Below are 69,760 nucleotides of genomic sequence, written 5' to 3' on the forward strand. Positions count from 1 at the left end.
CTTGTCTTTAATCTGTGTTGAAACTTTTAGTGCCGGAGCGTTTCTTTCTTCTTAAGGTCAAGGAGAGCATATCTTGAACCATAGAGTGTCGGGGTTGTTCTGAAAATGTTCATCCCTGCCTTGAAGGTCTTTTAATTATCTTCTTGGTTAAAACAAAAAGATGCACAAAAACAAAGCATGCTGGTGTATTAAGCTCGGAATTAAATGTATTCAATGTGGTGTATTCAAGCAAGCCACTCTTTTGGTCTGTGTGCTACTTTAAGCTTTAAGCAGATCGAGGTGAATACTCCACATCTTAGATTTTCCCTGCTAAGTAATTCCCAATGGAAATGGGTCTTATTCATATTTTAAACAGCCTCTAGGATATCTGATACAGAAAAGGGGGGGGGGCATCCTGCAGGAGAGCATTCATCTTTGATGTTTTGAAAAAGACAGACAAAGCTTGGAGTCAAGCCTCATACATATAGTATTGTTTCGTAGAGACATAACAAGAAGCCATTACGAGTTCTCCTTTGTCAACGTGTGTTAAATAGCTAATTTAGACCATCATTTTCAGCTTACACAATAGCAGTAAGGGTCAGACTCTGGTAGATACTTTATCACAGTTTGACCATGTGTCCTTTTTTATACAGGAAGAAAGAACCATTTACCTGAAAAAGAAAAGTATTTTTTGTCTCTCTTTGTTCAAAAAAGTATGATGGAATGACTCCAGTTGTTAAATATTTGTGTTTATAAATTCATATTATGCTATTAAGATAGTAGGCCTAATATAAATTCATGAGCCCGAGAAGATATAGAATTCCTTTTCCAATATAGACAAACTTGATATTGTCATCTAAGTACATTTTAGTGAAATTTGCTAAACCTCTCACATAACGTAGGCTACACACTTTTAATTCACCAAATAGGACAAAGTAATTCTGTGCATGTAAATGGACACCACCCAGTCCTACACACTTCTTAACCTATTTGAACTGATGTAGCTTAAATTGCTGTCCTTTGCTTAGTCTACACCACAGGAATACTAAAATCACAACAGCAAGGTGAACAGTTCATGTCAAAAAGGAAAAGACCATGATCACAAGCTCTCACCTGGTCTGTGCCTTTTAGCAGCAAACATTGGTGCAGAAAACAAAAGCAGATACCTCTGCTTGTCAAAAGAAGAAGACATTTTTTTCCAGAAATGACAGCACCCCCTTGTGGCCAAATTGCAACAATACATGACTAGTCCAAGACGCTCATACGGTTAATGTGTATGTGGAGGAGCAGGCTGTCGATAGCAGTCAAACAACGGTAAATAGTTAATAAATGGCCGCACTATAAATATGGCGCGGACATGTTCAGCGTACAAAGATTAAATTGTACAAAACTGCCGTGAACAGCGCAGGCGCGGTGGCCAAGTGGTAAGGCGTCGGTCTCGTAAACCGAAGATCGCGGGTTCGAACCCCGTCCGTGCCTTTTAGAAACATGACCTTAATACCTTAATACCTGTTAGAGGTTCAAATCTAATCAACAATCTCACATTGCTTTGGAGAACGTGTTTGTATGTCTCAATAATATCTCATTGTACTGACAGAAATAAAGGCAATTATTACTCTGTTTTCTTGTTCCATTCAGCTTTCAGTATTTTTTTTTTTTAAGGTTGTGTGGGCTACATTTCTATATTTGACATTATTTGACAAATGCAAATGCATCCCTTGTTTGGTTGCTGATTCTCGACTACTCTATCTATAACCAGTTAAATATGGGAACATTAAAAAAATGCTTATATAGCTAAGAAATACTGCAGGTGCTGTGTGTCTTACCCAAAGCTTTTGACAACAACACAGAGTATTCACTGTTTGTTTTTTTCTGCAATCAAAATTTCAAGAATCAGTAGTTGTACAAACGTCTAACTATAACTATCAAACATAGCCAAATAGCAACCTGGTATCAATGGGTTGAAACGAGACAGTTTTGAAATCACATCTTTGTTTATAGATACAGGACAGTTGTTTCATGGCCCTCTGTAACTTTTGTATTTGTTTCTGTTTCATCCTGCAACTTCATTGCACTGTGTTTGAAAATGACTTTTGCTCCAGTATGTATCTTAATTTTCCACAGTTTCATTGCACATTAATAATTTTTGTCACAACATTCATATAAACTCCTGAAAAAGGATGTTTTAACATTTCAAATTGTGAAAATGGAACTATAATTATTCACACAGAGCTGACACTGATCCAGCAGATAGGCAGTTTCCTCGGTAACACTACATGGTGCAGCAATAATGTTTCATATCTCGTTCATGCTGCAACAGCATATCATGAGTTCCATCTGTTGAAGTGGCCCTTATTCAAATGTAGCATGTAAGAAGGGACACAACAATGTAGCTGCTGTAGTGAGACACATCACCAGTAGTCACTGAGGAATTCCCTCAGTCTACCATCACTGTTTTGTACATTCAGTTGATAAGTCAGTACCTTGTTTTTTTGAGACGGCAAATGTTCTTGTCTGCTTGATCATGATGTTGCGAATGATATTTGTGAAACCACATGATAGCCTTACTACAAACACACAGTACAGTGACATTGGATGTAAATGCAGAGCTCCCTTTGATGCCTAAATTGATTATGTGAGCAGCTTAACACACGTGTGTACATTGTTTAGTGAAGGCTACAGTGATTGACATCTTTTAGTAAGCTCATGCTGCAGTTGCAGCACCTTGTTTCCATGGCAACCTGTATGATTCTTTGAGAAAACAGTGTTCCCCTGTTTCATGAAGCAATAAGAAAAATTCTCTTGTTTTTCATCGTCTATTTATTGTCCTCTGATAATGTTTTAGTACATAATGACATTCATTATTTATGGTTAACAGGACCGTTTAAAGCTGGCTGGAATACCTTGTGAAAGCAATGTGTTCATTATTCAGGTGAATGTAGCACATTGACACTTGACATATCTTCAGTTTTTCTCCCTCACAGCTAAATACACATGGCAACAGAAAAAGATTTCTGGATTGCTTTTGCTTTAAAACTTTTACTTGCTTTTCTCAGCATTTCTGCAGGGGAGGGGGGGGGGGGGGGGGGGGGGGGGGGGGGTCGGTGTTCATGTATCCCTATGTGTCAAAGCTGCCCTTCCAATTAGGGAACACCACAACGCAGTAAATGTGCAGTCATAAGCAAAAAAAAAAGAAGAGTTAATTGGCCGAATGCCAAGCTTCAAGCTTCAAGCTAAAGTTAGAACTTGTGTGTGTATGTAGATATATATATATACACACACACACACACACACACACACACACACACATAGACATACACATATATGTATATTTCCCGCTCAGTTTCCAAACCCTTCAGGGCATTTTATGAATGTCTTCTATTTGGAAAAAAAAAAAAAAAACTTCAGATACTGTTTCTGTTACTAGTGGAAGTGGATAGCTTGTTATATTTAACTTTATTCAGAATCTTTATATCTAAGCACTAAATGATTGTACAAATCAGGAACATAAGGAGGTTGATGATCCTGTAAAAGGAATGTGTGCAGATTTCCTTGCAGCAAATCAATTAGAGTTTCCTTCACTTTTTTATTAACATTATATTACACTCATTTATAAGAACAGCACAAATCATGTTATCATTTATTTTTTATCATGGTCTAAATGAATCCTAATGAGTAAGACTCACACATGTTGATCCTGTTTTCCTTGTTATTCATTCACCTTTGGTATTGAGCAGCACAACATCTCCTTTTTTACTTCCTCTTCAAATCAAATATATCAATATTGGGATAAAAAAAACAACAACAACAAAGAATATAAAAAACAGTAGGGGGAGGAGGATCATGAAGTATATTGGAACAGGCTGAGATCCGCCTTTGGTACACATTGATTTCCTTGTTAATGTGGGCAGATTGTATTTTAATCCCAAGAGAGATTTTACACAAGGGGTTGGAGCCCATTCACTGTGAGGTGGTGTAGTTTACGGTACAGATATTGGAACTAATGTTCCAATAGTTTTGTAAAGCTTTGAAACAAATACAAAGAAAGCCCTCAGTGTGTGACCAACCACACACAATGGGCCTGAGCGCAGCAGATCGCTTACTGGTAAGAAGTCACTTTGTTCCACACATGGTTGTTATTGTTTATTATTTCTGCAGTTTAAGCCAAGACTTCAACATGCACCATCTGGCTCTTGACTGGAGAGCCAAACAGTTCATTAAAGAACCAAATTAGTGTGCGGAACAGGTTCTGTCAGGTCAGTCGGCTAAGATAAAAGAATGTGCTGTTGTCGTGACACACGCGCTGTCATGCATATAGCATTTCCTCAATGACAGGAATTCTTCAAAAGTACCCCACAGCTACAGAAATGTTTAGGAGGTCAGCTGAGTTTTTGGAGCTGGGATAGTGTAGTACAATATGTGAGTCTTTTTTTGGCATCTTCTTTGAGCCCCTTAAAAATTAAGCATTCTCTTTCAGAGTAGTTTGTTTGTATGCACTTATTTAAAGAATAACGTCTGATTCATTTGATCAGTGTGAACACACCTTGCACAAACAAGGAAGTGGACCACTAAGTGACATAATTCTAAAGGGCTCCTGTCGCTTTAAAAAACCGTCGTATCTGCAGAGCAGGGGCCTGTTTCATCCTCTGAGCTGCAGGCTAGATGTGGACGTAGAAAGAGGGCCGTTGTGGGTGTCTCGGAAATACCAAAAACACCCACAGTTAGCTGGAAGGACTCAGTCCGTGAGAGGTTGCCATGGTTGCTTCTTCTTCTTTATGCGTCTTGGGGGATTTGCAGGCCAATTATGTGCATATTGCCACCTGCAGTGTCGGACTCTGTACGTACCCAAGAGTACTCAGGCACTGAACAATGTTACTAATGTGAACAGGAACCAACTTACTCATACTCTGGCACGGCATAAAACAATCTTGCCAGATGGGAAAACGCCCTTAATTATTGTGTATACGTCATCAATTCATGTGGCTCACCATCCAGCAAATTACGTTGCCAGCGCAAAACATCATCACCAATATTCTGGCTTCAAATGCAGTAAATTAGAAGGAGACCAAGAATTGATGTCCATTTTAATATAGTCAATCACACAGACATGTATTAGGATAAGATGCTCGTACAAGTGAAAGATCATCAAACGCCTGAGGAAAGATAGTGATTCTGTATACATCATGAGGAAGCAGGAATTGAAGCCACACAGTTGTTATTGGATGAAGCATAACTTCTATACCATAGGAACATGTGCCCGCTGAGCGCTGGATACAACTGAGTGTGTGTGGGCTTTGACCCAGTTTCTTATTTCTAGTGCTGGACTTTGGACACTGCACAGCGGCATCATCTCCCATTTCAGTCCACCCTCATGAGCCATGCACTTGTTCAACAAAGAAACTGTGTTCCATTTGTAAACTTGCAGACAACGCTCATAAAGGGAGTGGAAGAGCTAGTTTGTCAGATAGCATCTGGAAGGACTTCATATACTGTGACGCTGTTTACTGGGTGTGTGGGGGTGGAGTTGTGTGGTTGAGGGCAGTGGATGAATTTCCTTGAAAATGGCACTTTAAACCAACACCATCCGAGGGAGGTTCCGAGAGAAACCCAAAACAAATTGTGGTCGACTATTAGTAGAGTTGTTTACTGCTAAAAAAAAACAACCCAAAACATCCAAAGTCAATAACATCAACGATCAAACTGAAAGCCAGCTCTCTATTTGTTTGATCCTGCAACAATAAATGTCTGAGACATTTGTGTGCAAGTGTGCTTTAAAGTCATGATCAGGAAAGAAGGTGGCACAGGCAAAATATTGGCACTCTCTGAAATTCCTACCGGGTGAAGTTTAACTGGTCTGATCACATTATTCTGAAGGAGTTCCATGCAAACTGTTCGTCTTGTTTGTGTTCTGTGAGGCGAGAGCATAATGTCATACTAAATTAGGATTAATGACATAAGCCTAATGACAATCAATGTTGGCTGTAGCCCTCATGGAAAAGTTGGTTTAAACAGTTATCTATCACCATAGTGTGAATCAGTCCAAACCATAAAAGGAAAATTGACTTTTTTCAAATATATGTTACAAAAATATTTCAGTCCTAAAAAAGATTTAAGTCAGGCAGTAAAAAAAAGCTGAAAGGCAGACTTGTCACACCAGCTTAAAAGTAAAGTAACCTCAGTTTATATTTACTTAATACATTTCCTCATGACCTTATGAATGAAGCATATAGTCACACTTATACTTATTCCAAAATCAACAACAGTGTTTTTAATGGCAGTCAATCCCCTGTTGGGTGTTTGAACCAAAATGCTCAGAAGGCCTTTTAAATATGTGAAGATACAGAGGCTGAAATCCCTTTTTAAACATCATGTGATATCTATATTATCACAACACTGTTCTACTGCTATAGTACTTATCAAAAGAGTATTAAGGCACAATAAATGATTGTCTTTGATTGTATAGCAATGACATTACCATTGGTCCATTGCTATTGTTAAATGTAATATTTGAAATTGCAGCAAAAATCTGGCTGATGCACTTTTCACATCAGCTGTTGCACATCGGTGGTTTTTTGATACAGAGAAAATCCGGCCACATAGAATAATTCATTCTGTAAGGTGCTTTCCTCAAACATTTGGCAATGTCTCTATCACACTTGCACAGCATCTCCTGACATTTGTCCTCCAGATCTTCTGAAAAAGCAAAAATTTAATTTGTCAGTAATAAGCTTGTCCAGGGTTTCTCAGTAAATCAGCATACTTTTGATACGTTTTTGTGTTCCATTTTGGTACATTGGTACATTTCTCTGAAAACCAGTCTGACGACTGACAAGGACCTGAGAGTAACTGCGGAACAAAGAATAACAACACACTATTGACACTATACACTATATAAACACTATAGGTGTTTAATACCTGGATGTTTCAACTTCAGAAAAGTTAATGCTATTCACGAGCAAAAAACAAACAAACCAGTGGTTTATGGGGGCTTAAAAACCATAAATATGTACTATACAAATCCTGTCTTCCAATCACACATTGCCTTACTTTCAGTTTTCCATCAAAAGAGTTGTATTTTAGATGCACCACATTTGGAAATGATCTCATGCATCCTTTCAAAAATATAGAAGCCCTGAATTTAATGCATCCAGCAAAAAAAAAAGGCATACCGCACTCAGGTGTTTCGTCGTCACACTTCCAGTCATACTTGACTGTTTTGGAATGGCAACCTTGTTCTTCTGCCTTCCCATAACAGCAATCATGCTTGAAGCAACACCTATAGACAAAAGATTGAGAATCATTAGAAGGCTGAGCTAGACAACAATGAGCAAGTAAAGAAGCGGATGAATAGTGAGCATGGTTCGAACCCCACCAAGGCTATTTTAAAGGTAGATCAGGATCACTGAATGACCTCCAACAACTGATAGTTAACAGTGGTTTCAGGGGGGTTCTTCGTCCCGCGGTTAGGAAGGAAAAGCAGGAAACGCCAATTAAGACTTGGGTGTGGAATGTTTTGGTTACTATTTTGGAGTACCCATTGGACTGTGTGAATGTGTTAAATTTGGACATGATTCCCTCCTTCCATCCCATCACACACTTTGTGGTTGAGGCTAAACGGACACAGTGTGTACTCCAGCTGGATGGAGAATGACTGAGACTGGGTGGAAGCAAAGACATCAAGGAGGCTGGAATCATGTGCATGCTGGGCATGAAGTAGGTTCTAATCATCACCATTGCATAGTGAATTATACATCCCAAGATTTAAATATATATGTGGGAGATATATAGAGTGCAAAGTAAGAGTTTACTTTCTGGTACATACTATCACACATTTTCAGGGTAAGATTGTCATTATTATTATGTTGGGTTTTTTTTGTCTTTGTATTTTCTGTAGGTCTCACCAGTCTGCTTTGTCTTTGGGCCAGCCTTGACCTCCCAGGCCACAGTAACATCCGTACGCAACGTAATTTATTGCATTTTTCCTTGTGCTGCACTTGATGAGTCCAGCCAGCTCCTCTATACCTCTTTTTGTCCGCATGGACTTGTGTGTTGCCACAGAGGCCACGAAAGCCACTGCAGAGAGACAACAACAACAACAAAAAACAACATAAGAGGAGGGAAGCAAATGAACAAGTCACTGTTTATTTGAAACCCATGATATTTTTTTTTGTTTCTGTTCTCCAGCGCTTGTATTCAGTTTTCAGACATTGTATTCAGTATATACTGTATGTCTACTTTGTATCATATACAGTGTTTGATGAAGACTGATCGTGTTGTTTTCACCTGCTCTACAATCTTTTGCACACTCCCATAATGAGACGTCATTAAAAACTGTTGAGGCAGGGAATCTTTTCACACTTCATGTTAAAAGTCAGATTTTGTTTGACCTGTAAAAGGAGATGAGTCTCTGCTGTTGTACAATTCACTAAAAGGAACAGGAACAAAAAGGACACCTATCTGTGCAGACCAAAAACACCTATATGTATCATGTTACACCATTTATAGTTGAATCCATGCCTCTCTTAAAGTGTTTAAACGGTAAGTTTACTTTACTGTCGTCGTACTTCTTCATTAAACACGATCATAAAGCCAAACTTTAGTGAAATCTTGAGTCTGTTCCCACTTGCTCCGTGCTAATAACACCTCCACTTTGCACAAGTAAACACAAGCAATTACAGCAGTTAACTAACTTGACTCCTTCTTTATCCTCACCTTTTCCAATTCATTAAAATGTACTGTTCTACTCCATAGTAAACAATCAACTCACCTGATAACAACAGAAGTATCCAGTAAGACGCTGCCATGGTTCACAGCAGGCAGCTGAGCTCCACACACAGTGCTGCACACTTTCACTCTAAGTGTGTAGCTGTGAGTGCACAGCTTATTTTAGCGGCTGCTTGAGTAATCTTCTGAGCATCACCATTGGCCAGTGGTTAAATGAGTGTTTGTAAAACGGTACGCCCCCTGGAGGACAAGTGGTGCTTCTGCTCTAAAGAACTATAACGTTTGCATGTTCCGGTTTAATGCTGCAGGAATGTGTTTACGGATATATTTTAGCTTTTCAAAAGACGCAACCAAAGTTGTAGCGTTGAAAAAAATCAAATATTTAATAAGGAAAATAATATATTCAAACATATTTCATCGAAATAAGAAAAGATCACCTTTTCTATGAATGTGTGTCTTCACATTTGAAGTCCTCAGACAGGGAGCATTAATCCTGCATCACAAAATAATGACAAAATAAACATTTCTAACCTTGACAAAATGAAGCACTTTTCATCATAACGACAAGAGTGAAGAGAGAAATTTTTTATTATAATTTCAATTTCACAGAGCAGTGTTTCAATGGATAGTAGTTTACATCATTGGCGATTCTAGAGTCGGTTTAGACGAAAAAATTCATTGAGGGCCCCTCCAACCACTTTTATATAATGCTCTTCCTCTTTCTTTTTTCACTCCCAGGCAGATACCTTCAGTGATTTAGATTGACAGACTTTGGTTTTCACAGTTATAATGAGAGATGAGTTGTTCAGCAGGGCAATGAGAGTGCTTTCAGAAGTTTTTCAGCACTCGGGGGCCCTTAAGTGGCCTGTAGCCCCAAGCTATTTCCTCCCTTGCTTGATGACAAGCAGCGCCCCTGTTTTATGTCCATGAATGGTCAACATGTAGATACCTTAAAAATGTTTTTCCAGTGTATTCATGTTTCAGATGTATATACTTTATAAATATTTATTAACATCAAGGAAATTCCACCTTAATGGAGAGATAATAGTGAGGGCGCTCGTCAGCAGAAGTCAGGAAGTGAACTGCCCCTTTAGCTTTACCTTCATACAATATTTGTGGAGGCTAAATATAAAAAGAATAACACTGTGAGTGAACTTTAGCTAGTTTCTATAGATTTCAATAAGCTTCGGAGCTAAAATAAAATAATCCTTTATTAACCTCGCAAGCAGAGAAATTTACAGTGTTACAGCAGCAAAGCAGGACAGCAGAGGAAAATCACACGGTGCAAACAAATTGAAATAGATACAAATAAAAGTGGAGAAAAAAATATGCATCAAAACAATAAATAAAGAGCTAGTAAAAGATGCATCAAAAACGATAATTATAAACTATGCTACCCAAGCCTTTTTTATGTTATGAAACACGTTATGGCTCCGCCTCCTAACAAAAAAATGCACCCAGACTTGTAGATGATGGTAATTACACACTAATGATGTGCTTTTCCCAGCAGACTCAAGGTTCTTTTTCACTTCTTCCTTCTTGAATAAACATGTCAGTGGGGGTAACAGGACAGACCCTGCCTCGTCACAGTGATTTACTAAAATGGGATATATCTGTCTCAGTAGAGATTGTTTATTTGACAAATTGTCGAGCAGATTTAAAAGTGGCATGCATGGTGCCATATCACTGCATTGCATCTTTGTGTTGTTTCCTGGTTGAGCAATTTTTTTTTGTAACTCTGTGGCACTGGACACTATTGTCATTCATAATGTGGTAATGTCAGGGCCGCTTCATCATAAACAACACTCGCTGTGAGTCCAGATAACAGAGGACATATTCTGTGTTTTGTTTTTTTTTTCTGTGTGATTTAGCTCCTCAGTGAAGCTCCTGCACAGAGAGAGATAAGCGCCTCCTCCTGGCAGTAATAAGAGCTGCCACTCTATGAGAGGAAACACGTCCCTTCTTGTCTGTGTATCTGATTATTTTCTGCTCGACCTGTTCATCGTCACAAAATATACAGGCAAAATTCAGATCATATCAAGCTGAAAACACCGGACTGAAAGATTCTGGGTCAATGTGAAGCCATTTCTTTCTGTTGTTTTATTCCTGAAATGAACCTACTACTATGTAGGTTCTACGTGCTTGTATGTGCTTGGAAATAAGATTCTACAACAAGAACAGTAGAGTTAAATGAGGAAAAACATCAGAATAAATAAGGGAACTCTCTGTTTAAGTTTACCAGAGGACAAACAGAGAGTTCTCAGGAGCAACATTTTGCAAAGAGACTTTTAAAGAGGGACATATTATGAAAAATCCCCTTTGACTATAATGTTGAACATTTATTTTGGTAATCTGAGTGTCTATCAATTCACAAAATATAAAATTAACCTATTGAGTCCTTTGTTTTTAGTCTGCACAAGTCTTACAACACAGAGAAATGTTCCATTTCAAATTTTCTCAACAACTTTCTCAAACACAAATTTGATTCTGGTTTTAAAAAAACAACAACAACAACAAAAAAACCTTGTTTTCTCCACCCTCAGCACAGAGTCATGACAGAACTGTTTGTCACTCCATGGGTGAGGTTTGATAAATTATACCTATGACAATGTACAAAATATATAGAATGCAAATAAGCCCCCAAAATAGTAAGTACTGTGTGTCTGCTTTGTCACAGAGGTCTGTAATGTTACTGTTTAGAGAAATACTGAAGAGAACAATCCGAGAAAAAGATATGTGCACTCCACAATATCTAAATAGGCGTGTCAGGTTCAGTTACATGGTACGAATTTCCCCACTAATACCATCAAAACATTTTTATCATCTGCTGTAGTCAAGACAGTGTAACTCCTACAGCTTAAAAAGACATATATATATATATATATATATATATATATATATATAATTGAACATGTCTTTGATTAGAACCAAAGTGATCTGATGCATCACTTGTGATATACATACAACTTAAATGTAAGCAGTACGTTTTTAATGTGTACAGCTAACAATCTCTAATGATTACTGCAACTGCAACAATTTTATTTTTATTATTAGGAAATATGCTGGTTCATTGGTCGCAGATTTCTTACAAAAACATTTGATCTTACCACCAGAGGGCGACACTGTTGTGGAGCCGACGTTTGCTCTACCGCATGCACAGTAGAAGAAGAAGTAAAGGGCGGCCTTCAGCGGATACGGCACACATCTTGTCAAGTTGTTTTAGCTACAAGGAAAAATCAGTTTCCCTCCTTTTCGATAACCGACATAAGGTTTGTTTGGATTACAGATCCATTCATGTAAGTAAAACAGCAGCCACTGTGTAACGATTGTGGGATATAAAGTGTGTCTGGGCATTGAGCTGAACATCTATTCCTCTCTATTGTTTGCGTTGGAGAACTAGTTCAACTTGGACATGCCTATGCTTTGTTAGGTTCAGGCTACTTCCTAGAAACTTAGTTGGGCAACGTCACACAGATGGTTAGATCGGTGGGACTCCGGCACCGGAAGAAACTGTTGAGCCTCATCATTTTGTATGATTCGTGTTCTGGTAGTGGTTAAAGTGTGTCACATACACATTGCTAACCTTTGCTAGCGAATAATGATCGCTAACGAGAAGTGTACACTCGAGCCGCGGGTAATGCACACGTGCGCTAAATGCCCTGTGTCCATTATCGGACACGTCGTTTTTTACGACGGGCATATTACCGAAAACTTTATTGATACAAAGTCTTCCTTTGGAGTCAGCCTTTCGTCGTTAAATACGCATTTCTGGCAAATAAAGCTTTTATACATACCAGTGTATGGATTATGTAAAGTTTGTGCTTTGCTGGCAAAACTAGGAGAGTCGTACCCGACTCAAGCTAACACTGTTGTCATCTTCCTGATTCTTATATATAATGTTTAGTGTGATGAAAACCGGCTTCACGATATGTTAAGAGATTGTTTTAAACAAGTCAAACAGTCACAACATTGATGTGCTTTGAACGTTAGCGGTGGCGACGTTTAAAAGTCGATGTAGTCGATAATATGGGCAACCTCTCTGATAAAGTATTATAACACATGAACAAAACTGCATATACTCCAACACAAAGTGTTTTACACATAGTCGCGAGTGGGGGTTTTGTTCAGATGGTGATGTACAACTTGTATTTTTCAACAACATAGGACTGTTTAATTATAGTGCCCTGTCCGATAATGGACCCCTGCTGTAGATGATGCGTATAAAGAGTTTGCCGGGCCTCTTAGTTAAACACTTCTCGTCTGCAGCTTGTCATAATTACATGTTCAATTGTTGATAACAGTAGAGGTCCAACAATTGTTCAGGTGGCCTTATCAGCGGAGAAAAACTCACAAACGTTTAGTCCTTATTTCCGGAACTACATGTGTCGTCATAGCTTAATGCGGAAGCTTTGTGCACAGACGAGGAAAGGTTTTGAATACTTTCTGTAATGTAACTCCTGGTAACACCTCGCGCGTCATCTGTCATTCAACCAGTTTGACAACTTGTGGATGGTGATAAATGATACAGCAAGGAGTGTGTTTAATGTGTCTCAATCTTTGTGTCGTCCGCTTTGGATTTCATTATTCCACTGTTTGTCATCATTTCAGGTTCTGACCACGGAGTGGACAATAAAACGCACAAAACATGTCTGGAGCGTGTCAGGACAGAAAGAGTCGCTGGCAGGAGATTCAGAAAGGCCTACAGTTCATCCAGTAAGTGACACTATTTTTTGCCAGTGGTTGATAAAAGTAGAGCGTGCCCGAGCGCTGGGTTTCTTCTTGATTTATATTTGAACCTGTAAAAAGTGATGTCCCCAAATCATCAATTACCATTACATTTTAGGAGTACTGCAGGGGGAACTGAAACATCAGCTAGATTTTTTTTAGACGCTTTTTGATGACAAATCTTTCCTTTCCTTTATCGACTGAATTAAACAAAATGCTTTAAAATCACTGCATCTTATTTCGTCGTCCAGTACAGTTTACTTGACAGCTAGAACGCTGACTTCTTCTGCTTTTAATATGGGACACTTTACCTATCTGAATTCTTTATTCATACATCACAAAGACTTGTTGTTTTAGTGAAGTTGTGTGCGACGTCACATCTAATTGTCGTCCTGTTGTGTATTTTTTGAAACAAAAGTGAAACTTAAAATACTAATCTGCATATTATTGATTTGCTGTAAAAAGGAAACCACACTGTCACATTGTATGTGTGTGTGTGTGAGAATGATAATCCAAAGGTTATGTCACAATAAAGAGCTGCAGCTGAGGTTATTACCATCGCTTCATTCAACGTACTGACTCTGATGTAGACCTGCACAGCCAGGTGAATTTGAATAGCCGTCACCATTTTTGTCGTCCCCCACGATCAAAGAAACGATCTGCTCAGCTCGCCGGACGTTCAGCGTCTCCCAGCCTGCCTCGGCGTTCCTCCTCCTCCTCCCCTCTTTGCGCCTCTTTTGCCAGCCGTGCTTTTTCTTATCATCCAAATAAGACAACTCGCCTTTAAAAGTGTCATTTCTGACGACGGGTCATCTGCCTGACATCAAACATTCCCCCCTGTGTTTGTTTCTTTCGCCTTAATTCTGTTATTGTCATCACTTTCGATACACCGGATGTTTATTTTTCTCTTTCAAAATAAAAGCTTTTTTAAAAAAAAAATCGAAACAGAAAATATTACTTTTGTCCCGATCCACAGCTGGCATTAGGCGAGGAGTTAAAGTTGAGCTCTTCTTCTTCTGTGTTATTTGTGTGCTCTCAGCAGCTTTCATAATGAATACCTTCACATAGAAGCTAATGTACACAACTTCCTGTCTCGACTTCCCATGTGGAAATCTTTTGAAACAATGCAAACAAACAAAACAAACTTCTTATTAGCCAAAGTTCTAAGGGAGAGTAAACGGAATGTAACGATGTCCACTGAATGACGAGCACAGTCTGAGTTTCATGTTATGAACACTAACTCATCATTTCACTTGTGTTGTGTTGAATCATCAGTTTAATCATGACCTTTTTTTTGGCCTCTAGATCTACCCTTCCATTTCCTGGAAGTCAAGATAATTATGAGGTAAGCTATGTTAAAAATAACTCAACATCTTCTGGCAGAGCTTGTATTGGCTTTTTTGGGGGGGGGGGGGGGGGGGGGTCTGGGTGTCCAAATGAAGAGAAAGGAAAACAAAATCCGCCACACAATGATTTTTTTTATTTATTTTATTAACTTGTCCCGTTAAACTTTCAGGTGTTCATCAAGGATCTCGTGTGGAATCTTTTCGGCGAGGGAAACGACGTGTTCAGAGAAGGCGACTGGACAAAATCCATCGAGATGTACACTGAAGCGTTGAGTATAGCAGACTACGCCGACTCCGAAGACATCTGTGTTCCAATAGGTTTACTAGAGAAGCTGTATGCAAATCGAGCTGCCGCCTACCTTAACATTATTCCGGTGAGTATGAGAGACCTTCACACTCTGACGTCCACCTGCTTTGAATGCCCACTCCATTGGAACTCACCCCATAGTTTACATGTCGTGTTCAGAGTGCACCAGGGTGCTGAAGGCTTTGATTGATGGATATTTAAAGTATCATTTAAAAAATATATATATATGGGAAATATACTCAGGGATGTGATTCTTTTGGATTCATCCAGTTTTGTTTTTTTTCTCGTTAAGTTAATAAACGTTGGAAAGTGGTGTTCTGAGTTCACAAGTTTTTGGTGTTAAATCTGCTGCCCAAGTTACGTCATCTTTTGTTTTCCTATCGCTTCCCCGGCTGCTTTTTTTTCTTTTTTTCTTATGCATAATGATACTCACATCAGAGATAGTTTAGGAGGCGAGATGGCTCACTCCACTCGGCAACTCATCTCTTGACAACGATGTCGTACCCCCTCCACTCACCGTGAAGAACATTCACGACGATGTCAGCGACGAACGAGGGGAATCGTTGCAGCCCTCATCAGGAGCAAACAGTCGGTTATTAAACTGATGCGACAGCTCCAGTAAAAAACCTGCACGTGTCTGAATGTACTAAAACTTCAAGGATTAAAAAAAGGACACTAAAGTGGAGACAAGAGTAGATGACAATCATCATTAGAAAGCAGGAAGTTTAGACCCCCAGATTCCCGTCTTACTAACGACTAAAAGACGCAAGATGGAATTACTTGTCTGTTATTTTTTCTTTTTGTCCTTTGTTACTAACACCCCTGATTATTGAAATCATTTGAGCTTTTCAAACATGAGTTGATTTTACATGACATGTATGGATAATGACTAAATATCGACTTTTTCTTTTTTGTCATCTTCACTTGGTCGACTTTCCGGCGCCTCCGTCGTCACTTTGTACTCTTCCCCCCCCCCCCCACCCCACCCTCGCCTGATGCTCGGATTAGATCGGCCTATCACGACAGAGCCATCGCGCTCCGTTCAAAAACGCTCGTTGACCTTTCCCGTAGCAGAAATCGTGCCCGGTCTCTGTGAGGACGTTTCTGTCATTCTCAATCATGACGGCTGACTGTTGATTATACGTTCTGTCTCAGCGGCACACCGAAGAGGACAAACAGTCCTCTTTTTTTTTTTTGGACAGAAAGGTCCATCGAGTCCTGTGAATGAATGTGAAGCATTACTGAGGAAAAAAAAGACTCAATAATAATGTCAGAGCGCGAAATGTCAAAGCGATGTTTTTTAAATCAAAATTTGTCGGAGGAAAAAAAAAACCCACAAGAATGCCAGAACATCTCCTGATATCTGAGGACATGAAGGGCTGTGATGTCACTGGGAGGGGGGGGCGGAGCTTTTCGATGTGAAGAGTTAAAGTTTAAGAGTCTACATTTTATCATCCACCAGGTTTTTTTTAACTTTTTTTCCCACTTGACGATTAAATTAAATCAGGAACCCCAGACGAGTCGAAACCTTTGGAAAACAGCCGTAATCGAGCACGGATGATTCCAGACATCTGGATGTTAACATCTGCCCCGTTGCTGCTAACACGTTGCACCACTTGAGTAGTCCTGTCAGTTTAACACGACCGAGCCTGCGTGCAACTCTTTCTCAATTTTTTTTCTCGTCAAATTGACCGATCCACTCCGAGCTGATTCCGTCCGCCGAGCCTGTTTTCGAGGACCGTTAGCAATCGGACTGTGTCGCAGCTCACGTACAACAACGGGACTTCTAAAGGACGATGCCACAGACTCAGCATTCGATGCTAGAGGGAGAGTTTGTCGTTTGACAGAATCACAGTGTCAACAAAAGAGCCGTCGAACCTGCTGGCCGACAGAAAGCACAATGCAGCACTTTGATTATGTGCACGCGGTCCGTGGTGGTGCGAAGCCATCGCAGGGGAATAAACGTTCTCACCACCATTCTCACCGTTCCCTAGTCGATCCTACGTCTGGTCTACCGAAACAAAACACTGTATTACGCTGTCTCTGCGTGTGTTTCGAGCGAGCGGCTGGTTTTTTTCCCGACGCGTTGGAAACTTTTTTTGAACTCCGGAAGAAAGTTGCCACGCAAATCAATCCAGAGAGAGATAGATAGATAGATAGATACTTTATTGATCCCGAGGGAAATTCAAGAGCGAGAGAGAGAGAGAGAAAAGGTTCCATCATGCGGTTCAAACGGACACTTTCAAGAGGAACACTCTGTCCCTCTTCCCCTCCTCCGTCTGTCCCGCTTCAAATCACGTTAACACGACGTGGAAAACCACTCAGCTCCGTCTCCAGAGAGACCACGCCCCCTCCCCTTCCTCCTCTTCCTCAACTCGCCCAACACGTCAAGTCAATTACTGATCAATGAAGACGGGTCTTTTATTCTTTGTCGCAGCACTGTGCTCAAGCTTTCCCTGTTTTTTTTTTCTCTCCTAGGGACTGTACGACCAAGCGTTGGAAGACTGTGAAAAGGCTCTCCGGCTGAACGAGGGGAACTATAAAGCTCTGTACAGGAAAGCCAAGTCCTTAAAGGAGATGGGGAGACACCAAGAAGCCTATGAGGCTGTTGCCAAATGCTCTCTAGCAGTGCCTCAGGTAATGTCACCTGACTCGGATTCTAATGGAATTCTGAAATTTCAGGTAAAAGTGACGAGTGTGCACATTTGATTCTCTTTGCTTTGACTCCATACGTCTGTACAGAATGTTGCTCTGAGGGTGTTCGCCATCACTACGGGCTGAAATGAATTCAGAAGGACCGCATAAGTCCAGACTTTAAAACATGTTCCTGCAAAATATATATTTTTAAAGGTGTCTTGGGGAATAGTTTGTTTCATCCTGTCGGATTTTATTTTATTTTTTATTTAAAAGAATCCATTTACAAATAAGGAGAATTTAAACAAACATCATACACAGATGTAACACTGGATATTTTTGAATAAAATGTTCATGTCATATTTCACACAGGATGCCAGTGTCACACAGCTGACCCAGGACCTTGCCAAAATTTTGGGATTAAAAATCCGTAAAGCCTATGTTAGGAGTAAGGTACGTGTTTCTACATTTACCCAGGATGCTTCATGTTTTACCAGGGTGCTGCCTTTTTTTTTTTTTTTAAACCAATCACATCCCTGATTCATTGAACATATTCCTCTCATGTTTAATGTTACTGAGGAGTTGGTGAAATAATGGAATTAGAATGTGTCCTCTTGTATCATGAACGTCTGTGGTTCTGTGTTAACAGCCCGCCTTGAATGTTTTGAGAGGGTCAAATTATCAAGATGCATCATGTGACAAGGTCAGCACAAGCACCTGTTCCACTGCTCTCATCATGCATCTGTACTGTCAAAAAAACAAAAAAAAACATCACTTTTTGTTTCTTTTTCCAGTTTACCCACGGCTCGTCTTCAGTTGAAGACATAGAAATCGGTAACTTTACCACTTTCTAGAATCTCGGTTGGATCATTTAGTTGCGGCAGGACAAACGTCACTCATCCTGTGTTATTATTATTTTTTTTTTTTAAGAAGTGCCTCAGCTGACGGAGGAGAGCAACGCCGTCGCCCCAGTCCCGAGTCCAATTCAAGCTCCGGCTGCGGTTCACCCGTCTCTGAACGACGCGGCGGTGGACGAACTCCCCGCCATCAGCAGCATCTCATCCGCGCCGCCCTCGTCTATATCTGAGCCCCCGGGCTTCGAGAAGCTGCCCGTGTCCGTGCCCTCGTCCGTTTCTCTCCCTGTGCCCACATTTGTTAACGGGTGCAGGGCGAGCAGTTCTTGCGCCATGCTGGAAAGCAGTCAGGACTTCGACGCGGACACTATCGGGGACGACTTGGACGATCTGCTGGACCAAGCTGACCCTGACTCAGCCATGGTGAGTTTCTCCCCGACCCGGGGCGCGTTGTGGGGGGGGGGGGGGGGGGTAAATTTGCGAGGAGGCGTTTTGACATGGGAGCAGGCTGTCACTCATGTCCGTTTCTTCTTCCTTCAGGTTATACCCACGGTGAAGGGACCGCTTCCTTTACCTACCAGTATCTCCTCGGGCAGCAACATGTCCAGCCCGTTCCTGATGCCATCTCACATTAACCCTTTCCCTTACAGCAGCGCGCAGCAGTGCACTGTCACTCTGCCTCCACTCTATCACAAATCAGGGAATAGTACTTATTTTGGCATGGACACTTTTGACGCCCTCACGCCACCACTCGACTCTCTGGATAGTCTCAGCATTTCTGACTTTAAAACAGGTAGGCCGCTTCGTATCCTGTAATGCTTCTTTTTTTTTTCTTTCTTTCTTTTTTTTAATCGCTCTGATCAGATGAGTATCATCCTCTCATTTATTTACTCTGTGCTCTTTTTTTTTTTTTTTTTTTCCATCTCTCTCTCAGATTATGCTGCAAATCCATTCCTACCACATCTCAATAATATTGCCACCCCTATGGGAATGGCTGTGGGGATGCCCGAAGTGAAGGGTCTACCTCCCGCTGTGGATTTAGCCAAAAACCCCTTAGCTGACACTCACGAATTCCGACAAGCATGCTCGATGTGCTACGTCAAAACTGGTGAGGATTTTTTATTTTTTTTCCTCTCGCTCTCTCTCTTTCTTTTCATGTGCACCTTGTGTCCCATGCATCTAATGTTTGGTTTAATATAATGTGTTTGTACCCACAGGGCCCGGTGTGTTGGATTATGCGCTTCATACTGAAGAGCATAAATGTAAAAAGGATGCTTTGCTCGGCAGAATCAAACATTCAGTAGACAAATCATGGAGGCTCATCCGGCCCAGACCGACAAAAACCCAATATGTTGGACCTTATTACATTTGTAAAGGTATCGTTTCTTCTTCTGTATCTTAAAGCTGCATCGACTTTGGTATTAATCATTTTCATTTCATGCGCTAATCATGTTCTGTAACGGAAAGAGACCGGATGTGATTTTTAAAGAAATGTTTTTTTTTTTCTTTTTTTCTTTTAAATATTATGCGCCCGTTTTTGATGCCGACTGCCTTTTTCTTTTTTTTTCTTTTTTCATAAATGTTGGGACACGAGTCACCCAAGGCTTTGAACAGCTTAAAACCATCTCAATGAACGCCTACTGTTCCAGTTAGTGAGGGGTAAAAGGCAACAGGTTTTAGTCGCATGATTCGGAATAAAACCAAAGTTACAAATGTAACCACGGTTCTATGAATCCCAAATGACCGCCAGAGTGCTCTGTCCTTCAGAATCCTCGTGATCCCGCGGGACCTTTCTCTCGTCGGGTCATCCAGAGGTCACAAGTGACATTGTCGGTTTATCTACTCAAACTGATAAAATAGAGCCGAGCTAATCAGTGTAAATGCCTGCATGTGGAAAAACTCATCTGGTAAACAGTGCGACACCTCCAGATAGTTTTTAACAGAGGATTGAAAAGAATCGATGGATTGAATTTTCTCTTCAATACGAGTTTCGGAAAGCTTCTCAAAAAACATGTGAATTCAGTACATCGCGAACTTGACTCTACCATCCAAAAGTGATCACTTTATATAAAGCAGATCCAGATACTATCCATGTGCACACGGCATGTACAAGCTGCTCATTTGTGCTGGAACGCGTGTAGAGCTTCCGGAACAAGATATGCTGCCAAAACGATTTTCTCGGAAGGTACTTTAAAGGTTTAAATCAGAGTGGGCTCCAGGGTACCAGAGGCGTGCTGATGAACTGAGCCCGAAGAGCTGAAGTCCAAACATTAAGCAAAACATTCCACTTTCAAAGTAAGAGAAATGTGTCTCAGTGCAACAGCGTTCTAAACACCAACTCATCCACACTTTTTTTTTTTTTTTTCCCCAAATGTGTCGCTGGCATCAAACTCAAAGTGGGAATGTAATTTTACCAAAGTGTTGACATTTCTGGTTGCGTTTTGATATGTCGTCGTTTTAACATCATCCCAACTTCTTAGGAACTGATGAATAAATCGTTGCTGCACGCGCCTCGTTGAACGATCCTGTGTGTGTGTGTGTGTGTGTGTGTGTGTGTGTGTGTGTGTGTGTGTGTGTGTGTGTGTGTGTGTGTGTGTGTGTGTGTGTGTGTGTGTGTGTGTGTGTGTGTGTGTGTGTGTGTGTGTGTGTGTGTGTGTGTGTGTGTGTGTGTGTGTGTGTGTGTGTGTGTGTGTGTGTGTGTGTGTGTGTGTGTGTGTGTGTGTGTGTGTGTGTGTGTGTGTGTGTGTGTGTGTCTCTCTCATTTTCAGAGGTGGCTGTTGGAAAAGAATGCCTGTATCCTGGACACTGCACGTTTGCATACTGCCAGGAAGAGATCGATGTGTGGACTCTGGAGCGGAAAGGCTTCATCTCCCGAGAACTCCTCTTCGATCCTTACGGGCCCAACTCGCACATCAGACTGACTGTCCCCAAGATCTTACTGGAGCATCATGGGATATTCATGTTTCTCTGTGGAGTGAGTCTCAGCTTGTCTGGTGCCATAGCACGGGGAAACGTATGAGTGATCTTTGCTTAATTTCTGAAGGTGTTTAACCGACGTGCACGTTGTGACATGTTTAGGTGTGCTTTGACCACAAACCCAGAATAATCAGCAAAACCAATAAAGATGACCCCTCACTTTGCTCTCATCCAGTGACGAAGCACGACTTTGAGGATCACAAGTAAGTCTCCGCACACCGCTCGGGAGTTGTTCCTTTCACCAGCTTCGAGTTTCGTACTGAGGGGAAGGGCTGTTTTTTTTTTTTTTTTTTTTTTTTTTGCCTCTCAGGTGCCTGGTCCACATTTTGAAAGAGAACACAGTTCGTTATTCCAAAATCCGACCGCTGAGTCCTCACTGCCAGCTGGATCTCTGTCGCCATGAAGTCCGCTACGGCTGCGTGCGAGAAGACGACTGCTTCTACGCCCACAGCCTCATCGAGCTGAAGGTGTGGATGATGCAGCACGAGCTCGGTAAGGCTGCTTTGTCAAATTCCCCCCCCCCCCCCCCCAAAAAAAAAGAAGGAAAAAAAAAAAGGGTGGAATACAGAAGAAATATTTTCTCTGCTTAAATTCAGAATCATCTTTCCACTCGTTCTGTTTTTTTCATTCTGCGTCATAAAAGGAATCACCCATGAAGGTATTGTCCAAGAGGCAAATGCAACAGCTTCGTTCCAGGGAGCCCAGGTAATACCAACCAAGATGATTCCTCACCTCCCTGACAGATAAACATTCAGCCAACCATTTCCTGCCCCACACAAACATGTTGGAGTTTCAACGTTTCACACACACACACACCTAAATGTCTCGTATTTTCTGCTTCATTCAGTAAGATCTAGTCTTGCTCTGTTTAAGCACAGAGATTGTAAGCAGCTCTTCCGTTTCTTAGCAGCTTACGTGTACCCAAAGACGGTTCGGGCCTCCAACGCTGAAGATGATGTTCGTCTGCGGTCAGTGCTGGAGGAACGGCCAACTCAGCGAAGCCGACAAAAACAAGAAGTATTGCTCAGCTAAGGCTCGACACACGTGAGTACAGAGCAGCCTCAGACAAGAAACGTGAAGTCGGTGGATTGATGAGTTATATAAAAAAAATACTAATAATGCACCACTAATTTGGCTTTTTTTTTTTTTTTTATTTCTCAGATGGGCCAAAGACCGGCGGGTGGTGCTTGTAAGTTCCCATGAAAGGAAAAAGTGGACAACAGTTCGACCACTTCCAACCAAAAAACCCATCCCATCTCAGTTCGAGGTATGAGCTCCGTTCCATCGGTACGCCGTGGGCCCGGTTTTGTCGCGAACAAAGTCTCAACATGTTTTTGCTCTTCCTTAGATTTGCATGCACGTGACGGCTGGCAAGAAGTGCCAGTACATCGGGAATTGCACGTTCGCTCACAGCGTGGAAGAAAGAGACCTTTGGACCTACATGAAGGAAAACAACAGTGAGTTTGTGTTTGTGTTTCCGCTTCGACTTCCACGAGTCGGAACAGAATTTCAAACCCATCATTTCCCTTCCTCATCTAGTTCCAGATATGCATCAGCTTTATGAGCAGTGGCTGCAGTCTCAAAAGCCTGGCTGGGGTGACGAGGCGTCCAATAACTCCGTGAGGGAGAACGGCAAACAGATCCACATGCCCACCGACTACGCTGAGGAAGTGGTGAGTTTCAAAGATCAGCACAGCTTTTCCTCTGGTGATAAAAAAAAAAAAAACGTGGAGATGCATCCATATAAAACGATATGAATGTTTTTTTTTTGTTTTTTTTTATCCAAAGACAAAGTTCATTAATAGATAAAGAAACACGGTTGTGCGTCATCTGTTTGATAAGGATTTCTGTGTGTGTGTTCACAGGCGGGCAATCACTGTTGGCTGTGTGGTAAAAACTGCAACAGTGAGAAACAGTGGCAGCAGCATATCACTTCAGAAAAACACAAAGACCGAGTGTTTAACTCTGAGGACGATCACAACTGCTGGCAGTATCGATTTCCCACGGGCACTTTCAAAGTTTGTGAGAGGTAAGATCCTGAGCGGAGGAAGAAAAAAAGAAAAAAAAAACCTGCCACATCTCGGCACAGCGGGTTCCAGACGTTTCTGACGGTTTTGCACACTTTGTTGTTCCGACAGGTTCGACAAAGACACGTGCACGGAGGACGAGTTGTGTAAACTGGCACACGGGGAGCCGGAACTAAAAGAGTGGATGGAGCGCAGGGAATTCCTTTTGATGAAACTCGCCAAAGCCAGAAAAGACCATCTTATAGCACCGAATGACAATGACTTTGGAAAATACAGTTTTCTCCTTAAACCCATTTCATAAATCACGTGACGTCAGTTTTCATGTTCACTTGCAAATGATGCAGTATTCAAACAAGCGTTGAGTCGGGTGATCCTTGAAGGGCCTCTAAGGTGTGCACAGGAAATTAACCTGATCCTTGTATGGTTTTAGAGAGGGGGTTCAAGACCTGCCCTCTGATTGGTGGTTGGTTTACTTTGATCCGACTGCAGGAGTGTTAATGCTAACGGCAAAAAGTGTGAGAGTGTGAGACACTTGAAGCTTTTGCTTTGCACCATTCAGTAGACTATCTGAGAATGGGGGTGGAAACAGCATGTTGTAGGCCACGTTCAGAGACACAGGTGACCTAAGAAAAAAAAAAAAAAGTAATTTCTTTTCACAAGCAGTTTGTATGTTAATTACCCTTCAACAAGTTTTAAATATGGATTACTTAAATTGAAAGTTCAGTTGGCATTCTCACTTTTCCATTTATCTAACAGTGTTACCTGTGTAATGGGCTCCTCGCCAAATAAAGCCTCGTTTTTTTTAAATCTGGGTTCAAACTTCTGTGTTCTATTCATTTAACATCTGGGATCACAGTGGGGAGGAAGGGTTGTCATCTTTTGACGTTATTATGACTTTACATTGGCATCATTTGAGGATCATAATGGAGCCATACTGTGACCTGGAATCAAGCCATTGATCAAGATTTGACAGCCGATCTATTATTGATATTTCCCTCAGAACTGTGTTATGAAGTCAGAAGAACAATGACGTGGAGATGCTTTGGTGATTCTTGAATTTATTGTATCTTGGATTTCCCTCAGGTTCAATAAAGTGAATATTTTATGCTTGCAGTATCTGAGAAGATCATTCACCTGGTTCACAGTTTTTTTCTAATTTAACCCTTTAAAAAGTTCCCATCTCAAACTGCCAGTTGTGAACTGGTTAACAAGTGAAGAAAAGAAGTCACATCTTGTATCATCTCTAGTTTGATTTCTACATTTTTAACTGATAATCTAATGAGTCACTTTTACAAGATTCCCCTCTGTGTAACTTTTCTCCCCGTGCTTGCGTAAGTCAATACTGGGAATTGTTAAAGGAAATGGTTCCCCCAACTGGACAACCATTGGTCAGCCACTTTTAGAGGAAGTTCTGTGCGTAAACCTTCACAACTACGAATCCAGCATTGAAGCCTACAGCTCCTCTTTTTACATCTAAATGAGTCTTTATGGTCGGAGCCGAGACGGAAACATCTGGTTCTCAAACACGGCGCATCATAGTATAAATACTCTTTTTAATATCAAAGTGTCTCGGCGGACCTCCTGTTCAGTCCTGAGACGTTTTCTGTAGCTTCACTCTGCGCACACAATCCACAGCAGCATGTTGTTTTCCCCCCCTCTGCATTCAGGCCTGCAGCAGCCGCTGGAGCTCCTCCACCTCCAGCTTCCACATCCGTCTGTGAAGCGCGGAGAGCTCCGAGAGGTCTGCCATCTTCACGGCACGGATGACTGGCTCCGGGGAGACGGCCACGATGACACCCATCACCATGACGTATTTGCCTGTAAAGAAAAAAAGAAAAGAAAAGGGAAGCAGCAGATGGTTGATTGTTCAGTGACAATAGATTGGAGGAAACGAGGATGGTGATGGGAGCGTATTGAGGCTGTGAACATTTTTACAGCGTTATGTTCTGGCTTTAGAGACATTCACTGACGATTTTAGGTCCACTAATTTGTCTCTTTAATTCTTTTATATCCATAATGAAAGAAGGTAGACTGCACCAAACAATCTAGTTTCTAGTTAGAGCCTTAGACGCATTCTTTACATGTTTAACTAGTGTGAGAACAGCTTTCATGAATCAAAAGTTAAATCTGATTTTATGTGGATTTAAAGCGCTCCTTCTCTTCACTTAAACACAGGTCTTTAGAGATAGATAGATAGATACTTTATTGATCCCGAGGGAAATTCAAGATTTGACAACACTGCGGCATGCATCAGCTTGAGGGCCCTTAGGCATGAACATCTGGTCACCCCAAGTCTCAGACAAAGACCATCTACTCATGTAAGACACACTGGCATGTGTGTTTCGCATCAGAGCTGTGATTATAAATTCATTCATGACTGAGTTGATAGACAGAGAACCAATCAGGGATGGCCTTGAAGAAAACAACCTTGAAATGATTAAGGCCACATATCCACGTGGTCCCAGCCTCTCAGGAGATATTTATTTATATATAAAACTTTCACCATTTTGGACATTTTCTGTTTATTTTATTTAATGCTTTTGAAATACAAATACTGATGTAGCCTTCCAGTGCAGATTTAAAACAAAAAGAAATCAAATCACCAAAAAACCATTTGACAAACACTTGCCTGCGTGTCTGGACCTTATAGGTGCAGTCTGCAGAGGTAAAGTAAGATTAAAGATAGTTCGGCCTCGTTTCAAGCAAACAACCTCTCAGTCTGCTCTGTCAAAACCTGCATTATTTACCTTGGGACAGACATGGTTTTCCTTTTGGGATGTTGTTAACGCCTTGCACACCAAAAGTCCCCGTCTCATCCATCAGCAGGACCGTGTTTCTGTCTACCTGGACCTCCAGCACCGTCCCCTGCATCCACACCAGTGAGACCGCGAGAGAGCGACCCTTTGCCGGCTTGATACTCCATCCATCCCCGCTGTCTGCTTTCCCCCGGTTCTCCGCCGTCCTCAGCTGAGCGGACAACACTTTGACAGGAGGCGGACGTTTCCTCTCTCCGGCTGTTCTGTTCATAACTAACTTCTGCAGACAGCTGACCAAATGTTTGTATTACACACACGTCGCGCCAAACAACCGGCGAAGGCTTAAAGATGTTGACATCATTTCCAGCTCCGGTCTGGAAACCTTCAAAGTAAAAGCATCCAATCTCGCTGTTGAATTTGAAAGTCCTTTTTTAGAAAAGTTTTTAAGTTTGAAATGTTGTGAAAATAAAATCCGACTATCATTGAGCCCTTTTTCTTGTGTATTGAGTGAAACTGTACACAAACCTCTAAAACACAAATCACAGCTCTGCCATCTGCATTACTATAAAACCTTTCCAATTACCAAAATAAGACTTAGATTAAATAAAAATAATCAAGAGAAAGTCTGGGCAATTATTGTATTTATATATAAGAATCGTTGTAAAGATGGATGTAAGATTGAAAAACATCATCTCATCTAGCGCAAGAGTTTTCTTGGTGAGCCATAGAAATGCAAAAACAATTTTTTTCCAGTGTTATTACCCATAACTCTGTTTGAGTCACAATGGTGATGTGAACTACAAATGACAGACAACCAACAGCAGAACTATTGGTAGGAAGCACAACAATCATTTTTACCTTGTCAAGTATAACTTTGGAAAAATGTGCTTGTAAACAAACCCCTCCATTTAAAGTACATAAATTGTATAATGTGATACATTCGTTTCAAATGTTAAATGTGAAAACCCAACAGGACCTTTTGCTTTGGGAGACTTGTCAGTGATGAAAACCCTTTATATCATGTTCAATCTCCTGATGTCGCCCATTTAATAATAATCCTCAATATGAATCAGGACCTTCATAGAGTCCACTCTCTGCTTCTGCTACTCAAATATAGTGTCGACAAATGTGGAGAAAACAAACGACAGGGCCTCAATGTGTAGGTTTCATTAAATAAGTTTTATTTCTTTAAGAATAACTGAACAAAAGTGTTAGCAATTTCTGTACAATTGTTTCATCAATTTCCCTTGGATTTGCAGAAAACCTTGAATGCTCAACAGTGCTGAGAAATGTTACGCTGCCACATGGTGCACCTTAAACCTAAAAACAATATGATTAGTCCGTAGGCATCCGTAGGTTCCTTCCAAAATATTCCAAGAAGCTCGTTGAGCTTCGCCGCCGACTCCAGTTTCTTTTTTTTTTTTTTTCCCTCCCCGTAGGCTCGTCCTCTCGATCCCAGTTCATCGTCAAAAAAAGAGGCACATTTAGAAATACTGCCATTTTCCAAGTACTGTGTCTTTGATTGCATCGACAAACTGTACAGGCACCCAGTAGACCCAATATTGAGACGCTTCTGTCGGACCCAACTGAAAAGCCTACAAAAGTGGAAAACAATGAGTCAGTCTTATTGAACAGCATCAGAAATGGAAATACAAACAACCCCACATGAAATCTGAATCTCAAATATGTACGTTTGGACTTTAATTGGATAATGCTATTTAAATAAATAACATTCATAGAGACGATAGGTAGACGTACTGAGCTGGACATACTTTGCCTGACATTCTTTTTTTTTTTTGGAAGTTAATAAATAAAAGGTGTAGAAGTTCTCCATTATCACTGTTTTAAATGTCTAGCTCCCTGCCATCTCAAATCAACTTGATCTCCTCTTCAGGTGTACCAGCACACTGACCTCGAGTGAAGGCGTCATAAAAGCTTGTCCGTGCGTACAGAAGCGTTCATCCTAAGGTTTACTAAAGCTCAACAACAAATAAAACAATAACTCCCTCAAATATTCATTAATAAAGTAGCTTGAACATTTCAACTGTATGACTGGGAGGCTGTCAAGCGTGGTCCTGTCTACACCCCGTCCAGTTGGCTGGAATGTTTGCCAACTGCTATTAAACAACAAACAGAAGAAGAAGAAGACACGGCGGAGTTTGAAGACCCGATGCGTGAGGAAACTTCAGCTTCTCCGTCTGAAGAAACGGTCATGGGAAACGCGTTGAGCGTGCTGATGAATATTAGACCCCTCGAGGTGTCAATAAAGAAAACGGGTGAAACAACTCATCCCTACCTTTTTTTTTTTAATCCTCTCTTTTTGTGTTGGATGTTTATGACCCTACAAGCTGTGGCGACGACTTCCCAAACGACACGAGCTGGAGCGCAGCGTAACTAATGAAAGTTCAAACTGAATTAAAAGAAACCGACAACTGTGCTTTTGGGACTTTTTGTTGTTTCCAAACAAGTGAGCCCGACACCATGGCGTCTGTGTACAGTCACACCTCTACTGCATGGTCCGCAGCTTTGCTTAAATACACTTTAACCCAGCTTAATCGTTTCCATGTCATCACTTTTCTCCGTCATGTAAAACCTAAATCATAAATGATGTCATGGATAAAAGTTGCTTTTAAATTGCAATTATTGGAGCTCTCCGAGTCCGACATCCTGTTGAAAAAAGGGGCTCAGCATATAGAGCCATCACCTGAGCTGTAATACATTATCCTGAACTTTGTATTTGCTAAATCAATGCTGCTGTGACACGTCATTTGTTCCTGTAATAAAAAAAATAATAAAAAAAGAAAGAAAGCAAAACTTGAACTCCTCAAGACAAGCCGATTCAATTAAGATACTTATTCGGGGACTTCTGTTTTTCTCTGACAATGAAAAAGAGAAGTGCCTTCAGACAGAAAGGTTAATGTAGAGAAAGCAGTGACATTTACCCGCTCCACTGCAGAGCCCCAAAACAGCAAATGATGGCCCCATCAATCTGAAGCACACAAACTACAGTGACTGCAGCTCAACACCCAAACCTTCACTTCTACAGAGGAGCCCTCAGCTGAAGCGAAGACATTCAGTCGAGCTTTAAGCAACTATTCATAACACGTCTCAGGCTGTGTCACCCTCGGAGCATTCGGCCTTTAGTCAGACATGCAGGCAGATGTCAAAACAGTTACCATCATGTGATAGTCCTCATGGCCTTCAATGGGTTCAGACAGTACGTTTTTAATGGAGCCCATCGGGACTTTCTCCGTCCTCTCTGTGGAGATGAGAGATGGACAAACGTCATCGTCAGTGCGTTTGTCTCGCTGTGATTTGGCCACATGAAGAAAAAAACCCCAAAACAAAACAAAAGAAAAACAAGCTGTGACCTCACCCTTTGTTCCGATCCATAACTGATCCTGCTCCAGTTTGAAGGTGAGTCTAACTTTTCCCCCGGACTTGTTAAACATCCCGGATAAAGGCACTGTTGGTAACCGTTCCTGTTGGTGGGGGGAAAAAAAAAAAATCACAGTTTACTCAGATGTTAAATGTATAAAGTCAACAACAACAAAAAAAAACATCTGGAATTGGACTTTAAATTCAGACAATGCAAAACCTAACAATTGATCTCCGTTTCATCCTGTCTCACCTTTGTTCCTTTAACAGATGGCATGATGTCCTCTGGTTTACCTTTGTCCAAAACTTTCCTGTGTTGCTGTAATAACAGGGATCGTAAAATCTGAAAAAGTCATGAATATTCCCCTCCTATGATTCTGATGAGATTTTATCTATCTTACCTTTTGCCTGCATAAAGGCTCCTTCTTGTTTTCCTCTGCTTTGACTTCCTGCTGAATGACCTCTTTGGGTGTGTTCACAGCTAATACGTCATTCATTGTTGATCCTACCACCATTATTTTTGCACCATTTGTCACTTTTATTTCTCGTAGCGTTTTGTCCTCTGGAACCAATCCTTTGTACATCACTTTCTGCATAGCCGGTGGAAGACCTGGGAGGATGGAGAGGAACACGTGTTACAACGCTTTGTTGTCATCACCTAAAACAGCCAACATCGAATTAAGTCGTACCAGTAAGTGAATGGATGCTCTCTTTTAGTTTGGCTCCGGTGTCATCAAGTGGAATTTTCAGATCATATTTCTTTTTGTTCCAGATAATCTTCACGTCCACCATCTCTCGCTGGTCGTCGTCGTCAGCGTCGTCCCCATTGCTAATACTAGATTCCTGAGTTGTGGCATTTCCTGCATCTGTGTGGGACGTAGTTTCTGTGTCACCTTTTTCAGCGCCTTCACATAGTGGTTCAGCTTCCTGTGGCTTTGCCTCAGTTTCCATTCGGACTTCTTCACCTGCTGGGAGATCACGAAAACACGGATTGAGATGCTTCAAATTCAATTCCACCGAAAGGTTGAGCGCGACCTTGTTGTTTCTCAGAGTAGAAATGTCACATTTTCCTTTTTAGATGAAAATAATCAGAAAAAAACAAAAACCAAACATCTGGTATGTCCCACGAGTAGCACACTAGAGTGTCTGCATTCAAATATTAGTTAAAAAACTATAAAGTACATGTAGCTCAGACAATCCAGACATGTTTCCAGAAACACTCAGTGTTCTTATTGTTTCATAACCGTTTAAAAAAAAACAGCCAAATGAAGTTTCAGATCAGCTTAAATGCAAAACCAGAATTGAATGTGGCCTGTTATTCTTCAGTTATTAAAACAGCACAAAGTGCGTCACTGATGTGAGGACATCTTTCAATTACATCATTTTAAAATTCTCTACATCTGAGAATAATAAATAAGACAAGAAACAGTTTTCTAATTGTAAATGCCACATGGTAAAACCGTCTTTTTCACCCCCTGCCTTTTACAAAAAACAATTTAAAATGTACCCAGCATCTTAATTTAAGAAAATATTTTGTAAAATCTAGACATAGTTAATTGTTAGTTTGTAGGAGTTTTCCAAGACTTAACCTGTTAAAAAGACATAATAACGGATAATAACGTCACGCATTACACTGCTCTTAATTCAAAGCTGACATACGAAGTGGCAGTGAGTCACCAGTTTTAAAGGAAGTGACTAAAATAAAAAAAATAAAAAAAATGTCTGCTTTCGGTTTTTCTTCTCCCCCTGTCCTCTCTCGTGCTCTTTCTAGCACTTTCCGTCGCTGTTTTTTTTTGGGGGGGGGGGGGGGGGGGTTGAAATGAGAGACCACTTTCTTTCTACGTGTAGCCCTTTTCGGTGGAGGTATAAATCCGACACAAGCAGCCCTGCACTTCATCCCACTGTGTTACTGAAACCAAATATGTGTGTAAATCAACACGGCTGGCCTTAATGCTTAACAAACACATTGGTGAGGTCCACGTAACATACTGCTGCTCGCTAATTCGCCGTTACCATTGACAACAACACCACCTTTCTATTTCTATAAAAGTTGCAGTAAATCAATTCTAACAAAACAAACTGCCGACATCTTTTAATACTTGATTTAGCCGTCTAGAAAAAGGAGCTACATTTGACAAATGTTAGCACACGTCTACGTTAGCTGGCTACAACACTGGGGACTCTGTCAAGTATAATAACGTGACGGAGAAACGTAAATCTACACAATAATGCACGAATAGCGTGATATACGGACATGTCGGTCCCTGACATGTCTTTGTTATTTATCGCGTTTTAGCTCAATCTAAAGAGCTGAAGAAAAACTGCTGTATGTTCTGTATACCCACCATCCTGGGTCGCCATGATGATTGTGTACAATCTGTTGTAGGTTGAGGCAAAGAGATAACAGAGAGCAGGATGAGACCTGATATCCAGGAAGCAATAAAGAGGGCTACAACAAAACACGCGTTTTAGCTTAAATTATGCGTGACAGCGTTACACACAGACAAAGACACGCCAATCGTTTTGTAAAACGGCACTGACTAGTGTCGCGGTGCTCAATGCTACAACATTAAGGACATTTACAGTTTCAGTTAGCAGTTTGGGCAGCGATGGGACAACATTTGAGTGCGCATGCGACATAGAAAGAAAAAAAAGACGTACGGTCAAATAACTTTTCTTTTCACAAGTCAGAATACTGTGGCGATATAAAATGCAGACACAAAATAAACCATAAGACAAACATTTTTTAACAAAATCCGTAAAACACAAAACTATGTAGTGCAATTTTGGCGAAACAGGAAATGAGTAGCAGTGAACTCTCTTTGGCTTTTTACGCAATGACTATTGGTTGAGTTTTTCTTCTTCTTTCATTTAATATGACGTGTTGGGGTACACATTTAGCCCTATCGCCACCTATTGGATTCTATAAAACATCTTCAACCCATGGCACATGAAATATTTTACACCCGTTCGCTTCACTATCAATGAAGCATTAACCCAATATTAGCATTTATTTACATCTAATTAAAAGAAAATTAAAAAAAAATGGCTGGATGAAACTGAAAATCCTTTCTTGTTTCACTCTAAGAGGGATTTTTTTTAAACTCTCCTTTGTAGATGTGATCTCTCTCCCTTTGTTTTCCCACTTATCACACAAAACCTTTGCAAAACTGTTTGAGTAGGCTACTTTTCATGTTTTATACTTATAGCAATAACAATATTTTTGGGGAAAAAACTCACTTTTATAGCGTCTATCTATCTATCTATCTATCTATCTATCTATCTATCTATCTATCTATCTATCTATCTGATAGTCTATTAACACGAGACACAAATCGACGTCAAAATGACATCGATCTTGTTAGAGGGTAGAATAATCCTCCTGGTTGCCTCTGGAAGGCAGCAAAGCTAAATGACAACAAAGTGCAGGAGAAGAAGAAGCTGCTGGAGAGGATGAAAAAAAAACAAAAAAAAAAAAACCATGACGAAGAAGAAGGGAAAAGGAAGACCGCAAAAATTGGTTTTAATAAAAGTCACAAGTTGTCATGCGTACTTCGTATGATAGGAGGGAAGTGCTCTCATTACACTGCTGTACTGCCACTATCTGTGTCCTCCTTTTCTCCACTAAACCTCTGAGTGCAGTTTGTTCATCAAACTGCAGCAAACTTGTCAACTTTAGTGCCGTGACTTTTGTTCCAATGAATTTGTTCCGGTCATTAATGCATCCGATTGGGAGTATTTTCCAGATGTGAAGTTCAAAAAGAAGCGACAGAACAGCATAAGTGAAGTCAGCGGTTACACTTATGACATGCATTTTTAAGGAAGAGTCGAGGAAAACGTCATGGCAGACTTCAGGACTTTTAACGTTGTTATTTTGGGTTTGGGATTTTTGTTTATTTTTACCGCCTTTACCACCACAGGGAACATTGAAGTAAGTCAGCAAACTTTATTAATGATTCTGTGCACACCCATGTTGACTGTACTTTAATTGTTCTGTGAGCTTTAAAAATATGTTTACTAACAAAGTAGTAGACTACATGTATGGCTGTATGTAATGGATTATTCATTGAAACATAGTATAATGCTTCTTTACAAACATCGGCGTTCTTCACTATAAGACATAGTTAACTCTGCAGATGAATGATGTTTCATGTAGGTTTTGCAGCGTTAGTTAAAACATTATGGAAATAACAATAAGCCATAAAGCCATTTGCAAACTGGAAGTTGGGGATTTTTGGACGCGAATTTTGTTCTCAGAAAATGTCCTTTCGGAATAAACTTCTAGCAGACGTCTGGACAAAAGAGTTGAAGTTATGTCTGGGCATCTCGTGTTTCTAATTTTCTTCAATGGCCATAGTTTTCAAACCGGATGACTGCCCTGAGGATTTTTTTTTTTTGACTCCCCTGAGGAAAGAATTATAGCCAATTTAGTTTCCTCTATGCTAGTCTGAATATCTCTCCCCTCTCTTTTTTTTCAGCAAACGGTGGTGAAGAGCCTTAAAAATGATACTTTCAGTGGAAGTGGGTACCACAGGTAGGTCATGCAGGTTCAAAAGCTTAACTCAGGCTGAAGAGAAAAGACAAACCCTGAATGATAGTCACATTTCAAGGTCAAACTGGATATCTGATCGTTATTATCTTTACTCTTTCACAGTCTTGGGATCATCTATGGGGTCTTCTCTTTCTCCAATTTACTCGCACCAACAGTTGTTGCTGTAATTGGACCGAAAATGACAATGTTTCTGAGTGGCCTTCTTTACAGGTAAAAACTGTTTTGATAACTTAAATACTGGACGTTGAAAGAAAGAAGTTGAAACCTAATGCAATCACTGTTATTATTGTTATTCTAGTGGATACATCGCTGTGTTCATCATCCCTCTGACGTGGGCCTTTTACTTCACATCTCTTCTGATTGGCATAGGAGCAGCATGTAAGTTCGCCTCCATGGACTCCAGCAAACTTTAGATGCCCTCAGAGGAAGACAAAGAAGATCAACTCTTATCAAATCTTCCAGTTTGTTGCAGAATTCCTTTTTTTAAAATTTACTGCAATTTCAAATGATGTCTTTCATGTTGCTTATTTTTTAGTATAAAGTATAGCAACTTCAGCATGTATCAACTTTTATCAAAAGCGTATTCACCCACTTCTTACTGTTTTGTGTTTGTGTTTAGGTATGATATCCACTTTGTGTGAATGTTTTTAGCAACATTTTAAGGGATAAGATAATCCTTCATTTATCTTGCAAACAGAGAAAGAAATGACTTTTTTTTAGTGGCGTAAAAGGTACATCTATCTTGATGGATACTATTGGTGCGACATGAATGTTTCATTATCATCTTACAAAGTTCAAGCCTTTCACTCTTCATGCACCTTGGTAGTTGTTGGAGACGTGCCAGAAAATCCCACTCTGCTTCTTCAGAGTTGAAACCAGGAAATGTCAATCTATTTTGCTCAGCATGTTTATTCCTTTTCTTATTTAAAGATATTTTGGGGGGGGCTTTTTGGCTTTGTTAGATAGAGAGGACAGCTGAAGAGAGCATGTTTGAAGGAGATAGAGAGGGGTGACATGCAGCAAATGGCTGAGGTTCGATTTGCACCCACAGTCCCTGCAAAGAGGGCTACAGTGGGGCGCGACAAAACCACAAGGCCAACTGCATCCTTCAGTTGGGAATACCATGACTCAGCTGGCTTCTATATACCAGTTTTACTTTAGTCTCATTAGTTTTTTTTCTTGTGTTTTGTAATTAGCATTTAAGCAGTGAAGGTGTGTCAAACAAGGGCCAAATTAGTGGAGCATTAAAGCATGTCCAATTTGTTTTTTTGCAGCCTCCAATCCTAAAACTGTTCAATCCTGCAGATAACCATGGCTGGGATGTGTTGATGTGCACATAGTGCATTCCAGTTAGGAGCTATGTCTATGAGCTTCTTTGTTGTCATCGTAGGGAAGCAGCCCTCCATTGAGCTTTTACTGGAGAGAAATGATGAAGTAAAACGATTTAGGGCATCTTTTAATTCAGCCTCGAATCACTGCAGCGTGAGGAATTCTTATCATGTCCCGGGGCTTCTGTGTGGTTCGATGCATTACTAACCATCACAGAAGGATAATTTCTCACTTTATGCGGCTAATTAACTGACTGGTTCATTCTTTTTTTTTTTTTTTTTCTTTTTTTTTTTTCCCTTAAATGACCTCTTTATTTCTTGCAGTGCTCTGGACGGCTCAAGGACAGTTCCTGGTCGAAAACTCGGAGGCATCCACCATCAACAGGAACACAGGGATGTTCTGGGCTCTCTTACAGTGCAGGTACGCAGCAGTAAAGTAACGCCATTCTCTCAGTGCATTCAGTGTAATCGATTCAGCCCCTGATAGCATTACCTCCATGTATTCATTTAGAATTTCAAGGTTCATTTCAACCACACTACATTTGCACATTTACACAATAATGGTGTGATAATCTCTGGCCTTGAGTGAATTAAATATAGATAAACAGTAAATATTTTGTTCGGAACTTTAAAAATCCTCCTAAATTGCTTTTACTCACTCAGAGGTTGCTTTTATTTTGCCTGCCATTATACTTACTCCTTATCCTTGTATTAAGTGAATAAATCCAGTTTTGTTTGATCCATCTCTTCCTGCTGATCAAATATATTATTACACTGCAACAGCAAGAACACCTGTTTACATATTTTTCACCTGAAATGATTAAACTGTGTGCTTTATTGTAACACATATATACATAAGTAATCATTCAGCAAATGGCATAGCTTCATATCTCTTATATATATGCTATATATATAAAAATACACACTCACACGTCGGGAAGAAAAAAAGGAGATCTGATGCTGAGAGTTTTTGGCCTTTACATCTCTTGTTCTTGGCTCCCTACTCGTGCACACTGGTTTGGACAACTCATTTGTATTTGTTAAAATATGCAAATTGTTTTAGTATAATAATTACATTGGCTGTCACCTGCGCCAAAGCTCACAATAGGGCAATGCTAATCTGACTCCGCAGCGATGATCCGTGCCGCAATAAACTTAGGAATCAGTTCTTCACAGCCTAAAGACACACACACACACACACACACACACACACACACACACACACACACACACACACACTCACACATACGCAAGCAGGATGCAGTTGCTGTTGTCCCACACTGAGGATTTTGAACAGACTAATTGCTCATCTGCATTTTGAGTCGAGGTGATATTTAATTAAAAGCCAGAAAAAAGACTTTATAGGCACTTTATAGGACTGCAGTGTATGAAAGAAAATCAAACAGTTCACATTGGAGTTTTTACACTGCATGTGCCAATGCGAAAGTTAAAGTTGGAATATTTTTTTACCTTTAAAACTTGAGTCGTACTCCAGAGGTTTGGGTCCCAAAACTATACAGGCAGCAGATTACCACAGATTGTATACAACATGGACGTAGTCTCAGTGACGTTACCCATCGTATTCTCATGAGGTGTTTGAAGCCAATCAATGATGATCACTGTGTTGGAAATCTCAACCTATAGTTGGAACAATCTAGAAACAGGTAAAACAGATGGGGCAGGCTTCAAGCCCTCTAGCAAACAGCTATAGCACCCGCAAATCTGTCAGTGAACTCAGCCACACCCCACTCACTCAAATGTATGCTAACTCTCAGCCTGTCATCACAACACATGAGTTATAGACTTGCTTCAGCCCAATACAGTGTGTACTAACAAATACATTAGCTTTAGGGAACATACTGTTTCATACTGTTTCAGGCTGTAAGCCTGTTTATTCCTGCTGTTAACATGCACACAGGAACAGAGCAACTTTCAGTAGCAGCTCCCGCTAGCTTATGCAGTGTCTGTCATGGCGGCTGCCAACAAGACACTGTCTGTTACAACTATAAAATGACTGATTTCTCTGGCTTTGATAACTGTTTGAGGTAATGTAAGTAATCAACAATAAACTATTCATAACATGGGTTTGGTCAATTTTTAATTAATCTACATATTTTAATGTAGATATCAGCCACCAGATTCTACATATTATACCTTTTAATGATCACACTTGTGAGATGCAATCCTAATATGTGTTTGTGCAGCTGTTGCAGTCAATTATATAGACAGGGCAAATAGAACACATCAGTGATGTTGCAAGTTTAAAGATATGTTCCAGATATTAAGAATAGTTCAAACCGAAACATGTTTTGTGTGCCAAAATGATCATTATCAACATCAAGAAGATCAGCCCTTCATATTCCAATAAAATCTACAGCGTGAGTTTAAACCCAGATTCACAGTTGTACAGTTAGTTCTTAATCGTACATGTTGTAAAAGGATACAAACCATGATAATTGGGCCATACATGTTAAGAGAAAGCATGTTAAAATGTCTGTTTTTTTAACTCACCTGATTGACCTTTCTATTTTATTCACAGCATGTTGTTTGGCAATCTTTACATTTACTTTGACTGGAATGGAAGAACAGAGATACCAGGTAGGATTAAGACCGAGTCAGCACTTTCTGAATTATACCACCCAGAGAATTTAACGAGTGATTATCCATTCTGAATGTGCTCGAGCTTAATGTGGTTAATATATCTCGTGTTTATTAATTAAGGGGTTTAATTTAATCTTCCTCCCTCAGACAGCAGCAGGAAAAACATTTTCCTGTCCCTGTTGGTCGCCTCCGTACTTGGTACACTCAGCTTCCTGGCGTTGAGGAAGAGTCATCATGAAGAAGAGTTGCTCTCTGAAGAGGAAGGGCAGACGCTGCTCTCACCACGCATGATGTAAATGAATGCCTCCAAGATCATTGCACATTTTTTTCTCTGCAGACACACAAAATCAATCAAAGTGTATTGGCTGATAGTGGTTGTCATAAATCAAAGAAGAGAAGTGGACTGTTTTATGACTTCTACTCAAACGTGCGAGTGGATGTGACGTCATATAATAAATGAAGCATTCATTGCAGATAGCGGTGCAAATCTACTACAAAAGCACCGTCTCTTTTTGAAGGATGTTTGAATATTTTCAACATTGCCGTTCTGCATGAACATTTCAGCTTTTCCTTAACAAAAAATGATGACAACAGATTACTGCCTTTTTTTTTTCTTTTTTTTTCAAAAGTCAAGCCTTATGGTGGCTAATTACACAAGTAGGGAACAGGAAGATTTAGGGGCTTGGAAGGAGACTTCCTTTGAGAGTAGAGAAAAAGGCCCAAAGTCCAGTCTTGACTTTCGAAACTGTTTTACACAAATTACACTTTTTATGTCAGAAAAAGTTTGTTTCGAGTCATACAATAAGTTGGAAGAATTTAAAAAATAAAGCTAACTACAAGGAGCACAGAAAGACCCAGAGAGGGTACGTATACAGTGGACAATATTACATCCTTGTGAAAAACATGACACGACTGAAATAATCATGTAGACAGTTTGTTTTAGACAGAAACGGCTCCCTCAGTCTCGTCTGACTGTATGGTGGCAGCAGGTTGTGTTTACAGACTGTCTTGGGCATCTCTTTAGTGGAGTTATTTGATTCCTTTCTTTTTGTCTCAGTTTGAGTTTTTCAACAGCATAACAATGAATCCTACATGGAGCCATTATTAACTTTGGAAGCAATGTTTGTAAGGAGCATGTCTGCATATTGTTGTTTGATGTAAACGATGTCAGGTCGTGCATACCCGTCTCCTTTCTAGACGTTGAAACGCTTCTTTTTTTTTTTTTTGTTGTTTAGGTATAAACACAGAGCAAACACCGCTATGCAGGACGCCAAGTCAGAACTGAGTAAGTTTCCTCCATGCTTTTGAATAAACACAGATTACAGTAGGTTAGAACTACTGTAATCACTTTTGTACATGTGGGATTATGCATGTAAAACGCTGGGTGCACAAAAAAAAATGGATAGAACGAATGAAGGGATTAATCATGGCTGCAACATTCATACTTCGTTCTCAGCAGGCTTTTAGTGTGTTACTAATCAAATTATACTCAAATAAATGTTAGAGTGCTGCGGCGGAACCTCCTCCCAGAATGCAAAGCACAAAGAAAATCAAAGAGCTTCTCACAGATTGGAAACAATGTAGATGGAAAACAACCAGAGAAAACACGGAAAAGTGTAAAATCCTAGAAAAACATTTTTTTTTTTTTACGTGAAGTTGAATTTGCTGTGACATTCACAGCTCTATCTTTTTTTTTTTAGCCGAATGTATTGTATTCTTTCCTTTTGTCTTTTATGTATTCTATGTTGATGTCCATTCACTTAAATGATTAGAGTGTTGCAATCCAAAATCAGATATTTCTGGCTGATTATCGATCTTAGCTCCATTTATCTGAGTAAGGTAGAGTGAAAATCTTTCCCACTTTCCTGCACAAGCACTAATAATCTGATGTGGCCCTGAAGAATGAAAGATTATTATAGTTATTATACTGTTCTGGGGACCAAAAATCATGGGCCAATCATCTCAAAGATTAATTTACAGGATAATGAAATACTTAAAACACTGTTGGTACTACTAATTCAAAAGTCAGGGGCTCCACAAAGCCATTAAAAGTTCCCCTCAAGACCCCATAAATATCTCTATAAAGATATAGACTCAATAAATCTATCACTGTTAAGAGACTGCACTTTAGACTGGACCAACGCTGACCTCAGCATCCATTAAGAAAAGACTTGAGCTTCGCTTAAAAAATACTACATCAGTGGAGTTCTGACCTTGCAGTGTGAATATGAGTTATTAGGACTTATTTGATTTAGCAGCGAAGACCTCAACTCACTTTGGTGTTCCTTCTCAGGAACCTTGCAAAAGTGCAGGTAATCTCTAGTTCTCTGCATTTCATTGCATTTGGTTTGTATCTTGAGGGAAGTGTTGTCATTTCATCTGGATAAAAATCTATCACAGAGCAGGCGGGGAAAAAAAAAAAAAAAAAAAAAGCTGCCTTCGTAAGACTTTTATTTGAGATCACATCTTGTTTGTCATCTGGGAAACATGGCTGTCAGTGCAGCCTGAAGTAGTTCGGATGATCAGATTACTCTTTGTCTTGCGCGTATCTGCACAACTGCCCGAGAAGTATCAGGCTTATCGGAGATGCGCACTGATTTGAAGTCAAGAAGGGGAACTCGAGCATGTTTAAACAAACCTGGTGCACTTTCTTTTTTTAAACTCTGAAACTTTGAAACTCTTCTTTTAAACTCCTTCCCCCTCCACACACACACACACACACACACACACACACCTACTTTGAAATGTCTTAATGTCTTAAAGAGACAGACTATGTTTCTATCCTTTATGTGCATTCAACGTCAGTTTCATGATTTTTTGCATCTTTATCTGATCTTAGTCCAAAAGCAGGGGGGAAAAAAAAGTTGAGTGTTTGGAATACAATTTGTGTTTATTATCAATTTAAATGTGTTTCTCCTCTCTGTTCAGAAACCATTGTGCAGCTCGTGAAGGCTAAAACCATACTGCTGCTGAGTCCCTGCATGGCATATAGCGGTAAGTCCCACAATGAATGCATTAATGTAATCAGCCTCCAGTGGCAGCTCACAGCTTCAGCGTGAACTCCTTGTTCTCCAGGCCTGGAGCTATCCTTCTACAGCGGCGTGTACGGCACGTGCATCGGAGCGACTGCACACTTTGGAGAAGCAGCTAAAGGCCTGATCGGGATCTCTGGGATTATGGTGGGAATTGGAGAAATTGTGGGTAAGTTGATGTTCTTCTATCAGAGCAACACTGGGCGATTTAAGGACACCAAAACTCATTGGTTTTTCTATATTTTTCTCATCAGGTGGGGGCTTGTTTGGACTGGTGTGTAAGAACAATCGCTTCAGACGGACCTCTGTGGTGTTTCTGGGAATGGTTGTCCATTTTGTAGCTTTCTATTTGATTTTCCTCAACATCCCGAGTGATGCTCCTGTCGTCTTGAAAACCGCCACCCAGAGGAGCCCTTATCTAACGCCAAGGTAGAACCATTTCTCCACTCCAGAATAAACAAGAGGGAATACTTGGAAGGCAAATAACTATTCCCTTTTTCTTTTTCTTTTCTTTTTTTTTTTCTTACTACCTCTCTCTGTCAGTGTATCCATCGCCCTCCTGTGCAGCTTCTTGCTCGGACTCGGCGACAGTTGTTTCAACACGCAGCTGTACAGTATTTTAGGCTGCGTTTATGCTGAACAGAGCACGCCTGCTTTCGCCATCTTCAAATTCATCCAGGTAATCCCCCAGTTGTGAATTCTCCGACGTTGTTAGCAAAAACGAACAAAGCTGGGTTTGAAGTGTTGTCTTGCCGAGCATGAAATAAATTCACCTGAAGCCTCATTAAAAAGGAGAAGAACAAAACGCACACACGCCTTTTAATCTCTGCCTTTGCTCCCTGAAAAATTGGCCTCTAAGAACTAAACCTCAGATATTGTGTTCTCTTCTCTTCGACTGAAATTGAATAGCCTTTTTTTTTCTCAGCTACTTCATACATGTGTGGATTGTCTGATTTTCTCGCTACCTATAAAAAACATCAGAAACCTGTACACAAGCCCTTCACTCATACATAATGCCTTGGATTCCTGCTTTACTGTTTGTTTCATAAATTGCCTCCCTCCCCTCTGTCAGTCTGTTTTTGCAGCAGTGGCGTTCTTCTACAGCGGTTACCTCCTGCTCATGTGGCAGCTCCTCCTGATGGTCGTCCTGGGCTTCACTGGAACACTCTGCTTCTTTGTCGTGGAGAGGATGCAAAACTTTTCTGCAGACTTACAAGAAGATTAGGAAGGAAATGTCTCCACGCCAACTTAGCATGTTTTACAGGACAGACCCAAGGTGGTATACACTGAGATCATTAGGAAATAAAATAATCTCTCTTCAGTAATACACACTGAAGGTCATATTCTAGGGCTGTAAGCGTTAACTAGTCACGTTTAATCAAAGTCTGAGATGAATGCATTAATTTCTTCACGATTAATCACATGCTATAAGGCACCAAGTGGATTAGCTTCCACAGTGTCTCCCTGTCGTCACGGTGATGAAGAAACGACATCCTTTGAACGTCTCATGTCCCCCTTAAAAACAGAAGAAACTCTCAGGCCCCGTGTCCACCAAGCCTTTTTAATGCACACCTGCATCATTTTTCACTTGTTTCATAGGAAAAAGCGTTTGCAGCATCAGGCGGCCGCTCGGAGAAAAGGCAGACTCTGAGCGCTCAAGCTGAAAATCGTTCAACTTTTCAGAAAGGCGCTGTTGATGTCACAGGCAGTCTTTTTCAAATGCATAATATTCCCTGTCGTTTTGCCGCCTATATACCATGTCTGTTCTGCAAATTCCCTTTTTTTATCCCTTACTTTATTTCAAAATAAACTAAACCGAATTACATAACATAACAGGAAGTATAGTGTTCCCAGCTTAAGACAGTATACGCATTTTAAATAAAAGCCTCATCATTTCTATTTTGGAATCAGAAAATAATAGAATTTCAAACATGCGATTAATTGCTGTTAACTATGGAAATGATCGCGATTAAAATGTCTTAATCTTTTGTCAGACCTCTCATATTCTCAAAAGTTAATACTAAATAAACAAAACAAAAGAGATAAGAATATCTATTTGTGTAACATGGTTACCAGTCAGATTGAACCTTTTACATATACTGTCCTAGTTTCATGATAATAAACAGCATCTTTGTTAATAATTAACTTCATCTCCATGTTGCACCTTTGCACTGTTGGTCTTACTGTAGGATGTTAAAGAAAAATAACCATGAATATTAACTTATACTTTGCTTCAGCTCAGGTTTCTTACGAAAGAAAGTGATATTGTTAAAGGATTGTATCTTTCTGTAACGGTTACTTTGTTACTTTTAAAGCTGTTCATAGTTTGTCGAATGAGAGAAGAGGAAACATGAAATAGTGTTTGTCGTGTTCTACTAAAAATTGCTTGACAATCGTTGTTTTCACTTTTTTTTTTTTTTATTAAAATGTGCATGTTTTAAATGTCTTTGTTTGCGTTTGTGAATCTTAAACGATGAAAGAAGAATGCATTTGACATTTAAAGTTATGTTTTTTAAATTTGTCGTAAATTGTTCTTTAAATTTGTCGTAAATTGTGGCAGGCAGTGGCTTAGCGGGCAGCCAGGTTGGAATCTGACCTGTGGCTCCCTTCTTGCATGTCGTTTCTGACTCTAAAGGGCCCAAAAAAGAAACTTGTAGTATTCAGAAGTACTGTATACCTTATTATTAAGCTGTTAATTAGAGGTTTTATCATAACATGCAGTTAACATGACATACATATAAAACACAGTTAAGGCCTGATATTAAAGGTTCAATTAATGGTGAAATGTGTTTTACAGAGGAGTATAAGGTGGGGTTTATTGATCAAGCTGCCAATGACCTGCACATGAGATCAATTTAACCATGTGATCCTTGACTGAACTGAGCTGCACAGCCACTCCCCTCAGCACCCTGACACTGACCTGTTGTGCAAAAAATAAATTCCCAGAGCTGAGCCCAATATGAGTCTATGTTTTAGATCCGAGTGGATTTTGTACAACCAAGAGTCACTTCAGTGTCTCACAAAACAAGATGAAAAATGCTGATTTGAATCTTGAGTCATTTAAAAAATCAATGCAGCCATTAATCAAAAGAGGAGCAGGAGGAGAGGGTCGAGGTGGAAGAGATGGGTTATAGGCTCAGAGGTCTAACATGACTTCACTGGTAATTAAGTATCGATTACTTTATAATGTGTGTAAGCAGTTTTGTGTGATCTTAAGTCAATTATGCCACTTACTTGACAACAACAAAGTCCTGACGGGCTCGGTGAACGATAACACTTTAAATCAGAGTCTAATTCAGAAAGGGTTTATATGATTGTTTAAAGAAGACCTGTAGGGAATGTTAAACATTTGATATTTATAAAATGACCATCAAGTTGAAGGCATCACTTTGACTTAGTAAAGAATGTTTCTCAATAGAAAACCGTAGCTTATTGTAAGACATCAAACTCGGAAAGCAGATGTGTAAATCCAAGAAGTTGAATTTCATTTATTTATCACATTTCTGACAACTTAAAGAACGCTATTTCCAATTTATACCAGTTACTCATAAAGGTATCTTCTGTTTAAACTAATTAAAACTAAAATATTAATGAAAGGACCAGGCTTTGTTTACTTCCGTCTATAAAATGACCCTGCTTTTAATTGGGATGGGCATCAATACGAGATGGACCTTTAATTATTTTCAATTAACTCTTGCAAAGCAAAGATGGTAAAAGATTATAAAATTGTTCATTTACACAAGAAAGCAAATGTTAACGAGTACAAACCTAGGATATCAATAAACAAATGTAATTTAAAATAATGTAGGATTTGAAGACACCCTTATATGTTTGATCCACAAGGCAGAGAGGCATGAGACCTGCCTTTATTTTTCAAAACGTGCTGCAACACCAGACTAGGAAAAGGGACTGGGCCTAATATTAGGATGGGATTTAATGTCCTATGAGGACATGTGCCCATTCATTTAATTATTGAAATTTTCCTTTGAAAATGAGTTATTTCCTGTTGATTTTGCCTCACTTTACCCTGGTTACAAAAAGCATGAGAAGATTAGATTGAGCAATGGCAGCATTGCATGTGACCGTCTGGCCCATCTTAGTGAGCAGCCGAGTGTTTGGTTTTCTAGATTGCTTGGTAATGATCCTCTTATGATGAGAAAACAAACTCTACTAGCTTGAAAAAAATCCAATAAATTAATGTTATAAAAGAAAAACAAGCGAAACACCAAGATAAGAAAAAACATCAAGGATACAACCAAGTTTACTTTTTATCAGAGGTTAAATTAAATGTACAGATGCTTTTGTACCTTTTGCATGTTTTGGAATATAACTGTTGTTTTATACATTGTTTTATGTCTTTAATTTAGAGAACTGTTTAGCGGCAGTCAGAAACCAGGTAGAGAGTAAGTGGGGAACATCAAGCGGGAGAGGAGCCACAGGCTGGATTTGAACCTGGGCCACCTGCCCTTGAGGGCTAATGCCTCAGTACTGGGGGTGTGTGTCTTTATAAGATCAGTAAGACAACTTCTACATTTCTTGAGTCACTTTTCACCCTGCCTTTAAAATGACTCTTCTCCGATTTCCCCGAACACTTCTTAAAGCTAAATGTTATTCTGGTTAAAAATCGAATTAAATGTCGACATCATGCTCCTAATTAAAGTGCTTGAGGGAAGCAGACCTATGGGAGACTGGTCTGGGGTCTCATGTTATACATTTCAAACCTGACATGCAGGCCTCCTGTCTGTCTTTAGGTTCAGGGATTCTGCTGTAAAATCACGAGTCGTGCTGTCATGGTATCTAAGCAGCGAGACTGTTTGGATTTCAAAGTCGCTCTGTGCCCGGGAGATTCATCCATTTATTAATTCATTGTCTCACACTGTCACTCTAACCAGAAACCCATGTTTATTAGTTCATTTCTGTACCTGTAGCTCCCTCGGTTATTAAATCTGAAGACTCGCCTCATTTCCATGAATTATGGAAATCACACGTACGACGATGTTTGTAGGTATGAGGTTGAGAATACAATTAAATAAGCCAATTAGAAAAGAGATGCACATCCTATCAAATTAAAGGGCTAACAACCCTCCGTTAATGATATGCAGGATGAAATGAGCACACACAGTTGGAACTGCTCATTTGTTTGTTCTTTCTCCTGCGGGTAGCTTTCCACACAATAGATTTTGCTGCACTCATCAGCGGCACAATTAAACTAATCATTCAGCACTGTGTGTTCATTGTTCATGGATCAAAAGGTTTGTGTGATCACTGGTTGTCACAAGATTTATGAAAATTAGCCTTGCATTGGTTATAGAACTCCAAATTAAACTCCCTCCATAGCAGCAGAAAACAAGCAACAGTTTTTTTTTTTTTTATTACAGTCCCACTGTCACGACCACCAGAAGCTGACAGAAAAGCTGAGCTCTAAAGAGCGGACGTAATGCCAATGTTTCACTGGGATGAAGAGCACCTCTCCGGGCTGTAACACACATTCCTGATACGGAGCTTTGGCAAAGTCAGGAAACTGCTCCGCGTCGGGATTTTCCACCTCCACCTGCACGAGAGGAAGGAGTCAGAAATCAGAAACACTGCATATATTTGCAGGCTAAACACACACTTCCTGTCAATCCTACCTGACTGGTGTTGTGGAGGAGTTCGGATTGATGAGGGTACAGCTTGTCTGAGTCCTCTGGGGAATATAGGCGAATGTATTTGCTCCCCACCACCTGATGTATATATACGAGTGTGGTAAATAAATAAAATCTGACCATGTGACAGGTCTTATTCATAAAAGGTGTGTTGTTGTTGTCGTCACCTGAGCCAAGAAGTTCTGCTGGGGATCTTGGTGAAGAGGAGACACCGTTCCTCCGGGACCAAACCAGGCGTTCACCGTAATATCGTCTTCTTCTCCTTCACCGAGGCAGCAATAATCAGGGAGGCGAATATCGTCCTTTAGTTCTGGAATCTAAAGCAACACGAACAGAATGACATGACATCCGTAAGGCATTTTAGTCGATTAAATAATAATAATAATAATAAATGAGGATAAGTTTTGAAAAATAATGATGAGTGATGAGTCGCAGTCATTCTGATTCATCGAACGACCAATATTTATCCAGCAAAACTATTTAAAGGGGACATATTACGAAAAATTCACTTTTACAGCGTTATTGAACATTTTATTTGGGTAACCTAAGTGTCTACTGACCTACAAAATCTGAAATAAATCCATCCAGTGCTTTGTTTGTGGTCTGCTAAAGTCTGACAACACTGAGAAAAATGCTCAGTTTCAAGTTTTCTCCGTTTGTGACATCACAAGGTTGATAAAATAATACCCTGACCTCCCCCGTTTCCTCCACCCATGGATTCCCCCCACACCCTAGAGCAAAACTTTTGCACAGGTCCGCCATTTTTATCGTCTCTACAGAGGAGTGATGTTGACTGGTAAAACTCAGGCGGGGGGGGTTCATTAAATTTAAAGAGACACACACGAAAACAGAGCGTTCATAGAGAGCTGGTTAAACCTCCTCTGGTGCTTGATTCATGTTAGATTTGGACCAAAGCACAGCACAGATGTTTTCATCTAGAGCACAGGGGACTGTTTGAAAAGGTAGAAAAAGGGTAATATGTCATCGTTAAGCAATATGACGTGAGAATGAAAACTAACAAGAAGGAGATTGGATTCTGCATCCTGATTGAGAAACGCAAAATTCAATTAGGAAACTTGTGAACATGTACAGCAGTAAACTTTAAAGGTCAACCAAACAGCAGCGTACCTGATCAAAAAGCTGGTGTTGAGCGAGGTATCCCAAAGCGCTGCCTCCATCCTGGGTGATAAATAATAAGAGTGTTGGAAATCCCACATTGATGTTAAAACGTTCTCCGTTCATGCTAATAAAGCACAAGCAACACACTTACTTTATTTTCAATGTACCGATCGATGAATTCATTGACGGTCAGCAGTGTTTGGGACCATTCCTCGTCCGTGTACCTCGATCCCACCTCGACTGGAACCGTCCGACAACCAGCCACGGACCTCAAGTATTCTATGCTTCGCAGGAGTGAGAAAAATCAATAAAGTAAACATAACAGCAAGTTCAACGAGAACAAATATAATCCATCTCATTTGGGATTCAAGCGCAGATCCCGAAATATGTCAAGTATGCAGTTGTGGATGTCCTCCTCCTCAACCTGAGTGAGATGCCAGGAGCCGCGTGTCAGATGTCAGAGTGAATAGTCAGCTGTCGGGAGTCGGCGGAGAGAGGGAGGACAGTGAAGGAGATTCTTAAATGGAGAGGCGGTTGCATCAGCGTCTGGTGTCAGACATTAGAGGCAGGGATGTTGTGACAAGTAAACAAAGATTAAACTCATGGTGCTCATACTTAACCTGAATCTCACTGCATTTAAGGGCGAAACTTTCACTTTTCATCACACTGCGTGGTTTCAAACTGATGTGAACCGTATGCTTTATCCCGTTTGGCTGTATGAGTTTAATGTACTGTTGACGATAAAGGGGTTTCTGAGTTGCAGAAAGCCAACCGGGGGGGTCAGGTTTGCGCCCCATGTGCCGAGGCCAAAGTCCTCCAAGTGTCCCCACCTGTGACTCCTTTCTGAAAGTATTTTCCACTCTCTCTTCCCAATTTCTCATCCTGTCCAAACCAAAAATAAAGCTTTAAAAATAGGATTAAGCGGGACTCTGTTTCCTAATGGTTAGTGTGTGTGTGTCCTATGTATGGAGGCTGCAGTTCTCCAGATGGGCGGCCCGAGTTTGAATCTGACCTGTTGCTCCTTTCCTGCAAGTCATCCCCCCAACCCCCTTCTCTGTTCTCGGATTTCTGACTCTATACACCGTCGCTGTATCTCTAAAATAAAGTCAGAAAAAGCCCAAAAATGAAGCTTTTAAAAAAGGATTAAGGGATCATTTAAGAGAACTGACGTTTTTTAGTTAGCGTTGAATGATCTAAGGTTGAAACAAACCTCCAGGGTCGCTGGTTGAGGGCAGGCCAGTGGTCAATAACGCCCTCTAAAACCACTGGTTTGAGTGGGAGAAGGTAGTTGTTGTTGAAGCTCTCCAGTGAAGGACTCCTGATCCTGGGAACAGCCAGCTCTTCTTTGATCACTGGAACACGTCGGCTCTCCAGTTTTAGTCTCTGTTCAAGACGATCAAAAACAACAACAAGAGTGTGTCTGGTTTGTAATACGGCTCTTAAATAAGGCGCCCTAAGGGGAGAGGGATGAGATTAAAATAGCTGTCTTTGTTGATAATATGTGTCTACAGTAGAGCCACAAAGAATAGCTGAAGAACAGTGGAACTGGCTCTGTACTATGCAAAAATGGAAAAGGCCAATCGTTAGCTAAATGTTAGCTAAAGCCTCACTCATGAACATGGACTGTTTAAAGGACAGCAAGACACCTCACCTGAAGCCACAATATATATTTTTTAAACTCGACCTCCTCGTGATAGATGGGAAATGGGTCAAACATGTCTGTCACAATGGCGAGATATGATCAGGCCGAAGTGCTCTTTTTTTTTTTTTTTTATCTCAAATGTTTCTTTGTAATTAACTGGCCGACATTCTTGTGGGGTTTTTTTTATCAGTGAGTTGAATCTTTGTTTTTTGTTTGCCAACGCAGCGTGACGTGACTTTGAGATTTCTGCACAGACTTTGGGAACCAGCACAGACACTCGTCCAAATGTGCAATATGCCAGGGTGGGCGTATTTTGGCTTCGTCTATGTTCAACGAGATGAGGTTCAGATGTGTTGTCTTTTTTAATACTGTCAAAGCACACGAGAAAAAAAAAAAAACCCAAGATGAATAGTTGTGTTTGAAATGTTTTTTTATAGCAAAGACATGTCCATCCAGACAATAACGCCACAAACACAACTCCAAAATCTTAATTTTGATTGCATCCAAACAAAGTGATCTTTTATGTTGCAATATCTCTTCAGAATAAAAGCATCAAAGGAAATATTATATAGCAATACAACTGCTGCTGTGAAACTATGTGGCAACTAAATTTCTATGTAGGTTTCTGTAGCGAGAAGAGTGTGCGTTATTGTAAGGAAAGGCTTAACTTTTTAATCACCAAATCAAAGCAGCAGTATGTATTAAACATGACAACTTAAACCCTAAGAATTGTTTAAAGAGTGTTAAAAAGTTGCAAAGACATTGAGATGTTGAAAAACTGACCTTGACCTGAGGATGCTCCTTTTTCTCTTCCTCTGTCGTCGATTTCCCGACTTCCCCCTGTAGTGTCCGAACAATCACCTGCAGTATATCATCCATGATGGCTGCGCCCATAAGTAATCCCATATCACACGTCTTCACAGCCTGCAGGACCTCTTCTGGTGACGGATCTTCCCGACACAGAGCTGCCGCCTTGAAGAGGCAGCCGTAAGAATAAACTCGCCTCCACTCTTTGTCCACGTCGCGCCACGTGCCCGTGTTGAGTTTCTCCCACGAGACGTCCAGAATAATCTGTGCACCGAGCAGTCGCGCAGTTCTTGCGGCGTCGCAGTACAGCTGCTGAGTGCACCGCTTCATCATGTCCACCACACTGGAGTCCACCTTGCCACTGAACTGGAGTGGAAACTGCTCTGCATTTGGAGGCAGGAGAGCGGAGATCTTTGACCAAAGTGCAGCCATTGATGGGATGATCTTTGAGCTGTGGGAAAGACAGCGACGGCGAGATAGAAAGCATTTGTTATCACTGTTCAAGCAAAGAAAATCAAAGCTTGGATTCTGATTGAAAGAAAATACTCATGAACAGCGGAACTTGTCACTGTTTGTAGTCCTGGATTGTAGTCATTGCTGTAGAAAAAAAAGATGCCTACTGTACATGTACAACATTTGCAACCACAATGAGCAGATGAGGACACATGAAATGTTTGATTTCTGGAACTCTACCTCGATGTGCCTACATGCATTTTGTGTACCAGAGTACAGAGCAGCCATCTGATATGTCGGCATGCAAACAGGCAGCCTTTTTAACTTTGAGGCAAACTCAACAGAACCAAATTGAATGCTGCTCTCAAATTAGCCTCATGCCTGAGTTATTAACCGGTGTCAGGGAACGATTTGTGCTGCCCTTAACAAAACCAAACATGATCACGTCAGGTTTCTGACTGAAGTGAGGAAGTTAAAGGAACAGTTCTCTTCAAATGACTCTGGTAGAATAGTTTTAGTTTACCAAATCAAGTTTAGCTCCTCCAGGATACAAAAGGGGTGCTTTTATCCAGCTTTAATTATGAGACATGTTAGAACAACATTAAATAGGCTTTAGGCTATAGATACAGGGTGCATGGCAGTCGGGGTCCGGGAGGCAGACACACTGTGTCCTTACAAGAATAGACTAAAAACTTTTCTTTTTGATAAATGTTATAGTTATGCTGCTACAGGCTGGGACTACTTGAGGAACTGGCACCTTGAACCCTTATCTTTCTCTCTGCTTTCATATCGTATTACTGGATGTCACTATCTTTAATTTCAGTAACTAATCTCTCTTTTTTCTGAGAGCTCCTGAGCTCTCTTAGGTTCCTCGGTACTGTTGGTGATGATGGCCTGCCCAAATAATCTTTTTCCTATCCTATCCTTCTTTCTGTATCTTATCCCATCCCCCCCATCCCATTTTCAAACCCAGCACAGTTTAGCAGACGACTGTTCCGTCATGAGCCCGGGTCTGTTGAAGAGTTCTGCCTGTTAAAGGGTTTTTTTTCCTTGCCACGCTATGACGCATTAAGCTGGGCTCTTGTAATATAGCAATAAAGTAAGGTCTTAAAGTAAGGTTTATAAACATAACGATGAGATTTTTACCAGCTTTTTTTTTTTTTTTTTTTACTGTTAACAGACAAAGAGTAAGGTCCTCTCCCTGCTTTTTGTTAAGTGTCTCGAGATAACACCTGTTATGAATTGACGCTGTACAAATAAAAGATTGATGGATTTGACGCAGCATCTCTGAGCAAATAGTCTCAAATAAACAGTGACGTGATGTTTGAAGACGTATGCACAAAACGATTGAAGCACATTTCATGTCAATCCTGTCGTTGTTGACGGAGTATAAATAAACATCCCCAAACTTCGTCCCTGTGTAAAATAAACGTTTAAATGAAGAAGAAAATAAAACACTTGTGCAATGGAAGATGTGTATTTATTTAAATAGATAAATAAAATAAAAGATAAATGTATTGCATGGTTATTGCACATCTGGTAAAGAGAGGTAACAATAGGTAATATTGCAGTTTGGGCTGATTTTTTTAAAGGGTTGATTGCATACAACACATGCAGGAAAGCGATCCGTGTGGAAACAAAGCTGAATGAAAGCATTGAATGTAATATTTACCTATAACCACGACATTGTCGCCTTTAATCCGATTTTTTTTATATATGTATGAAATAGCAGACAGAATCCAGCATCGAGGCGACATCTAACAACTCCAACTCCAACTCCAACTTTACTGCCTGTGTGACAATAAAAATATACCGGAGGGGAACTTAGACATAGGAAAACATAGTTCCGTGTTACATTCAAGGTGTCGCAACGGATATATTAAACAAATCTTCAATAACGGTAACGGTTTTCTCACTGTTCGTGCATTTGAAGCAACGTTGACACATTTGTATTTATGTTTTAATAAGCCATTATTAAATCTGCATTCACGTCGTGCCCCAGTAGAGGGTGATGATAACAGCTGCACAATACGCTACAAACACACCTGTTTGTAATATGTTGCCCGTGTCATGCTGTGAGTACACACTCCCACACTCTGCCCTACAATAACCCCTCTGTTCACAACCTTGTAGCGGCCGTAAATTGTCAGAATCACATGACTACACACCTTTCCATTAAAACACACCTCCATTCATGGCTTTCCCCGTCATCCACTCACATTCATTTCATTATCCAATGGAAATAATCAACCGTTCCCCGCGTAATTGGAATCCGTCCTCCAGGAAGGGCATGTGTATGAGTGCCAGTCCTCATTGAGGAGTGTGAGAAAAACAGTCCAGAAGGAGAAGGTGACTGCTAGATAATAGAGCGTTTTTTTGAAGTCCGCGAATAGCCATCTCAGGTTACCACTTTGTGGCTGGAAGTCCGTCGGCTCAATCAGCTGGCTCCGGAGTCTGGAGATACCGTGTCCAGTGGAGAAGAGGCCAACCAACTAACTGACAGACTGTTTACTTCGGCACCGTGAGTACCCGTTGTTTTTTTGCTTTGCTCTGTGTGTTATTTTCCACCGTGACGAGAGACGCTGGTTATTTTGAGTTTATTTCCTTATTTTGTATCGAGGCCCGCGGTAAAACCCGGAGCGGTTTTTTGTTGTTGTGTTGTGAGTACCTGGTTGGGAAACCGTGAAGACTTCTTTTCCTGAGTGGATTTAACTTTCAGAGACTGAGTTACACGAACGCTGCTGCACACTTTCATTTCTTTTGTTTTGGAACTATGAATCATTATTCAATATAAACTGTTGCTTATAAACATGGCATTGTTGAGTTGTTTGTGTTGGTGGCTGATGTGTTGTTTAATTAATTATTCCTGGCTCTTGCTTAATTATTTTGTGCAAGTTGACTATTTTTTGTTTAAATTTATTTTTACTTTGTCAGACTTGACTCTGACTGGCACCCCAACATTAAAACCGTTCAATCCCGCTACAAAAAGTGGCACCCCAGATATCTGGATTCACTAAAGCCCTGGATTGGTGGAAAAAGATTGCCACCCTCTTCAAATTAACGGAATGGATTTATTTTCCCCAACACCTGTTGAAATGGCCTCATTAACACAAGACTGCAGTCAAACTCAGCCATCTGCAGAGAAAAGGACCATATATTCCTTGTTGGATATGGTTTATAGGTAACATAGAACCCGAATCTGTCTCAACCTCTCATTCCTCTGGCAGTGGCATCTCAGGAGGAAGTTGGAAATGAGGATGGTTGTTCATCTTAATGGACAACTGAATTTTTGGAGGAACCAGTTGACACTGATAAAACAATAAAAACAACTTTGGAGGAAAAAATTCAAATTCTAATGGAAAAACAAAGACAACACAAGAAGGACCTTGAAAAAAACAGTTACAACTTTATTTAAAAATGTCACAGCAACATATGAATAACACTTTCAATACTTACATGAACCTCTGGACAAACAGTCAACATTCTTGAGGAATCAGTTTGCATCAAACCTTAACTGGCACTTAACACTATCATACAGAGATTTTGAAGGACATCAAAGAGTTCATCACCCCAGTCACACAATCAGTTGTTCACCTACAATATGTGTGGAAATTGTCCCAAACTATGGACGCTGTGTCCCAAGAATTGGGTACAATGAGACAAACACTGAATGTATCTGCACTTGCAACAGTCCCTGTTCAAGCAGCACCAGAAAATGTTCGACTGGAGGAGGCTCAGAGTCAGCGCCTCCAATCAACTGTACTGACTGATAAGAGAGGTGTAATTCAGTCTCCAAGAGATTCTCCTGTGCTGTCTGAAGCCAGGGCACGGTTAACAGGAAAATGTCCTGTGAAATTGCAGTTTCCATCATTTGGAAAGATGGAGGTTGAATCAGATCCACCTTGTACCTGGAAAAATGTGATGATTTTCTTGCTTTAAATCCACTGACAGATGAGGAGTTGATGGCAACTTTGAGAACGTTGTTCTCCACGGAACAGCGAGAGACTGGTGGGATGTGGTACGTTTAAACACGCATACCTGGTCAGATTTTCAAGAAAAGTCTTTCTGTCAGAAGATTATGAAGATGAACTGGCAGAGAGAATGAGGACAAGAGTTCAAGGTGAAGGTGAAAGCATTAGAGAGTGTGCTTTCAGATACCGCTCCTTGTGCCAAAGGTGGACGCCTGAAATTCAGGAAGATGCAGGCTTGCTAGCTACAGTGGATGAACTGGTGAGGCTTGGACAACAACTGGAAAAGGACAGGGCGAGTCAAACTCACTATGAACAAAGGAAGAGACAAATTGTGAAAAAAAAGAGTGGAAATGTTTGCTGTTAATGACCAACAACTGCAGAAAGACAACATTTCCCCTTTAATTTACTGCTGCAGATGTAAAGGCAGTCATGCTCCATATTCATGCCCAAATTATAATCAGTACAAGAAATCAAAGCCCCCTGGACAATCCTACCCTCAACAGTCCCACCCTCAGCTGTCCCACCCTCAACTATCTCACCTTCAACAACCCCACCCACAACCATCATATCCTCAACAATCTCATCCACAGCAACAACACCCTCAACCACATCAATCTCAGCGACCCCACCATCGCCCAAACCACTCTAATCAAACCTACCTACAGCCATTTCACTCTTCAGATCCCCAGAACCATTCTTCAGTGAACACTGTGAGACATTCAGCACAATCACCATCATGTGTCACCTCACATCTCTTTGTACAGGGCCTGAAAAAGTTCAGCATCCCCGGAGGAAGCACTGATACTGCCCTTCCGAGACAGCTGAAAGTGTCCTTGACTGTAAAGAACTGGACAGGAAAAGATGTTGTTGATAAAGGTTCCACATATACACTGTTAAATGAACTGGAACAACATCAAAACTTAAGATGATACACTTGCCCCATGGATTGGTGACCCTTTTTACCTTGCTCATGGTCAACCCAGGAAACCCATTGGGTGGGTGGAGCTTGAGCCTGCAGGATAAGACCTGGTTGGTAACTGGTAGTCCTAGACTCCAGGACTCTGGCTTTTCCTGCCCTGCTTGGTTTGGACTTTGTATTTTTTACTGGTATGCAGATTGACGTTTCAGGTGGTGTGTATTGGTTCCGGGATAATGTAGAAAAGAAATTCCACTGTTGTGCCAAGTCCTCTCTTTCCGGGGAGGGGGAGATGGGCAACTCAATTGCGTTCTTTTCTGTGGAAGCTCCATCAGCCACTGCACTGTTCCCTACACAGACCCCTTTGGAAGACTAAGACTTAATGCTGAGAGCAGTTCAGGAGTCTCATCTAGAGGAGCATGTAAAACCCAACCCAACCCAAACCCAATGTTGTACAACCAAAGTAGGACGAACCGAGATATTGAAACGTCAAATCTTTCTCACCAATCCTGTACTCATTCGACAGAAACCCTATTGAGTCTTCTCCCTTAACAAAAGGTGATGATGGAACTCATCGAGTACATGCTAAAAGATGACCTCATTGAACCTTCTTGTTCTGCATGGGCCTCGTCTGTGGTCCTGATTCCGAAAAAAAGTAGGGAAACCAAGGTCTTGTGTTGATTACCAAAAAGTGATTGACAACACAGTCACGGATGCTTATCCCATTCCCACAATCCAGGAGATATTGGATAGCCTCTCAGGTGCTGTTGTTTTCTCTTCACCAGACCTAAATAGTGGCTACTGGCAAGTGGAGATGGATCCAGACATGAGGGAAATCACAGTCTTTATATGCCCCCGTGGACTGTTCCAATTTAAAGTTATGCCATTTTGACTTAAGGATGCCCTAGCCACCTTCCAGAGGCTCATGGAGAGAGCACTGGGAGAGCTGAAGGGAAGTATCTGTTTCGTCTACTTAGATGACATTATCATCTTATCTTCATCCTGGGAACAACATCCCTACAATGTCCAAGCTGTCTTAGACAAACTCCAAACAGCAGGCTTCTCTGTGAACATGAAAAAAAGTAAACTGTTCAGAACCTCTTTGAAATTCCTGGGCCATATCGTCTCTGTTACAGGAGTTCATGTTGACCCAGACAAGACTGAGGCTGTGCAGAACTTCCCTGCCCCCACCAACCTGAAAGCCCTACAAAGGTTCCTGGGCATGGGTTGGTGGTATCGGAGATTTCTCCCCAACTTTTCCCAAATTGTTGAACCACTCAATGCCCTTTAGAAAAAAGGAGCAAAATTCAGCTGGTCATCTGCATGCCAAACAGTGTTTATTACACTGAAACATCACCTGGTTAAACCACCTGTCCTTGGGCACCCAAACTTCAATGCTCCCTTTGTGGTATACATCGACGCCAGCGAGATTGGACTTGGGGTGGTGCTTGTCCAGAAATCCAACTATGGAACCGAGGAAGTCCTCGTCTTTGCCAGCCGCAGTCTAAACCCTGCAGAGAAAAACTATGCTTCCACTGAGCTGGAGTGTTTGGCAGTGGTGTGGGCAGTTGAGAAGTGGAGAACTTCCCTTGAAGGTAGACTGTTCACAGTAGTTACTGATCATGCTTCTCTTCTTTGGGTCTTCAAAACCACCAAACCCAGTAGACGACTCATAAGGTGGGCACTCCGGCTTCAAGAATTCACATTCACTGTAGAATATAGAAAGGGAAAGTACAACACTGTACCGGATGCCCTCTCCCGAGCTCCAACAGAAATCATCCATACAACCTTACCTGTGTGTGCTACCATCACATTTGCAAGCAAAATGTGTACCTCCTTGTGTTTGTGGATTATTTCTCCTGGTGGGTTGGACTGTTCCCCATCAGAAATGCCACTGCTGAAACCATCTCTCAGGTCATGGTTAAAGACATTTTGGCGAAATGGGGCATGACTACATTCTGTCCGATCAGGGAACACAGTTTGTTTCATCAGTTTTCCAAACTGTATGCAGGACCTGGAATGTGGGACACAAGTTAAGATGTGTACCATCCACAAACTAAGCTTATAGAGAGAGTGAACCGTACTCTAAAATCAATGACAGCTTCCTATGTTGGTGATAATCATAAACATTGGGACAAACACCTGTCTGAGTTCCGGTTCACGATTAACTCTGCAGGCCAGGAGTCAACAGGAGTTTCTCCTGCAGAGCTTAATCTTGGTCGCTCTCTGAGAGGACCTCTTGATGTAATGTTGCAACCTTGGGAAACTGCGCCGGACACTCCTCCATACCCTAAAATCACACAGCTAATAGATCTCTCTTCCTTTAAAAAAAAAATAAAAAAAATCTGGACTCTGCACGTCAATGGCAGAAAAGAAACAAAATGGTTAATGGACTTGAGCTTGTATAGCGCTTTTCTAGTCTTCTGACTACTCAAAGCGCTTTTACACCGCAGATCACACCTACCCATTCACACACATTCACACTGATGGCTGGTTATGTGGCCCATCCATTCCATTCACACACATTTATACGCAGCATGGGGTTAAGTGTCAAGGACACATCGGACATGTTGCTCGCAGGAGCAGGAGGGACGATGACTCTACCAACTGAGACACGCGCAATGACAAACACCAACGTGACTTTGAGTTTCAAGAACAAGACAGAGTCTGGTTGAGAGCCCATCCTCTCTCCAAGGCTGAAGAATCATTTGCCGCCAAATTAGCCCCAAAACGGCAAGGGCCATATCGGGTCTTGGAACAAGTTGGGCCTGTGAATTACAAAATGTTCAAGAAGATTCCGGCATAGACTTAAAAGTTGTCCACATTTCCTGTCTCAAACCTTGTTAACCAACTGCTCAGGACCTACAGGAACAGGAGAAAAAAACATCTTCTTGAAATCTTGAATGAGGAGTCTGATGAAGAGGACTTCCTTGGGTTTGCAGACAGCGACTGTTCTACTTCTAATGGAGGATGGAGGAAAGGATCTGCAGAGAAACTATAAAATTACTCTTCTGACAGCACCTCTGACTCCGACAATGAATATTGTTACAAACCCCACCTACATTAAACAATAACTTAGAATGTGATTCAATGTAAAGACCCACACTAAGATAATTACTGCGCCTTACCTTTGGTCGGCTTCTGCTAAGGGGGAGGAGTATAGCGGCCGTAAATTGTCAGAATCACAATACTACACACCTTTCCATTAAAACACACCTCAATTCATGGATTTCCTCGTCATCCACCCACATTCATTTCATTATCCAATGGAAAAATCCACCGTTCCCTGCGTAATTGGAATCCGTCCTCCAGGAAGGGCATTTGTATGAGTGCCAGTCCTCACTGAGGAGTGTGAGAAAAACATTCGAGAAGGAGAAGGTGACTGCTAGATAATAGAGCGTTTTTTGAAGTCCGAGATTAGCCATCTCAGTTTACCACTTTGTGGCTGGAAGTCTGTCGGCGCAATCGCTGCTTGGATTTGTGTATTTACATGTATTGGATCAGCTGGCTGATGATCAGTATATAGATGCCAGGTCCAGTGGAGAAATGGCCGACTAACTAACTGACAGACTGTTTACTTCAGTACCATGAGTACACGTTGTTTTTTTTTTTTTTGCTTTTGCTCTGTGAGTTATTTGCCGCACCGCGACGAGAAACGCTGGTTATTTTGAGTTTATTTCCTTATTTTGTGTTGAAGCCCGCTGTAAAACCTGGAGTGGATTTTTGTTGTTGGGAAAACGTGAACAGACTTCTTTTCCCGAGTGGATTGAACTTTGATTAACAGAGACTGAGTTACATGCACGCTGCTGCGCACTTTCATTTCTTTTGTTTTGGAACTATGAATTATTATTCAATATAAACTGTTGCTTATAAACATGGCATTGTTGAGTTGTTTGCGTAGGTGGCTGTTGTGTTTAATTATTCCTGGCTCTTGCTTATTTATTTTGTACAGGTTGACTATTTTTTGTTTAAATTTGTTTTACTTTGTCAGACTTGACTCTGACTGGCACCCCAACATTAAAACTGTTCATTCCCGCTACAACCTCTCTCACTTAGAACTGCACAGCAATCTTTGTAAAGCCCAGTCATTTAAACATAAAACACTGCTCCTGTGACATCTTCGGCCTATCATCGAAACAGTTGAGCAACATCCAGTCATTATGCTGTATTGACACAACAATAATCCCACAATAATCAATTATGGGGGAACGGTTAGACAAATTTGTTTTTCTTCAACTTTCATTGCACCTGCTTCTCAACTTTATGTTAATACAGCTTTCCTCAAAAGGCTGATTGATATGTATCTGCTCAGGCAAAGCTAAGACAATAATTGGGTTTGTCATTTTGATGTCACACAGAGATATTTGAGTTTTTTTGTATTCAATTGCTTTCTTGGGGGAGGGAGCCTGAACAAACATGATAGGAAACCGGCAGCAGGGAAGTCTCGAATCTATAAACACAGAGCACTATTATCAAATGTCAAACACTCTATGAAATTCAAATAATCTCAGTGCAAACTGCGGAGCTGTTCCTGTATGTAAAGCAGATGGAAACAAGAGAGAGACAGCCTGCCTTTCCAGGGAATCACAGGGGATTTTAAAATGTTTCATGCATCTGTTCATTCTCGCTGTGCAAAGAGCACAATACTCGTGGCTCGATCTGTCATTCCCTTTCTTGCATGTAAGAAGAGAAATTATTGTAGCCAGAACTTCAGTGAGTTTTATTTCTTCTTTTAAGCAATGTTGTTCTAGCTTTGGAAAAAAGGGAGTGAAAGAAAAATAATTCAAACTTGTAATTTGCCTCTCAAAAAAAGCAATCGGATTATCTTTATATAAAGAAATATGTAAGAAAAATGGACCTGTCGCCACTGTGCTTACACACAGTGTTCATTATTCCATAGAATGCTGTTGGGGACAGACGTCACATGTGAACGCTATGTTTGTGTATCTCTGCATGTGTGAGCTGTGGTCCCAGCAGGGGAGGCCCATGTATTATTCACATGCGTCTGACTCAGTGGTTGTAAGACAGTGAGGGGCTACGCTGAAGGTCAGAGGCCCAGCGACGTTATTCCTCCCAATGCTGTCAGCGCCAACTTTAAGCCCAGGTCCTCCTCCCAAATCTCCAACGGCAGGGGTCGGTGACCTTTCTGCAATTTACGTGGATGGGGAGGGCGATTGGCCTATGTGTGTCCTCCCAGGGCCTTGTTAGCGGGTGTCACTCTGAAAACATTGAAAGATTTCTTTGAAAAATGGTGTGCGTGCTATTTTTCTTTTTTAAAAATATGCATGACCCCTTTTTATAATTCTGTTCATTTTGTAACTTCTAATATCCACATTTTTGGCATTTAAATGGTCTTTAGAAAGCACAGAACACACTTTAAATCCACTATGATAAAATAATGTACTTTATTTAGAAGAATAAAAATGTTTTAAAAATTTCATATTGTGTTAATAATGGAATTTTACGAGACTACGCATACCTACTTTCTTGCTCAGAGTTTATCAAGAAGATGAATACCTTTGCCAGGGGTTTAATATCCTAAATATCAAACTGAAACCAGCACAACATTAGCTTAGCGTACTGTAGAAATTGAAAGAGTTGAAAAGTCCTTTAGTCCGCTTTCTTTGGTTCGAACCAAATACAATGTTTCTTTTTCTGGTTTGGTGCGGTTTGTTTTCACATTGCACTTTTCGCAAGAGGACCAGAATTCATAAACAAAACCACACGTGTGCGAAGATCGTTCAATCATTGGATAAAAAGGTTTAGGGTGGGGTAAAGCGATAATCGCAAGATGAAAGTAAACAATCATAGAGAACTTGCATACTGCACTCGCTGTCCTGGTATTAAACATTTTAGCAACAATTTCATCCATTTAGTACAGGTACAAAAATATTTAATTGTGTAAAAAATGTAGATTATGTGTGGGCAATCAACCGATGTTATGATGAATGTGGCCGAGGTTATAAATGAAGTATGTGGCGCAGGGGAAAGGAGGAGGATCAGACTGCCGCTGTTCTGTTCATAGTCTGTGTGATTTAAAAGTATTGGATAATAAAGGAACAGAGCGATGAAACACCAGTGAAAGTGTCTGAAAGATAGACTGAGGATTACCTCTGCGTCTTATATCAAAGAAGTAGGCAATAGAAACAAACAAGAACACTGTGCTGCTAACCAAACAATTATTTCCCTTAATGCGAGGCTACGGGAGCCTGTTATGTCCAAAAAGCCGTACGATTTTTAGAGCTGGGTCGGACTGAGGTCTGTTTGCTTTCACACCTCAAACGAACCGTACCAGGGTTCGTTTGGAAGCGAACCGAGACCACCTCTTCGGCTGGGTCTCGGTCCGGCTGTTTGGTGCGCACCTGAGTTCGATGGTTTGTATTCACACCTACTCAAAAGGTCCGCACCAGGGTTTTAGTTCGTTTCAAGCAAACCAAACAAGTTAGGTGTGAATACACCCTTAGTCTATAAGTATCCAAAGGCTCCCTACATGTAACCAGTGTGACATTGGCAGGAAACTTCTTAAAGCAGCTGCCACAAGTAGAAAATAAATAAACAAGCTAAAAAAAAAAAAGAAGGTTGTTATGGTGATAGTTCTTCATTCTGTTATGGTGATTATACTGGCCAGGCTTTATTATTATTTATTGTACACGTGACTGCTACATGCACAGTTTGTTCTGATCAAAAGTGAATTGCTTTCAAGGAAACGGCTTTAATGAAACGTTTTCTACAATTAGGAGTCCTTTGCTGATACATTGTTCGGAATCTCCTCTCCGTCTTTTGCAGTTTTGCATTTAGTTTTGCAGTAAACAATTAATTTGCTTTGCATTATCACCATTCCCTTTAAACCTTGCCATGTCTCAGCAGTGCTGTAACAAAAACTCAGCATCAGCAGCAGCCCAGGGTTTGCCAGTAGCCAAAGCAGGGCAACGGGGCAGCATGGACCGTGACTGTCAGCAGCATTTTCCCAGGGGCCTTTGAGGGCTGAACCATCGGGACACCACAGGAGGGGATGTAATCACCGCCATTATGCTCCAGGTGCTGCTGAAATAAAAGATGGAAACAAGCCTCTGGCGGTGTTGCCATGGATTGGAATCCAATTAAACACTGTTTAGCTCGACACGAGCTGCCAGTCGTAGCCTGTTGACTCATGAAATTAATGCATTGTTGTGGTACAAAAAAACGGTTGCAACATAGAGTGCAGCATGACCCGAGGCACGACCCATTTAAACATCTGCAGCTTCATTGCAGCTGTTAAATTCATTTGAAAAGGACAACACGTTGCATCTGTAATACAACAATTTGTGGCATATTTTCAGTGCTCACTTTTGAAGGTCATCTGTTTGCTTAAGCTTGCACATACGCATCATGTTGCTACCTCAAAATGCACTGTCACATTTATCCCCAAGGCAATTTATGCAATGCATAAAAGCCAGTGGAGGTTAAGGGTTACTACATTCCTTTGCAACCAGTAATGGTTATTTGGAAATACCCCGAGGAGGTAACAAATGAGAGGTGTAAAGTTAAATGTCCTGTGAAATCATCAGGAGATCTGAAACAAGCCGCCTTTACTGCCTGTTGGGGGCTTCCACAGACAATTATCTTGGGCACGCCCGGCCCTCAGCTCAGTCTGACTACAGGTCAGTGTCGCAGGTCCGCTCGCTTACAGATGTTTGCCACTGAGTCTAAAGCTGGGATGACTGAGCCGACTCCCATGAGTCACTGCTAAGACACGGGAGGGCCGGCTTGGCGAATAGCTCCACAAAGCAGGGCGAGTTCTCGCTGCGAGCAGGTGCTCAGTTCCAGTGGTTTAATGTGGGACGCCTGAGTGCGGGCAGCCCGTCAAAACCACTTTGGATCAAATTAATGCAGCCAGGTGTGCCCCTGCAGTCGGGGCTCAGGTGACACCTGCTACTTCCCTTTAATTAGAGCTCAAACAGCTGTTTCAGGATAGACTGTGAGAGAGGGTCCCCGGGTTAGCTTGCTGGATCACTGCTTGATACTGGTCACATTTCATTATTGCTGCATGTTTTGGGAAATGTAATGCATAAATCATTATCTGGCCAAACGCACAATTTCTCGTCAAAGTGTCAAATGAAAAAGCAAGTAGAACAGTGAATGCGTTCTCACTGGAATATTCTAGCTCTCCCTGTCTGTGTTTTTGAAGAAGAGCATGTCACTTGTGGCCAAAAAGACCTACTTCTGACAAATATGACTCACTTGCTTAGTAAGGTGAAGATAAAAGTGGAGGCAGTGTTCACCTCGTTATTCTCGTACTGTGAAGAATCTGTATTTTGGGGGGGTGATGGGGGGGGGGGGGGGAGCTTTGAGGGTACTTAAGGTAGCTTTGATCTTTCTTGGATGCAGTAATAAGCATAGTGCAGATGAAGAGAGAAGGTATCCATCTTAAAATGTGATTTCCCATTGGTTCCTTAACAAGGCTGAAAAGAGGTGGGTGGTCAGCTCTAGGGGCTCAGTTGGAAATCCTAAGCTGGAGCATCGTGCGGCAGTTGAGCTCATACATACGTCTGTAGGACATGAACATGATATTACTCTGAATGTAAGATGACCCCCGCAGCTGGAAAGCCTGTGAATTATTACTAAAAAAAAACGTGCAACCTCCCCTAACAAACTGCAAAGCAAGGCACACAATGGTGGATCTGAGCATTTCTGTCTCCCATTTCTCGACAGAGCATGCCTGACGCAGAGCACTTCTGAGATGCAAGAAATAAAAATAATTAATGACTTGGCTTGATGATAAATCTCTGCTCATACATATGGAGATATAGTATATGCATTTTTTATAGGAGCTGTTTAAACTTGTGGAATTAAAATAAATCTATCGGATTTTTAGCGGCAAAAAAAATAAGATGCCTTTTGAAAAATAAAAAACCTATCAGATTATTTCTCTCTCAGCTCTGCTCAGTTCAAAGGTCAGTCTGATAGAGGAGATTTGCCAGCAGAGAGCAGTATTGTGGCAGCAAAGTCCTCCCCCATCATGGCTTCATCATTTGGTATGCAAAGGAGGATACAGAGATAGTAGGGCATCTCATGCTCTCTTTGTTGACAGTGTTCTGACACCAAAGGCTTTTCTTCAGGTCACATGTATGAATGGCATGCTCAACATTATACAGAAGGAGGCTGGGAAACGGAGATTAAGACTTCAGCTCCTGTCAACACAGGGACAACTTTAATTGGGTATGCACAAAGGCTAACTCGCAGAGCTTATTGTTCGCTGTGAAAGAGAACAAAGTTATTGCTACAGTTTAATAGCTGAGTCTGACCAAGATACAAACAGAAAACGACCTTTGGAGATCTTCCTTTTTGAAAAAATTAAAAGTATCCCAATCCTATTTAAACATTTATTTGACATAGATGTTTAACTTAGTTTGTCCTTTTTAAAATATTTGTCAAATTCATAATAAGAACAAAAAAGATATGTCAAGGATACATACTTTTGAACCTATAACGGGTATCCTTTTATGCTTTTTTTCATTGTAGCACAGACTCTTAAAGGTGACCGAAAAACATCCAGATTTTAAAAATAACACACATAAAAACCAGGCATATACACCTGAGTCAAGAATGCCTTTTGGCGGTGTGCAAACAAATAAAAAGCTGTGGGTGTCTGACCTTGGCACACACGCTACCAGCTTCAAACTGGGTCAGCAGTCACCTCCACTTGTGAAAAGCGACCAATTCTTTATTTCTTGGAATCTAATAAAAGCGGCTGAATGCTTCCACAGAGTGCTGTGTTGGTATAGGGAAGAGTATGTGTTCCCACTTGTTTGCAGTGGAAGGAAAAAGATGGTTAATTTTGGTGGCACCTGTGACCTGCCGTCGTTTCTGTCACAAACAACTGTCCGGTTAAATAAAGTAAAAAGGGAAGAAGAGAGGTTTTCGCATCTTTTTTTTTTTTTTCTTTCTTCTATCTGTTTGCAGAGCATTGCCAAAATGTCTTCACATGGTATTGAAGTCGGAAACGTCAGGAGCTCACTGATCATTCTGACCCTTTCATTATCCACTTGTTTGGCTCTGCGTGTGTGAAATGGGAAAGAAAGTTAAGTCTTCCGTTGTTGTTTTCTAAAGATCCCAACTTATTTATCTCACGTCACAGGATACATACACACCCTCCAATTAAGGGATTCATTTGTCTCATCCCAAGATAAAATCATTTTTGCTGTAATAAAGGGAACATTTTCTGGCAATCTGGAGAAGAAAACAACACAGAGATCACTGCGATTGTCCAGACCATGACTTACATTGCTGGCATCACCCACACTGCGCCTATTTCTGTTCGTTCAGAAGTCCACTAAGGGTTGTTTTTAATTGTCATACCAAACCCTTTTCAAAATGCGCACACACACACACGGCTATAACTTTTCTTGAATTTTATCCAAAATTCTCTGAAGGAGTTGGAGTTTGAATTTGACAAAAGCCGAACAAAGTATTCTGTCCTTCCACCACCTGCCCCTGTGAGGAACAAACACAGACGCATCCCTGAAAATGCCCAAAGGCTCTTATCACATCCAGCTGTCAAACGGGTGCTGATGCACCCGCCATGCTCCGTGTTCACATTCTGACACTTTGACCTCTCGGAATAAATCTTTAATATTTCTGAATGAGTAAGTGTTCATGATTTTTGTGCATTTTCTTTACAAGACATGTTCTCTTTTCTCTTTCATTCGGATGACATGGTTGGTGGGATCCACTGTGTGTTCTTTTATAAGTTGTTTATCCTCCTCCTGAGGGACAATTCAACCAGGACGGAAACAATGTGGCAAGTCTTCCCTGCTCTCACTCTTGTCACCCAACAAGGCAACCTTTAACAGATTTTTCTCATAACAGTTTCATTTCAGCCCCTTTTGTTTCTCACCTAAAACAAAAACATGCTACGTTCAATGAAGACAAAAGGCAGCTTTACCGGTAACCTTGGAAACTGTAATCTTGTTTGAAAGCGAGCGCCACTGGTCCTTCAAAATAAATGACTATTCAACCTTCCACCACTTTATTTATTTATTTTATTTTTTTTAATGACATCTGAGTTAAAAAGTGGGAAATCAATGTTGGATGCTCTACCAGGACACAGAAGAAGTTTATACGTTATGTTCCTTGTATATCAGTTGTGCTCTTTCAAAAGTGTTAAAAAGGCCAACAATAAAAGGGTAATTTTCCTTGTTAAAGACATACAGTACATCTGAACTGGCTAAAGAACCTCCATTTTCCATATATTTACGATTTTTTCTCTTTAATCAAAACCCAATGAATTTATAAGTTTCCTTGAGTTTTAACGATCTGAGTTAGGGAGATTTACTTACAAGTGGGGCAAACGGTTTCATTTTACACAAATTCCCTCATTACACACAGTTTATTCTCTTTTAATAATTGCCAACTGGAAAAAAACAAACAAAAACAAAACAACAACTTATTTTGCATTTTGACCGCATTGGTTTCAAATCCAAGAATCATTTTCTCAGTGTTGGTTTTGATCAACAAAACTGCCAAATCACTTGTGTTTTGGTCAAATAAATATATATTATTTAGCAGTTTCTGCAGCAATCAATAACATACTTTGTGAACCATATCCATCAAAAACTGTGAAAATGTGAGTGGGAAGAGTCTTTGATTCTCTGTCTGGCCACAGAAAACAAAATCCAGTTGCCTTATTTTCCGCTGTTGAAACCCTCAGATGAATCCTTCACTTGTAGGATGTGGAAGATTTGGCAGTTCACTGACTCCAGGCAAACTTGGCAGGCCTCACTAGTTTGTATTTTAGAGTCAGATAGACTTGGAGTCTATCGAGTATAACAAAGTCAAGCTTCTCCCCTGATATGCCCTGCTAATCTTGATGCTAATGCTAAGTTAAACACAGAAATACTGTGATGCATTATGGTAATGTTGCAGCAGAGGGATGCCTGTGTGAAACCATGAGAATAATTCAAGCTGTTCACTTCAAGTCGTTTTGCAGTGCAGAGTGAAGATTCTTCTTCCAGAACTGAGAGAGAAAAAAATAAAACTTTTTTCTGAAGACACATTATGACATCAAACTCCTTGGTTCTCAGACAATTCACTCTCAAGCTCCATTTGGACAATATCGAGTGTGATTTTTTCAATTTTATTATTATCAATATCTTCATCATCATCATCATCATCATCATCAATATATTTTTCAATAGCATTATCTCTGGAGGCCTACACAACAGTTTTAGAGCAATAAATACACCAACAACCAATCAGAGCACTGCACAGATACAGACCACTAAAAACAACCACAACAACAACATTGTGTGAAGACAAAACAATAGCTACAATAAAAATATATAAGCTTCATTATGAATAACTAACAGACTAAACAAAAAAAGACTGCACATGTGTATTCCGATAACATACCATACATGTTTTTCTTATTTGAGTTCCCCTGAGACCCTGACAAAATTAAATATGAGTTCCTCCAACTCTGCCTGATTTCTGCAGGAAGTGATGAGTCCACCTCTGGGAGTAAAGATAAATAGTACAAGCAACTGCTGAGAGAACGAGGAGTGATGCAACCTTGCATCGACGAGATTATATATTAAATTAAAGATCACTTATTTCTGAATGTCTTCACCTTAAATGTGAAGGACAGTCTCCATAGATACAGTCCACAGCAGAAAAGATCCTTGATCGGTTTGACACATACGTACACGGTTAAAGACGTTGAATGACTCTTGTGTTAGTGTTTGTTACACTTACTTGCTCGTTATGCTCGCTGCTCCTCTTCTCCTCTGCTAATCATGTGCACACAGCACCGCAGGAGCCGCAATTATCAATAGAACTGTCAATCATCGCATTTCACTCCTTCTTTCTTGCATCAAACAACTAATTAAAGCTTAACTTCTCCTAAAAGTGAACACTGGGACATAAATCAGCATGATAAGATAAATTACGAAGACAGAAACCTTGTTTAAGAAGAACAAAAAAAAAAAAAAAAGATCAAGAGATCACAATTTGGAGTCAGTGTTTTCATTTTGATGCATGGAAAGGATCATTAACTTTGTCTTTGGTATTGTTACGATGTCAAAAAACTCTCCGTACCTCTGTGCTTCCCTAACCCCCCCATGTGCACATCGGATAGATGCTATACAGCAAATACTTGCTGGAAGGATAGTTTCTGTGCCGGGCTTGTTGTGTTTTCTATTGACAATAAGACAAATAAAAATATATCATCTCCCTTATTCTTTTATGTTTTCTGAATTATGTAAAGGAAAGACACAAACTTCAGTTGTTATTTCCATCAAAAACTCCCTCCACATGTCTGATTGCAGGTATTTCAGCCTCTCCTTCAATTTATAAGCTTTGCATTGTTCCCTCACATTTCATTTTTTCCCTCCTAGAGTACAGTACACCGGGGCATGATTACCTCTCCACCTGTGTGATGGAGACATTTCCTCCATGACTTGGGGTCCCCTTCATGCTTTCATTACAACACTACCATACATCATCCCAGTATCGTGATGGTGCTTTGGGAGTTACAGTTACCATCAGGGGGAGAGCTTACAGACATACAACACTGTATCATTTATGGCAACCCATCAACACCACCCTCACCTTTTTAATTCTGATTTAGAGGGAGAGGCGAGCACCCGGGCGGAGGTGCTGATGATACAATCCCCTTCACATCAGGGCCCACGGAACAAAAGAGACCGCAGAGACCGACTCGCTTCCAGGAGACACATGAATCATCCCTGACAAGACTCCTCCCCCCGCCGCTGTTACTGCCATGAATTATCTACCTCTGGAAAGGCCTTGATCAATTAGTCAATCTCTCAACTGCGGCCCTCAATTAACAAGGTGATTCCCAATGCTGCTGCCTCCTAACATGTTGTGCATTACTTGACGCTGCCAATTAAAGCCATGCTCTGCTAGGAATCCCAGAGCTGATACAGGTAAGTGTACTCAGGGATCCATCTATCACCACTCTGTGCCTGTGAAGCTGAAAATGAGGGAGC

General features: G+C 40.7%; 6 protein-coding genes across 21 annotated transcripts; 2 read left to right on the top strand and 4 right to left on the bottom strand.

The window, feature by feature from the left end:
* Positions 1-5,049: 5,049 nt before the first annotated feature.
* pla2g10 (phospholipase A2 group X) lies at positions 5,050-8,833 on the bottom strand. The gene is made up of 4 exons (XM_079367187.1): positions 8,747-8,833; positions 7,881-8,052; positions 7,149-7,255; positions 5,050-6,672 (listed from the first exon to the last, which is right to left on the bottom strand). Exons 1-4 carry the CDS (start codon positions 8,781-8,783, stop codon positions 6,527-6,529), a joined length of 462 nt encoding a protein of 153 aa, XP_079223313.1. The 5' UTR covers positions 8,784-8,833; the 3' UTR covers positions 5,050-6,526.
* Positions 8,834-11,832: 2,999 nt separating this feature from the next.
* On the top strand, positions 11,833-24,379 carry zc3h7a (zinc finger CCCH-type containing 7A). Of its 5 annotated transcripts, none has more exons than XM_079366478.1 (22): positions 11,833-11,999; positions 13,312-13,416; positions 14,734-14,773; positions 14,945-15,148; positions 17,560-17,763; positions 18,088-18,168; positions 18,365-18,418; positions 18,510-18,549; positions 18,646-18,992; positions 19,110-19,362; positions 19,504-19,677; positions 19,787-19,945; positions 21,338-21,543; positions 21,648-21,748; positions 21,856-22,037; positions 22,189-22,250; positions 22,453-22,589; positions 22,707-22,812; positions 22,894-23,002; positions 23,085-23,218; positions 23,411-23,574; positions 23,684-24,379. In XM_079366478.1, the coding sequence occupies exons 2-22, from the start codon at positions 13,349-13,351 to the stop codon at positions 23,871-23,873; spliced, it is 3,015 nt and encodes a 1,004-aa protein (XP_079222604.1). In that variant the 5' UTR covers positions 11,833-11,999; positions 13,312-13,348; the 3' UTR covers positions 23,874-24,379. The 5 variants fall into 5 exon arrangements, with proteins under 5 accessions (XP_079222604.1, XP_079222606.1, XP_079222605.1 ...); XM_079366480.1 differs by having other exon boundaries at positions 22,456-22,589; XM_079366479.1 differs by having other exon boundaries at positions 11,833-11,972.
* An 848-nt stretch (positions 24,380-25,227) lies between these two features.
* rmi2 (RecQ mediated genome instability 2) lies at positions 25,228-26,717 on the bottom strand. Its single transcript, XM_079366484.1, has 2 exons — positions 26,320-26,717; positions 25,228-25,390 (listed from the first exon to the last, which is right to left on the bottom strand). The coding sequence occupies exons 1-2, from the start codon at positions 26,597-26,599 to the stop codon at positions 25,236-25,238; spliced, it is 435 nt and encodes a 144-aa protein (XP_079222610.1). The 5' UTR covers positions 26,600-26,717; the 3' UTR covers positions 25,228-25,235.
* A 771-nt stretch (positions 26,718-27,488) lies between these two features.
* On the bottom strand, positions 27,489-32,327 carry ubfd1 (ubiquitin family domain containing 1). Of its 3 annotated transcripts, none has more exons than XM_079366713.1 (7): positions 32,052-32,327; positions 30,396-30,671; positions 30,108-30,316; positions 29,960-30,025; positions 29,705-29,810; positions 29,505-29,587; positions 27,489-27,923 (listed from the first exon to the last, which is right to left on the bottom strand). In XM_079366713.1, the coding sequence occupies exons 1-7, from the start codon at positions 32,065-32,067 to the stop codon at positions 27,813-27,815; spliced, it is 867 nt and encodes a 288-aa protein (XP_079222839.1). In that variant the 5' UTR covers positions 32,068-32,327; the 3' UTR covers positions 27,489-27,812. The 3 variants fall into 3 exon arrangements, with proteins under 3 accessions (XP_079222839.1, XP_079222838.1, XP_079222837.1); XM_079366712.1 differs by having other exon boundaries at positions 30,396-30,674; XM_079366711.1 differs by lacking the exon at positions 32,052-32,327 and adding an exon at positions 31,296-31,350.
* Positions 32,328-33,113: 786 nt separating this feature from the next.
* Positions 33,114-43,665, top strand: LOC306838274 (UNC93-like protein MFSD11). Its single transcript, XM_079366369.1, has 13 exons — positions 33,114-33,637; positions 34,185-34,240; positions 34,361-34,468; positions 34,557-34,636; positions 35,911-36,007; positions 38,126-38,184; positions 38,335-38,479; positions 39,423-39,472; positions 41,116-41,181; positions 41,263-41,388; positions 41,474-41,648; positions 41,763-41,898; positions 42,292-43,665. The coding sequence occupies exons 1-13, from the start codon at positions 33,548-33,550 to the stop codon at positions 42,442-42,444; spliced, it is 1,341 nt and encodes a 446-aa protein (XP_079222495.1). The 5' UTR covers positions 33,114-33,547; the 3' UTR covers positions 42,445-43,665.
* A 2,901-nt stretch (positions 43,666-46,566) lies between these two features.
* kdm8 (lysine (K)-specific demethylase 8) lies at positions 46,567-53,192 on the bottom strand. Of its 10 annotated transcripts, none has more exons than XM_079366801.1 (10): positions 53,054-53,108; positions 50,979-51,029; positions 50,409-50,883; positions 49,194-49,366; positions 48,996-49,078; positions 48,135-48,262; positions 47,993-48,043; positions 47,032-47,181; positions 46,850-46,942; positions 46,567-46,770 (listed from the first exon to the last, which is right to left on the bottom strand). In XM_079366801.1, the coding sequence occupies exons 1-10, from the start codon at positions 53,059-53,061 to the stop codon at positions 46,606-46,608; spliced, it is 1,377 nt and encodes a 458-aa protein (XP_079222927.1). In that variant the 5' UTR covers positions 53,062-53,108; the 3' UTR covers positions 46,567-46,605. The 10 variants fall into 10 exon arrangements, with proteins under 10 accessions (XP_079222927.1, XP_079222935.1, XP_079222931.1 ...); XM_079366809.1 differs by lacking the exon at positions 53,054-53,108 and adding an exon at positions 52,931-52,978 and having other exon boundaries at positions 46,568-46,770; XM_079366805.1 differs by lacking the exons at positions 50,979-51,029; positions 53,054-53,108 and adding exons at positions 52,558-52,676; positions 52,802-52,894 and having other exon boundaries at positions 46,568-46,770.
* Between the last annotated feature and the right edge of the window lie 16,568 nt (positions 53,193-69,760).

This window comes from Symphodus melops (genome assembly GCF_947650265.1).
Source record: "Symphodus melops genome assembly, chromosome: 17".
NCBI lineage: Eukaryota > Metazoa > Chordata > Actinopteri > Labriformes > Labridae > Symphodus > Symphodus melops.

Bases quoted from the DNA above. Each gene is read 5' to 3' on its own strand.
- pla2g10 (XM_079367187.1), bottom strand. From the start codon at position 8,783: ATGGCAGCGTCTTACTGGATACTTCTGTTGTTATCAG. The intron at 8,053-8,746 runs GTGAGTTGATTG...GTCTCTCTGCAG, and splicing joins GATACTTCTGTTGTTATCAG to TGGCTTTCGTGGCCTCTGTG. The intron at 7,256-7,880 runs GTGAGACCTACA...TTTTGTCTATAG, and splicing joins CCCAAAGACAAAGCAGACTG to GTGTTGCTTCAAGCATGATT.
- zc3h7a (XM_079366478.1), top strand. From the start codon at position 13,349: ATGTCTGGAGCGTGTCAGGACAGAAAGAGTCGCTGGCAGGAGATTCAG. The intron at 13,417-14,733 runs GTAAGTGACACT...TTTGGCCTCTAG, and splicing joins AAAGGCCTACAGTTCATCCA to ATCTACCCTTCCATTTCCTG. The intron at 22,251-22,452 runs GTAATACCAACC...TCCGTTTCTTAG, and splicing joins CTTCGTTCCAGGGAGCCCAG to CAGCTTACGTGTACCCAAAG.
- rmi2 (XM_079366484.1), bottom strand. From the start codon at position 26,599: ATGAACAGAACAGCCGGAGAGAGGAAACGTCCGCCTCCTGTCAAAGTG. The intron at 25,391-26,319 runs GTAAATAATGCA...TTTTCTTTACAG, and splicing joins AAAACCATGTCTGTCCCAAG to GCAAATACGTCATGGTGATG.
- ubfd1 (XM_079366711.1), bottom strand. From the start codon at position 31,335: ATGCGTGACGTTATTATCCGTTATTATGTCTTTTTAACAG. The intron at 30,026-30,107 runs GTAAGATAGATA...CTGTTATTACAG, and splicing joins AGCCTTTATGCAGGCAAAAG to CAACACAGGAAAGTTTTGGA. The intron at 29,588-29,704 runs GTGAGGTCACAG...TCATCTCCACAG, and splicing joins GTTATGGATCGGAACAAAGG to AGAGGACGGAGAAAGTCCCG.
- LOC306838274 (XM_079366369.1), top strand. From the start codon at position 33,548: ATGGCAGACTTCAGGACTTTTAACGTTGTTATTTTGGGTTTGGGATTT. The intron at 33,638-34,184 runs GTAAGTCAGCAA...CTTTTTTTTCAG, and splicing joins CCACCACAGGGAACATTGAA to CAAACGGTGGTGAAGAGCCT. The intron at 36,008-38,125 runs GTACGCAGCAGT...TTTTATTCACAG, and splicing joins TGGGCTCTCTTACAGTGCAG to CATGTTGTTTGGCAATCTTT.
- kdm8 (XM_079366801.1), bottom strand. The intron at 50,884-50,978 runs GTATTTTCTTTC...TCTTTCCCACAG, and splicing joins ACAAGTTCCGCTGTTCATGA to CTCAAAGATCATCCCATCAA. The intron at 46,771-46,849 runs GTAGGATTGACA...CCTCTCGTGCAG, and splicing joins TCCTCCACAACACCAGTCAG to GTGGAGGTGGAAAATCCCGA.